At 42.4% G+C, this 72,089-nt stretch overlaps 2 pseudogenes; one reads left to right on the plus strand and one right to left on the minus strand.

Moving 5' to 3' along the window:
* Window positions 1-14,844: 14,844 nt before the first annotated feature.
* Window positions 14,845-18,095, minus strand: LOC103231947 (vomeronasal type-1 receptor 48-like; annotated as a pseudogene).
* A 13,237-nt stretch (window positions 18,096-31,332) lies between these two features.
* On the plus strand, window positions 31,333-43,826 carry LOC103231587 (complement component 1 Q subcomponent-binding protein, mitochondrial pseudogene; annotated as a pseudogene).
* The last annotated feature ends 28,263 nt before the right edge of the window (window positions 43,827-72,089 follow it).

Raw genomic sequence — 72,089 nt, forward strand, 5'->3', positions numbered from 1 at the left:
AAGAATACAACAGAGAGACCCAGAGAGAGACAGAGACAGGAACAGAGATTGAGGGAGCAAACACGAGACAGAGTGAGTAGAAGGGAAATTACACCATTTTCATATATAATCCTGGGAGTCATGATAGACTGATGGTCTGTTTTCTCCCAAATTTATATCTTGAAGTTGTAACCCTTAATATAATGATATTAGGAGGTAGAAGATAATTAGACCCTGAGGATGAAGTCCTCATGAATAAGTTTACTGGCTTTATAAAAGGAATATCAAAGGGATTTCTCTTGTTCTCTCTACCAGGTGAGGATACAACCTGAAGTTTGCAGTCAGCAATTCGGAAGAGTTCTCACCAAAGGCTGACCATACTGGCATCCTGATATTCAACTTCCAGACTCTGCGACTATAAGAAATAAAATTTCACTGCTTATCAGCCATGCAGTCTATGGTTCTTTGCTATGGCATCCTGAAGTTTGAGGTATTACCCTACAATTTTTGTTATATTCTGTTGGTCAGAAGTGAGTCACTAACCTCTTCATGCTGGGAGCTTTTATGCAGCTGCTCACTTTATATATCAAGGTGAGGCACATGGGTCTGATTCTAAATATAAAGAGAAAACACTGGAAGGCTTAATGTAAGAAAATGACAATATTTGAATTTCATTTAATTTCGACATCTCATGGCACAAAATTAAAAATAAGGCACAGAGAGAAAATTACTCTCCCAAGATCACACTGCTAGACCCAGGCCTGTTTCAATTATATATCATGCCACCTCCCACCCCTTATGGTAATTTTTGCATCTTTAAGTTTGCACATTATCTACTTGTGATGCCATACCTTGGGTTTTATAAATTTTACCTCATGTACACCTGATGAGTTTCCCAGGAAGAAGATTCTAGCATTGTTACTATTGTGCATGTTCAGTGACAGAGAAGGTCCTGAAACACACTGACTTGTCTAAGGTCACAGAAATAGTAAGACAAGATGTTCTGACCTATATCTGTCTCAAACCTGGGTCCTAGACCACATCCAGCTCTTCTCAGGAAGCTGAGAAAGGGGCTAGGGGCTATGTTCTTATGATTGTGAACAGGTGAGGACTTTACATGGGAAAGGAGGGTTAGCAGTCAGGAACCCAGCAGGGCCTGTGGGTCGGTCTTGTTAAAGGAAGGAGCCCAGGTGATGGAATATTGAAGTGACCTCACTTCCTTAGTTACAAACGCCAAGAGAATTTAGAGCTCCAGTAAACTGGGACCCTCATTTTAGAGATAGCCCTGTGTTTAGTTAGAAGATTCTGAAGACAGCAAGATGTTTTCCTGCTGTGTCTTGGATTTCTGAGGCTCTCACCTCAGGAAGGCTTGAACTGAGAGCATTTCCTTATGATGTAGACATTGGCTCATTTCTCACCCCTGGCTCTTGTGGAAGGGGGCACCCATAGGTAACAGAAGGCCACGCGGGGCAGGCCCATCCAGGCCAGGCCTCACCTTTGATATCATCTGGGCAGCCCTACACCTCTCCTTATCACCATGTCTTGTGGGAAAGAAAGAGATAAGGGGTCCTTTTCTGACAGGAGCAGGTTTCCAGCTGTTGAGAAGCTAACACGTCTGCCAAATTTATACCCCAGGTTATGGCTGGCAGGATAGAAAGTTGAGTGCTGGGGACCCCCTTTATCTGTTCAGATGTTTATACAAAAATTTCAAGCTGTCATCTGATTTTCTCCCTGGCAGGAGGTCAAGGCAAATGTTGCTTTGTGCCTGATCTAAGGGACAGAATTTTTAATGGGGGTGTCCCCTGTGGTGAAACCCAGGCATGCCATTGACACCTCTTGGCCAGGCTTGCAGGCATTCTCTTTGCAGAGCTCCATGAGGAGCTGTTTGATGAGTTCAGCTACTTTGTCTCATTGGACAAAGAGCAGATACACCATGTCAACAACCATGGGCAGGGTTGGTCTGGGATGGACAGTGGAGTCTCCAAAGAGACCCAAAAGACTAGGGAAGGCCCAAGATGAGGACTCCCTGGAAAACGTTTTAGAACTTCCTCAATTAAGTGTCCCACAATCCCTTCCCAAAGGAATCTGGTGTCCATTAGTCCATAAATAGCAACTTAGGTGCACAGTCACCAGTCATATACTTGTAGAAATATCAAAGAAAACACTTTCGTGCTGTTTTTACTTTACACTAGGCCACGAGTATCTTTGCAGGTTGCTACTATGTTTATTGCTTTAACTACCCACCCCAGATACCTCCTGCAACAGGCAGCTTCAATGTCCTCCCTGCCAGAACTTTTTTTTTTTTTTTTTTTTTGAGACGGAGTCTTGCTCTGTAGCCCGGGCTGGAGTGCAGTGGCCGGATCTCAGCTCACTGCAAGCTCCGCCTCCCGGGTTCACGCCATTCTCCTGCCTCAGCCTCCGGAGTAGCTGGGACTACAGGCGCCCGCCACCTCGCCCGGCTAGTTTTTTGTATTTTTAGTAGAGACGGGGTTTCACTGTGTTAGCCAGGATGGTCTCGATCTCCTGACCTCGCGATCCGCCCATCTCGGCCTCCCAAAGTGCTGGGATTACAGGCTTGAGCCACCGCGCCCACTCTTACTAGAGAAGGGGTTACACAGAAAGGGTCATTAGTCATCTCACAGAACTCATCCCTATAGCCCCGTCAGGGTAGGAGCTGTGCCCTGACATGTCTTCATAATATTTCATAAGGGAGAGCCTTTTTCTCAGTAATTCAGCCTTTTAATGCTGATGGATCCTGACATAATAAATTCTATTTCCATTTCACTCCTGCTTCAGGGAACATCTTACATGTGTCCTAATTGGCTATGACAGTTTGCTGTGGCTTCCGTAATAACACAGGCTGAAGTCTCTAACAACAAAAATTGAGTTTCTCACAGTTCTGGAGGCTAGAAATCCAATCTGAAAATGGTGGCTGGGTGTTTTCTCTGCGGTCCCTCCTTGGCTTGCAGATGATCATCTTCTATCTGTGTCCACAAGATCTTCTCTTGTGCTTTTCTGTGCCCTGACTGCCTCTTCCAATGAGGGCCCCAGTTATGTTGAATCAGGATGCATCCCAATGAATTCACTTAACCTTAATTACCTTTGCAGAGACTATATGTTCAAATATAGTCACATTCTGAGTCACCAGGTGTTAAAACATGAACATATAAATTTTGGGAAGGGGAACACAATTTAGCTCATGACATGTACTAATCCCTGGTAGATGATAGTCTCTCAAGAAAGAAATGACTCAGTTTAAGAACAGGCATATGTAAAGTTGAATAGCTAAAGCCAGATTGTGTTCCAGAAGGGCTGTGACAGGTATGCTACCAACAGGGGTTTCTGAATGTATCTGCCATTTTGGATCCAGACTTCCCTGGATGTTAAACTTCTTTGAATTATTTGAAAAACTGGTATCAATGTGGCAAAGAAAATTATGTTTCGGGGGGCATGCCCAAGATGGCCGAATAGGAACAGCTCCAGCCTCCAGATCCCAGCGTGAGTGACACAGAAGATGGGTGATTTCTGTATTTTCAACTGAGGTACCAGGTTCATCTCACTGGGGAGTGCCAGACAATCGGTGCTGGTCAGCTGGTGGAGCCTGACCAGTGAAAGCTGAAGCAAGGCGAGTCATCGCCTCACCTGGGAAGCGCAAGTGGGAAGGGAACCCCTTTTCCTAGCCAAGGGAAACTGAGACACACAACACCTGGAAAATCGGGTAACTCTCACACTAATACTGCACTTTACCAAGGGTCTTAGCAAATGGCACACCAAGAGATTATATCCCACACCTGGCCCAGAGGGTCCCACACCCACAGAGCCTCTGAGATCTAACTGCAAGGCAGCAGCGAGGCTGGGGGAGGGGCGCCCACCATTACTGAGGCTTAAGTGGGTAAACAAAGCCACCAGGAAGCTTGAATTGGGTGGAGCCCACTGCAGGTCAAGGAGGCCGGCCTGCCTCTGTAGACTCCTCCTCTGGGGACAGGGCATAGCTAAACAAAAAGCAGCAGAAACCTCGGCAGAGGTAAATGCCCCTGTCTGATAGCTTTGAAGAGAGCAGTGGATCTCCCAGCATGGAGGTTGAGATCTGAGAATGGACAGACTGCCTGCTCAAGTGGGACCCCTGAGTAGCCTAACTGGGAGACATCCCCCACTAGGTGCAGACTGACACCTCACACCTCACACAGCAGGGTACACCCCTGAGATGGAGCTTCCAGAGCAAGAATCAGACAGCAACACTCTCTGTTCAGCAATATTCTATCTTCTGCAGCCTCCGTGGCTGATACCCAGGCAAACAGGGTCTGGAGTGGACCTCAAGCAAACTCCAACAGACCTACAGCTGAGGGTCCTGACTGTTAGAAGGAAAACCAACAAACAGAAAGGACACCCACACCAAAACCCCATCAGTACGTCACCACCATCAAAGACCAAAGGCAGACAAAACCACAAAGATGGGGAAAAAGCAGTGCAGAAAAGCTGGAAATTCAAAAAATCAGAGTGCATCTCCTCCTCCAAAGGAATGCAGCTCATCGCCAGCAACGGAACAAAGCTGGACGGAGAATGACTTTGATGAGTTGAGAGAAGAAGGCTTCAGTCGATCAAACTTCTCAGAGCTAAAGGAGGAGCTATGGAACCAGTGCAAAGAAACTAAAAACCTTCAAAAAAGAATGGATGAATGGATACCTAGAATAATCAATGCAGAGAACACCTAAAAAGAACTGATAGAGATGAAAACCATAACACAAGAAATATGTGACAAATGCACAAGCTTCAGTAACTGACTCAATCAACTGGAAGAAAGAGTATCAGCAATTGAACATCAAATGAATGAAATGAAGTGAGAAGAGAAGTGTGGAGAAAAAAGAGTAAAAACAAATGAACAAAGCCTCTAAGAAGTATGGGATTATGTGAAAAGACCAAATCTAGGTCCGTTTGGTGTGCCTGAAAGTGATGGGGAAAATGGAACCAAGTTGAAAAACACTGCAGGATATCATACAGGAGAATTTCCCCAACCTCACAGGGCAGGCGAACCTCCAAATTCAGGAAATACAGAGAATGCCACAAAGATACTCCTCAAGAAGAGCAACTCCAAGACACACAATTGTCAGATTCACCAAAGTTGAAATGAAGGAAAAAATGTTAAGGGCAGCCAGAGAGAAAGGTCGGGTTACACACAAAGGGGAGCCCATCAGACTAACAGCAGATCTCTCAGCAGAAACTCTCCAAGCCAGAAGAGAGTAGAGGCCAATATTCAACATTCTTAAAAAAAAGAATTTTCAACCCAGAATTTCATATCCAGCCAACCTAAGTTTCATAGGTGAAGGAGAAATAAAATCCTTTAAAGACAAACAAATGCTGAGAGATTTTGTCACCACCAGGCCTGCCCTACAAGAGATCCTGAAGGAAGCACTAAACATGGAAAGGAACAACAGGTACCAGCCATTGCAAAAACATGTCAAAATGTAAAATCCATCGATGCTAAGAAGAAACTGCATCAACTAGCGAGCAAAATAACCAGCTAATATCACAATGACAGGATCAAGTTCACACATAACAATATTAACCTTAAATGTAAATGGACTAAATGGTCCAATTAAAAAACACAGACTGGCAAATTGGATAAAGAGTCAAGACCCATCAGTTTGCTGTATTCAGGAGACCCATCTCACATGCAGAGACACACATAGGCTCAAAATAAAGGGATGGAAGAAGATCTACCAAGCAAATGGAAAACAAAAAAAGCAGGGATTGCAATCCTAGTCTCTGATAAAACAGAATTTAAACCATCAAAAATCAAAAGAGACAAAGAAGGCCATTACATAATGGTAAAGGGATCAATTCATCAGGAAGAGCTAACTATCCTAAATATATATGCACCCAATTCAGGAGCACCCAGATTCATAAAGCAAGCCCTTAGAGACTTGCAAAGAGATTTAGACTCCCATACAATAATAATGGGAGACTTTAACACTCCACTGTCAACATTAGACAGATCAACGAGACAGAAAATTAACAAGGATATCCAGGAATTGAACTCAACTCTGCACTAAGCGGACCTAATAGACATCTACAGAACTCTCCACCCAAAATCAACAGAATATACATTCTTCTCAGCACCACATCGCACTTATTCCAAAATTGACCACATAGTTGGAAGTAAAGCACTCCTCGGCAAATGTACAAGAACAGAAATTATAACAAACTGTCTTTCAGACCACAGTGCAATCAAACTAGAACTCAGGACTAAGAAACTCACTCAAAACCGCTCAACTACATGGAAACTGAACAACGTGCTCCTGAATGACTACTGGGTACATAATGAAATGAAGGCAGAAATAAAGATGTTATTTAAAACCAATAAAAACAAAGATACAACATACCAGAATCTCTGGGACACATTTAAAGCAGTGTGTAGAGGGAAATTTATAGCAGTCAATGCCCACAAGAGAAAGCAGGAAAGATCTAAAATTGACACCCTAACATCAAAATTAAAAGAACTAGAGAAGCAAGAGAAAACACATTCAAAAGCTAGCAGAAGGCAAGAAATAACTAAGATCAGAGCAGAACTGAAGGAGACAGAGAAACAAGAAAACCCTGCAAAAAATGAATGAATCCAGGAGCTGGTTTTTTGAAAAGATCAATGAAATTGATAGACTGCTAGCAAAACTAATAAAGAAGAAAAGAGAGAAGAATCAAATAGACGCAATAAAAAATGATAAAGGGGATATCAGCACTGACCCCACAGAGATACAAACTACCATCAGAGAATACTGTAAACACCTCTACACAAATAAACTAGAAAACCTAGAAGAAATGGATAATTTCCTGGACACTTACAGTCTCCCAAGACTAAACCAGGAGGAAGTTGAATCCCTGAATACACCAATAGCAGGCTCTGAAATTGAGGCAATAATTAATAGCCTACCAACCAAAAAAATAATCAATATTGTGAAAATGACCATACTGCCCAAGGTAATTTATACATTCAATGTCATCCCCATTAAGCTACCACTGACTTTCTTCACAGAATTGGAGAAAACTGCTTTAAAGTTCATATGGAACCAAAAAAGACCCTGCATTGCCAAGACAATCCTAAGCCAAAAGAACAAAGCTGGAGGCATCACGCTACCTGACTTCAAACTATACTACAAGGCTACAGTAACCAAAACAGCATGGTACTGGTACCAAAATGGAGATATAGACCGATGGAACAGAACAGAACCCTCAGAAATAATACCACACATCTGCAGTCATCTGATCTTTGACAAACCTGACAAAAACAAGAAATGGGAAAAGGATTTCCTATTTAATAAATAGTACTGGGAAAATTGGCTAGCCATAAGTAGAAAGCTGAAACTGGATCCTTTCCTTACTCCTTATACGAAAATTAATTCAAGATGGATTAGAGACTTAAATGTTAGACCTAAAACCATAAAAACCCTAGAAGAAAACCTAGGTAATACCTTTCAGGACATAGGCATGGGCAAGGACGTCATGTCTAAAACACCAAAAGCAATGACAACAAAAGCCAAAATTGACAGATGGATCTAATTAAACTAAAGAGCTTCTGCACAGCAAAAGAAACTACCATCAGAGTGAACAGGCAACAGAATGGGAGAAAATTTTTGCAATCTACTCATCAGACAAAGGGCTAATATCCAGAACCTATAAAGAGCTCAATCAAATTTACAAGAAAAAAACAACCCCATCAAAAAGTGAGCAAAGGATATGAACAGACATTTCTCAAAGAAGACATTCATACAGCCAATAGACACATGAGAAAATGCTCATCATCATTCACCATCAGAGAAATGCAAATCAAAACCATAATGAGATACCATCTCACACCAGTTAGAATGGCAATCATTAAAAAATCAGGAAACGACAGGTGCTGGAGAGGATGTGGAGAAATAGGAACACTTTTACACTGTTGGTGGGATTGTAAACTAGTTCAACCATTGTGGAAAACAGTGTGGCGATTCCTCAAGGATCTAGAACTAGAAATACCATTTGACCCAGCCATCCCATTACTGGGAGTATACCGAAAGGATTATAAATCATGCTGCTATAAAGACACATACACACGTATGTTTATTGTGGCACTATTCACAATAGCAAAGACTTGGAATCAACCCAAATGTCCATCAGTGACAGACTGGATTAAGAAAATGTGGCACATATACACCATGGAATACTATGCAGCCATAAAAAAGGATGAGTTGGTGTCCTTTGTAGGGACATGGATGCAGCTAGAAACCATCATTCTCAACAAACTATGGCAAGAACAGGAAACCAAATATCGCACGTTCTCACTTATAGGTGGGAATTGAACAATGAGATCACTTGGACACAGGAAGGGGATAATCACATACCAGGTCCTATTATGGGGAGGGGGTAGGGGGGAGGGATAGCATCAGGAGATATACCTAATGTAAATGACGAGTTAATGGGTGCAGCACACCAACATGGGACATGTATACATATGTAACAAACCTGCACATTGTGCATATGTGCCCTAGAACTTAAAGTATAGTTAAAAAAAAAAAAAAGAAAGAAAATTATATTTCTATTTCCACTTTTCCAACTGGTATGTTTGAGTTACCTTTCAATTGTTTTATGCTTATTTGGGTTTTCTGTTCACTGAGTTATCTCCTTTATCTCCTTAGATCCTTGGCCCTCTGATGGGCTTTCTCCTACCCTGGAGTTTCCCAGCATGGACACTTTTGCCAGGTGTAGGGTTGCTGCAGCTGTTTCTCTCCCTTTGAGGTTAGAAAACGCAGTTATGTTGCTTTAAGTCAAAAGGGTTGTGCTAGGGTTTCTTGCCCTGTGCCCTGTCTTTAAAACAGAGAGAAAATGCAGCTTTCCCATGCCCTTCCCCTCTATGTCATGAACAGATTGAGCCCCAGGTAGGTTAGAGGAAATGTCATGCAACTCTCACCATGGAAGATTCTCATTCTGACCTATGTGTTTTGGAGCAGCCATTTGACATCACAAAGCCTGTGCTTTCTCATTTCTACATTGAGAATGATTTTTGGGAATTCTCTGGGATAGTGCTCTTCATAAAGATTATTAACACAACAGGGGAGTGCTGTTGTTCTACAGCTGATACAGTATGATGAAGATGCCTTGAAGTTATTAATGGATTAATCATTCTTTACCTCCACATCAAATTTGACATTGGAAGCCTAAAATATTCTTCACCATGAACATGTATGTCCTCCCCATGCACAGGTCTCCAAAGGATGGGGACCTCCTGATCTGAGCCACACATTCCAGTCCTCTGGTGTTTCATGGTCTCGTCACTGACTGTGTGTTCCTTCTGTCCCCCACCCACACACACTTGCCCACGTACAAATATGAGTCTATCCTGAACCTAGAGATTTGAATGAAGCCAACCTCCCAGCCAGGGACAAGGGAGAAGCTGATGCAGTCCCTGGCCGCAGCCTTCAGGGGTCAAACTATCTTCTTCTTTACCATTTTCCTGAACTTATACCAGGACTTCACCACCACTCCACAGTTCCCAGACCAGATGTTCAGTAGGCAAGCTTCTGTTTTCTCAAAGGCACAGTGGTGACTCTGCCAGCTACTGTGTTTCAGAATAACAATGCATCTCTATTAACCTCAGTTTCCATCTCTGAAGAGAATTGTACCATGAACCTCATACAGTTTTTGTGAGGAATGAACGACATAAAACATGAAAAGTGGATCCCTAGTGCCTGGCTTTGTGGAAAGGCTGCTGGGCGTGCTCTGGTTGTTCATATTTATATATTTTTTCTGTTCTTTCACCCAAGAAGCTTTTTCTCATGTCTCAGTGACTCATGTCCTTCTATAATTGGAAAAGCATATAGAAGACATACCTGTTCTTACATTTGTAAAGGACAGTTGAGCTTCATTTTAGCTGGACTTTGTCCTTGACCCAGAGAGAATGGATATCCCTGGGTGCTGAGAAAAGTACAGTCAGATATATCTAAAGAGGTGGGAGTTAGGGCTAATGTATTCATCATGTATATATTAAGCACTTTTTCAGACACTTGGCATAATTCAATGAAGAAAGCAGATGACAGTTCCTGGGCCTCAATTTATTTTATGGAGTCAGACACTGACAGTAGACTTCATAAGCAGGTCATTTTGACAGAATGGGAGATATGATGCCCTTATGCCCTCCTGTAGGTGGGTATGGATGCACGTCTCAGCTTCTGATCAGAAAGAAACACCACAGGACCAAGTATAACCATTTAAATATTTGAATAAGTTTGTTTCAAAGTAACATTCCTTCATGATAAAAACTCTCAACAAATTAGGCATAGAATAAATTCACCTAAACCAATGAAAGTTCATGTATTACAAATAAACAGCTAGCAATATATTAAATGACACAAGTTGCAAGCTTTTTCTATAAGACCTGGAACACAACGAGAATACTCACTTTCATCAATCTTACTCAATACAATACTCTATATCCAAGCCAGAGAAATTAGAGAACAAAATCAAAGGCATACAGATTGGAAAGGAATTTAACTTGTCACTGTTTGCTGATCACATAATTTTATATATGAAACCTTTAAAATTCCACTAAAAAACTGCTAGATCTAATGTAGAAATGTAGTAAACTTGTGAGAGATAAAATCAACATAAAAAAGTCAATAGGGTTTTTACACACTAACAAGAAACTATGTAAAAGTATTTGAAAAAGAAAACAAGAAAATAATTCCATCTATAATACATACAAAAAGTATACTCAGAAATAAATTGAATCAAAAAGGTAAAATCTGTATGTTAAAAGCCAAAAAAAGTTTTAAAATTTGAGGTCAAAAAATAAATAAAAACAAATGGAAAGATGTCCCTTATTCATGAATTTCTAGAATCAATATTGTTTTAATGTCTATATTACGTGAGATAATCTGCAGATTTAATACAATTTTTATCAAGATATCAGTGACATCCTTTACAGACATAAGATAAAAATTCTATAATTTATATGATGTAAAAAAGGGCTTGAAGAGTCAGGGCAATATCAGCTAAAAAAGAAAAATGTGCAAACATTACATTACTTGACAACAAAACATGGTACAAAGCTATAGTAACCAAAACAGTATGGTATGGGCATAAAAACAGACACATAGGTTAATGGAGCAAAATAAAAAGCTCAGAAATTCATGTATTTACAGCTAATTGATTTTAGATGAAGGTAACAAAAATACACAATAAAGAATGACAGTCTCTCCAATAAATAGTGTTGGGAAAACTGGGTATTCACACAGAGAACAATAAAATAACACCTTCATTTTACACCATATATAAAAATTAACTCATAATTTATTAAAAACTTAAATGTAAGACCTGACACTCTGAAACTGCTACAAAAAAAAAAAAAAAAAAAAAAAAATACAAAAAAAAACCCATAGGGTAGAAGTCCCATGACATTGGTCTGAGCAATGAGATTTTGAATTTAACCTCAAAATTCCAGGGAACAAAACTAAAAATAAACAAATAAGATTACTTCTAACTAGGTCAGGCACGGTGGCTCACACCTGTAATCTCAGCACTTTGGGAGGAGGAGGCAGGTGGATCACCTGAGTTCAGAAGTTTGAGACTAGCCTGGCCAACATGGCAAAACCCTGTCTCTACTAAAAAAAATTCAAAAATTAACCAGGCATGGTGGTGCATGCCTGTAATCCCAGCTATTGGGGAGGCTAAGGCAGGAGAGTCACTTGAACCTGGGAGGCAGAGGTTGCAGTGAGCCAAGATCACACCACTGCACTCCAATCTGGGCAACAGAGTGAGACTCCATCTCAAAAAATAAATAAATAAATAGAGAGATAAAGACACACAAATATAAAAAATACTGAAGAATAATTAGTATAGGTAATTGTAGAGAAGTACTAAAGGTATGACAGAAAAGAAATGTATTTAAAAATATCCACTTCTGAGTTGTTTGTAGATGTAGACACTTGACAAAGAGTTGCTCCTACATTACACAAACAAAAAAGCTAGAAAAACTGCAAATGAATGAATGGCTTGTTCTGAACCGTTTGGAGGCCTGAAGTCACAGGGAAGACAACAAACCCAACAACAGGGGATGCAGAAGCCTACAGGTAATGGAGGCCCCAGGCTTTTATGTTCACCCGAAAGACCATGTACACTGGTAAAATTAAACCAAAACTTTTGAAGTAGTACCTGGTGGCTGTGTGTAGGTGGGTGAAGGAGAAGGTGAAACCCTGGAGTCTACAGACATAAGGTTTACACCTTTGTTAGAGTGTTTCTAGCAACCCTACAAGGCCTTTCAGGAAGGATGGGGTAGACTCCTAAGAATGCTTCCCCAACAGTGCTGATGGGGAGGGACCACTATCCCACCCACTGCTACAATTCTGGAGACATAGCTTTCCTGTCTCTCCTATAGAATACAAGGCCCAATGTGCAGAGTAAGAGCATCCAAACATGAGCCAGAGGGAACCGTGAAAAAATTCACAGCAGCTGATGGTGGAGAGACAAGGCCAACATCCACATCTCTGCACAGACGCATCTCCCATAAAGAAACTGAAGCCTAGCCGGGAGCAGGGCTTACACCTATAATTCTAGCACTCTGAGAGGCCGGGTCGGGCAGATTAATTGAGCCCAGGAGTTTAAGACCAGCAATATGGTGAAACCTTGTCTCTACAAAAAATACAAAAAATAACTGGGCATGGTGGCACACGTCTGTAGTTTCAACTACTTGGGGGGCTGAGGCGACAGGATCACTTGAGCCCAGAAGGTCGAGACTGCAGTAAGCCAAGATTGTGCCACTGCACTCCAGCCTGGGCGACAAAGTGAGACCTTGTCTCAGAACAACAAAAACAACAAATAAACTAAACTGTTAATTTACAGGGCACTGTTGCAGACCCACTTCCACTGGGAGCTAAAAACATGGACTAGGAGCCTCTCTACTACGGGGGGAGAAACAGAAATGCGCTATTGTCCCTGCAATGCATCTACAGGAGGGGCAGAAACATCTTTAAATGTCAGTCACCACACACCCCAGTTGACAGTGCTGTCTGAGGCTTCCTCAGAACATCAGAGATATCCTCACTCCTTCACCTCCTGCCACCAAGTTAAAAAACATGGAGTTGGCCGGGCACAGTGATTCACACCTGTAATCCCAGCACTTTGGTAGGCCGAGGCAGGTGAATTACCTGAGGTCAGGAGTTCAAGACCAGCCTGGCCAATGTGGTGAAACATGGTGAAACTCCATCTCTACTAAAAATACAAAAATTAGCCGTGCGTGGTGGTGGGTGCCTGTGATCCCAGCTACTCAGTTCAAGGAGGAGAATTGCTTGAACCTGGGAGGTGGACGTTGCAGTGAGCCGAGATTGTGCCATTGCACTTCAGCCTGGATAACAAGAGCAAGATTCCATCTCAAAAAAAAAAAAAAAAAAAAAAAAAAGCAGCAAAAGTCAGAGTAAAATACAGCTGTGTATGAGACCATCTCTCATAAAAGGCACCAAGGGAAGGCATGGAAAACCTGGGAGATATTGGCAAAGTATCCTGAAAAGGATTTCAATTCCCTGGTGCTCAGAAGGTTGTTGCTGCCATAACAAATTTCAATCCCAACCTACCTCTCATCTACATGACCACAAACGCCTACACTAAGGACTATCTGAGGGAAAACTGCTCATCAATAACCTAAAAACTATTTACCCCCAATATACTGTTTCATACAACATATACTACTGCTTTTAACAAAAATTACAAGCCAAGCCATACTATTTTGTTTTAATGTGAGATCTTTATTTGTGTGAGAAGCAAATTAAAAACTGTAAAGGACAGAAGAAAATAAGCCATCAGGTAAAGGGGTCATAAGAAATGAGGCATCACAAAACCTAGGCACATTGGAAATATGTTTAAATTTGTAAGCAAATGGGGAAAAGGGGATAACAAAATAATCAGAAAATTATAAACTAAACAAGCAAATTTGTAAAAGAGTCAAATAGAAATGGAATAATTTCAATATATATTAATATACAATGCATGAGTTAAATATTAAATTAGACTGAGTTGATGATGAGAGAATTAATGAACTGGATTAGTGAATTGGACTATTGAAAAGAATGAATGTAGCCAAATACAGTAAGAGAAACAAAATAGTAGCAATCTGAATGTAATTATACATATATAAGTAACAGAATGAGAAGGAACAAAGCAAAATTATTTTACTTAAGTCCATACAAATAATAAATCACACTAATAAAATAATTATTTTCAAATTTTGAAAATTAAAAACCAGATATAAACTCAAATGCAGAAGTGTGCTGTGTCTAAAAGAGAGCAATAAATAAGCAATAAATATTTAACAAAATAACAGGCAAACTGCATAATACCAAATAGAATGAAGACAATTAAAAGCCATGAGAAGGAGAGAGAACCTACAAGGTGAGAGTAAAATCTCCACAGACTGTGCAGACCCAGAAAACTGAGAAATAAATATTAAGAGTTCTGAAAAAGTTATTGTTCAACCTATAATTGGATACATAGCTAGCATATTTTTAATAAATAAGGGTAAACTAAATTACCTTAAAAAGTAAAAAAGAGAGAGAGAAAGGGAGAGAGATTGTATTTACCAACAGGAGCTTCTTGAGTGTACACTTCAAGAAGATAGAAAAGTTGTCTTATAGAAAAATTAGGGAATCAAAATTAAAGATAAAGAACCTGTCGACACAGGAGACTGTAGGGGTTGACATTGAACTCAAGAAACCACTCAGTCTTTGGCAGCATAGGTTTCAAAAGAATTTAGATAGATTAAAAGTGTCATTAAATTACATATCAAATCATCTACTTCTCAGATAATTTAACTAATGTCAAAATAATCTATTTTTCAGACTATTTTTATAATTAATTTATGAAAAATTTATATTTATATTGCACATTATGCAAAATTTTGATTGTTCTTTTATCAGAACTAATAAGTGCGAAAGGGCTGACAGTGGAATAGAAACTGCCCACAAGCCTCTGGACACTCACAATGACTGAGTCATAAGCCAATAATAGAGATGAGGAGGATGAGATAATCAGGTCCACCCACTATGTGACCACAAAGCAACTCACCAGCAGCAGGATGGTCTGGGTGGCCCTTTTCTCTGGGGAGGTTCTTGGACAGAGGTTGGTTCTATGAAGGTATTGGGATCATCTCTGATGCCTGGACAAGAGAATTACCATGTATGCACGTGAGAGCAGCACGATTGCTACAAAGAAGACATTCCTAAGCAGTGGCAGCATGAATGACAGGCTCCTGATAATGTAGCTTATGGAAGAAAGTGAGCTGTATTTACCCATACTTAGCACATCAGTCTTGGTCCCATTAGAAGAAGCCACAGTGGAGGGGAGCAGGTTACTACTGAGAGACAAACTGAGAACTCATAGGAAAAAGAAGGAGTGAAAGATGTAACCTGTGAACTTCTGTTCACTCCTTGCAGACCAGGAGGTGCCAGGGCTGACAGCCACGGCATGGCGCATGCTCAGGAGGCAGGTGGTGCAGATGGAGAGGCTCCCCATCATCCTGTGCATGTAGAAGAATGCCTTCCACTTAAAATCACTCTGAAAGTACAGTGACTCAAACAGGTCTGGAGATGCCAAGATCACAATGAGGAGCAATACTAAGTGGACAAGGGCCAGGTGACAGGTGATGATGTCAGTGGGCTTAGGCCTCTGATCCTGAAGGAGGGAGAAGATTCGGAAGAATAGGAGGAAGTTGGTGACTGTGAGTCCAATACCAGCTTGAAAAAGAAGGGCAATTGTTAGTAGTACCTTAACTGGAGCATGGTCATCTTAATGATGAAGAGGAATTATATTTTATATATCTGAAAAAAATAGACCTCTTATCATCAATGTGAGTTATTGTATAGTCAAAATTATTACCAACCTTATCATTTTAATTTTACCCGTTTATCTTGATTAACCCTGACTATCTCATATAAAATTTTTAAATGCAGCCTGAGTATTATATTTTACAACAAATAACTCATATATATATTAAATATCAACACATTCACAATCACACCTATGTACGGTGCACATTATCTATACTCATATAGTACCTGTGGCTCACTTCTCAAAAAGCATTTCTTTACTTTCTGTATTTTTTGTTTAATTTTAACCACCCATAATAACATGCATATAAAATAAATCATGGATGCTTTTACTACTGAACTGAGGTCAACTTTATGCTAATGAAAAAAGAATCACCAAAAATTTTTTTGAAAAAAGTTGCATTGAATCGATCCAATATGCCATCACTCTAATGCTTTTCTTATTGCCTCCCTCTTTCATATTTAAGTACCCTTCTAATTGCATAGGGCTTCTGCTAATGATGAAATAATCTATCATGAAGTCAGATACTTATTAACCTTGACACCATCTGTACTTAATTTTCCTTTGTCTTATTAGCTAAGATAGTCACAGGATCTGGGGTTTAGGATGTGAACATTGCTATACTAACTGTATCTTTTCAAAATGGTCCTGGTTTTCTTGAAGCTTAGTTTTAATATGGTATTCCTTATCTAAACCCTCATCATCTCAGAAAGGAATAACGAAAACCCTGCTTCCAATTTTCAAGAGAACGAACAAAACATTTCTCAAGTTTATGGCATCCATAATTTTACATTAAAATGCTTATGTGAAGATCTTTTACTTGAGCCTTCACTTAATACAGGAATACCCTCCCATGCCTTCAAAAACACTTTGCTCTTCAATAATAAAGGCAATTTTCTTCATATGTTAATTGAAAGATCTCTGTATCAAGTAATTTTCTGAAATTTTACTGAATAATTTAAAAATTGTTCTCATGTTATTTGCTCTGGATGCTGGCATTATTATTTTATTAAATCAATTCAATACTGGCGTAGAACAATTCAGCTGTTTAATACTGAAACAAAATCTATAGGGACTCTGTTTTTCTTCTGAGATGTAAAAGTGTTCAATTGTTTTCAAAGTCACTTAAAACTACACTAGTCTCTAAGTGTAAATATGTAAGGCAATGCAGATTATGTGATAGTTTGTCTTTTTGGCTCATACTCAGAAAATAATGGCTGAGGTAGACATTACTCTAAGACTGCTTGGTGCATATGAGTTTATTAAAAAAAACTGCAGCAAATAATTTCTACTTTTTATCCAAGCACTTAATCTATTAAAGGGACATATTTATTTCGACTTACAGATCCAACCAATTGATAGTTCTCAACAATATACATTTGTACCCTCAGCTCAGTTGGAATCTGTTGCCATATTGCACTTAGGAGAAACACCAGAAGAATATCGACAGAAAGTCTTATTGATCTTCACATTATAAGGTTCACAATCCCGTACAAGCAAAGCAAAATTTGGGTATGAATCACTAACATATATGGAATTATTTAATAACTATGTACCAGAATCTTTTTATTATTATTCTTCAGATATTGTAGGTTATCTAACAAAGAGAGAGAATAAATGTAATAGAAAAAGTAACATAACTAATAATTTTCTCTTTTTACCCCAAAGACATCCATCTCACCATTTTTCATTCATGTCCCCACTCTGTAAATGACTCACACTATTATGTGACCTTCTACTCAATGGGACTCTAGGTCATTGGTGCTGAACCTGGACACTGAGGAGGGCTATGGTTCTTGTGGATTGAGATCAACAGATAAAGTACAAGAGTATTAAATGTGAATTTCAAATAGGTAAAAATAGTGAGTATATATATATGTGATATATAATAATAGTTATGCATAGAAATGCTACATGCAAATGTTCAAATATTTTATAGCTATATTAAAAAGTTATTTGTTTTCTTTCTGAATATTAAACTTAACTGTATGCTCTGTATTTTTTTTTGCTGAGTCTGGCAATTCCAACATAAAATAATCATGAGACCTGAAAACATGGTATGCCACTGAGAGAAATTAAATAGAAGAAAACAATCCATGAGGTCATATAGGTTGATCTGAGTGTAAGAATTGGGTCCTATTTGATATAGTACACACTCAGAAATCCAAACGCAAATCTCAGCACTCACTATGGGATCTGGCAAACCAGCTTGCCTTTGGGTTGAGGGTGAAGCCCCTGAGCACTTTCAGAAGACAGATAATACAGATAAAGTTCATCTTCACTATTCTCACTTTCATCTCAGGATATTCTTAATACTGTAAGCCCCAAAGGATATGCACAATCATGGATGTTAGGGAAAACATCCATCCTTTCAATGGACCAGTAACCAAAGGTTGATTATAAAGTCAATGGGCTTGATCAGACATCAGAAAAAAAGATTGTCATGAGAGAAAGAAGTTATTCACAAACTTGTCACTATTTTGCATTACAGAATATGCTATTTTGGACAAGATAAAGTTTTATTAAATCGATTTTTTCATTATTATAATAATATTTACTGTTTAGAATTGTATTTTTTATATGTTTTAATAGTTTTTTTACATTCTTCCTGACATACATTTATGCATAAAAATCCATAGCAGAAAATAAATAACACCTTGTTTTATTTTTACTAGTTTAATAATCAAAAAGTCATATTCTCATCAATTTCACCATATTCTATGAACAGCATCCTAAAACATATTACTAGCCATCAACTATGGTTATAAAGAATGAAGAAATTATGAGAATTGCACATGACCTAGTTGTCAGGGTAGTAGGTCTTTTTATTCACTGGCAATAGTTGGTAAACTGACAAACACAGCTGGCAACATCAGAAAAGGGAGTCACCTTTTCCAGCTAAAACAATTTTATAAAAATCATTTGTGTAATGTACAAATGACAAAAGAATAATTTTGGCAAGTTCCAGATACCACTGAGAAATGAAACTGGAATGCATCTACTATTCTATTGTAATTTAACTTAGCAAGAGTGCAGATGGTAGTACAGTGCTCACTAAATGCAGATATTCACGATCTCAAGACATTTTATTTTCACCTCATCTGAGGAAAAAAACATGGGAAAAGAAAGTGTCACTGCAGAGGTAGGAAACAAATAAACAAAAAAAAACCACCCTGGCAAGGCATGATCACTAATTCTGAACTTTAACATTTTGGAAATCGTAAAATTATGTGTACCAGTGCATTTGTTTCTGATTACCAAACTCTAAAATTTTGAGCAAAATATAGGACTTTTTTTCCTAAATGCTTTCAAGGTATTTTACCGTCATATCCCTGTGTATCAGAGTAACAGAAAAATTATACTCATATTAACTGTGTCAAATATTGTATTAAGAAGGAAATGGAGGGCATGCCTTTCTGCTTAGGTACCCTGATCAGGAACAATTAGGATCGATTAAGACTCATCTTTTCAGACATCTTCCCTCTTCTACATGAGCACAGGGCTTCTAACACGAACACATTTAAGAAAAACTTAAAATTCTCTTATGGTACAGATATAGAAAAGTTTGCTACTGATCAAATTTCTTAAGGCTTTCATGCCCTTGTGAGTAAAAAATGGACAATTTCTGTCATTGTCGTTTTATTTCTTCTGTTTGCAACAGTGTCTCGGTTTCATTCTCTTTCACTTTAAAGATACATAGACACTAAAAGGCATTAACTTTATTAAATACAGAAAAGTTAACTTGTGAATTTCAACAATTGAGTTAAAAGTTACTTGTCACTTTTTGTGACTATATGTTTAATAGAGTTAACTGCAATTTAAACTTTTCAGAAGAATACAAAGAGATACTAAATTCAGAAGATTTTCTAGTAAGAGAATGCTAAATTATTTACTTCCCAAATTATTATTCTCTCCTAACGAAACAATCTTATACAAGTGAATACACACATCTTATATGTTTTAGATCATTTAGAAAATCTAAATATCAAACTAAATTTAAAGAAATATTTGAAATTGTACTGAATATTACCAGGCTCTATTCATATAAGTTGGTCACTCACACTATTGAGTTTTAATATATAACAAAAAAATGATGGTGCCAGATAGTTTGTGTTATCAAGAAAAAAATCCTTCTAGTAGCAATTACTGTAATCCAATAAAACATAATGTTTTTTATAGTCATCTGCTAAATTATTGGTATTGTGAAATGTTGAAAATATTTTATGTTAGGACATCATTAGTTTAAATAGTGCTAAAGTATTAAAATATATTGAAGTATCTCTAAACTGTAAAAAAGATATATGATTAAATTATTCTAAATTAGTTTCACTTGTGTGTTGATAGAATTCTTCATAAGTACATAAAATACTTTGTCATGCTAATTTATTGTAATCAAAAATAGTCTAGTAAAGTTTCAATTCAAATATGATACTATAAAATCACAAATTTCATTACATGAGTATGTAAATTTGTGTGTTCATAATATTTAGAACATTTATATTTTACCTGGAAATTCTTACTAATTCAGTGAGAAGTAAAAATAAAATTATGAGAGAATCACAGACACAATAAAGAAAATCCTACCTCTTCCCACCATTCACCTGAGTCTTGAGCACTCACTAGTAGTGAAGGAGAAACAGACACTCAGCAGCTGAGTCTTGGAGTGATTCTGTGCATGTGGATTGTGGTCCCTGAGAAATGGTTCTAAGAAAGAAATGCTGCCAGTTCATTTCCCTTCAGCCCCATAACTGTGTTCTCTCAGCAGCTGCGATTGAAACGTTCTGAGCAAGGACCTATCCTAATTGAGAAAAACACTGTGATTAGCCAGATTGAGGTTGAAGCTGAGCTTCAATTATCTGTGTATCTTCTGGTCTCAGAGTAAGGGGAAAGACAGCAAATCACAAAGGGGACATTTACTTACTGGAAGTGGGGAAGTGGAAGAAATGGGGGAGGCTGTGTGGTCAGAGGTGGAGCAGCGGAAGATATGGAAAGAGTCAGCCTTCTGCATTTGTAGAAATCACAGGGAGTTATTCAGACAGTACAGACTAGGATGTCGCCTTTGAAATAATTTTATATGGCTCTGCAAGGCACACAGAAGTTGCTGGCATCATGAGACAAAAGTTAGGTTATTTTAAGAAAAGTTAAGAAAAATACAAAAACACAACAAAACAAAGATGTCTACTAAAATGATGTTGGCCTACAAGAAGAATAACTCCATTGTTTAAAATGTTTTCATATACATAGGTCAAGTTAGATATAAATGTTATGATCGTCTAAATGTTTTCCTTTAACTCTTGACTTATAAATTCTATTGTCAAAAGTACCATAAAAATAATTACAGGGATTTAGAAAACTCTAGATATATTTTATTTATTGCAATTTCTGTTGTACCATTAACAAAAACTAGAAATATCCTAAATTCCCAACAAAAAAAGACAGATTAAGTTAATTGTGGCAGAGTTACAAAATAGAAAACTCTTCAGCCAGAAAAAGTGTTCTGAAGAATGTTTATTAATGTAAAAAAGAAATTCAGAATATGTAAAATGAAAAAAGCAAACAAAAACAGTGATATAGTATTTTGTGATATTTGAATAAAAGTTACATTCACATGTATGTAGAAAAAGAAAGGTGATATGCTGAGATGTTAACTGTAATTTTTTTGAGTTGTAGAAATAGACTATAGTAAACATATTAAAATATAGATGTTAAAATATATTCCATATTTTTATTTGCATTTTCCAACTTTTTCTGTGCATGTATTGCCTTGTAATAAGAAATTACCATAAAATCTATTTTAGTTCATCATTAAGAACCTTGTTTGAAAATAAGGAAACATTGCACCTATTAAGATAATAATCATTTCCTTTTGAAATGCAAATAAAAATTTGGCGGTTTCGTCCTTGGCATTCCAAGGGAAAGGACCGTTCATAATGCACGAGTTTGTTTCCCTGATCCTCAGTAGAACGGCCCAAAGTAGCAGTCAGGGAACCACTAAAACTGAGTAACCTTCTTAGTTCCCGCCAAAAATATACCTTCTTTTTTTTTTTTTTTTCTTCTTATTTTTCTTTTGTTTTTAGACGGAGTCTCGCTCTGTTGCCCAGGCAGGAGTGCAGTGGTGCGATCTTGGCTCACTGTAACCTCCGCCTCCCGGGTTCAAGTGATTCTCTTATCTCAGCCTCCTGAGTAACTGGGATTACAGGCGCCCATCACCATACCCGGCTAATTTTTATGTTTTTAGTAGAGACAGGGCTTCACAATGTTGGCTAGGCTGGTCTCGAGCTCCCGACCACAGGTCATCCGCCCTCCTTGGCCTCCCAAAGTACTGGGATAGCAGGCAGAGCCACTGTGCCCTGCCAGCACTCCTAAACAGTGCTTTCGACTTGGCATTAGCACTTCCTCTGAGGCTGGAGGGGATGTCTTCCATGGATAACCACCAGGTACATCCATCCTCCCTCACTGATCCAGCCCTGCCTTCCTTCCTCTGCCTCTTCCCACGGACTGGCTTAATTCCTCTCTGGCTTAATTTGGGGCATGCATGCTTGTGCCCATTGCTCTGATGCATGGGCTTGGGTAAGGCTGATGCAAAAAAAATTTTTAACCTCCACAATGATGCATCATTCTCTCCATAACTATCTCCAAATTCAAGGGCCAGACATGCATTTTTGAAACATCTCAGCAGCTCTCTCCTGCCACTTTTTGTGCTTCTTAAGAGTCAACACGGCTTTTCTTTTGTGAAGTGGAAGTGGAGAGTCCAGCCTTTGTTATGGCGATGAAATTCCAAGGAAGGAATAAATCATAGGAATTTAAGGTTGTGGGGTGACATTGTCCTGGGGTGCAACTTCAGTGCAAGAGGCACATGTGATAGCCTGCACTCTTCACAAATATTCATGCTGCGAAAGATAAAGAAGAAATAAATAACATCCCAGATCAAAGACCAGGGTGGCAGAACCACCCAATGTCATGTGTGAGCCTGGGATGGATCCTTTGCCAGGAGAAAAATAAATATGGCATAGAGAGAAATATCACATAAAGAGAAACATAGCATAGAGAGAAATATAGCATAAAGAAAAATATAACACAGAGATATAGCATAAAAAGAAATGTAGCATCAAGAAAAGTATAGCATAGAGACGAATGCAGCATAAAGAGAAATTCAGCATGTTGGAACCTCTGGCAACATTTCAAATGTGGTAGGCTGCCATGTGATTAAGGCATTAAATCAAATTTCGTGAATTTGAAAGTTGTAGTACAGTTATCGTAAGATACCGATTTTCTTCTGAGAAAATAACATCGAAGTATTGGTTGGGAAGAGACAGAGAGAGGGAGACAGAAAGGAATAGAGAGAGCGTGAGAGAGAGAAAGAGTGAGACACAGAGAGAGAAAGAGGGACACACACACAGATTGGAAGAGTAAATATGGCAAAATGTATAATGTTGGTGAATCTAATAAAGGTCCTCTGTACATTTTGTAACTATCCTTGTAACTATTCCGTAAGTTTGGAATGACTTCAAAACAAATTATCGTTTGTTTTGTTTGAAAGAAGCGTGTGTCACTTCATAAAGCACTGACACCTGCTGTAAACAGCAGGAATTGTTGATGAGGCAGATCAGATTCTTGTTTGTTGGGCAGTCAATCAAAGAACCAGGCATACCTGCATGGTTGGAGATGGAGGACAGATGGACTGAGGTATTCCAGCTACAGGCCGGAGGTGTCTCCTAAGAACAGAACCTGCCACTTTACTATGCTCCCAGATTAACTTAGACACTTCTCCATCATATATTAGAAGCCTGTATGTGTATATGTGACTCTTCTCATCATGTATTAAAGAAATGATTTTACTTTTACTTTGCCATCCCCTGAATTATTTTCCTCTTTTCTCTAGAGTAATATATTTCAAATGTGTCTTGCAAATTGCCTTTCTGAAATAATAGTTGTTGCGATGTTAAACAATATTGTGGTATGCCAAAGACATTTTCAAATTAAGATTTTATGACACTGATGCACTGCCTTCTGCACTGAGGAAGCAACTCAGATTCAGATTTTAATACCTGAATACCTACCATTGTGAGGGAAAAGATGGCCTTAACACAGTGCAGTAACTACTGAGAGTTTGGAGCTACTGAAAAGTTGTTGTATGATTTACTTGGCCTTTAGTTTCAGAGCATGGAAAATTATTTTGGAAGTTTGTTTTGATTTTAGAAAATATTTTAATGACTTTCCCTAGAACAAGTTTCTTTAGATCTAAGACAAACTGACCTTACTTAGAAACATATGGCTATAACAAATGCTATGGGAAAATGGTGTGAAAAATGGTTGATCATTTATAGAAGTTACATGGTTCATGTCTGTGCACCCAAGACATAATGTGACCAGTATGCATCACATTTAAAATCTGTCTTTATGTGACACCCTTCTTAGAACATGACATTTCTATTTATTGTCTCATGTTGTTACCATGTGTGAGTCAATTCGGCAGTTTCTGTTACCTGGTGCTTTCAATTTAAATGAACAACTGTAATAACAGTTTTTCTTTTCTTTTCTTTTCTTTTTATTTTATTTTTTTGTGAGACGGAGTCTCACTCCATTGCCCAGGCTGGAGTGCAATGGTACAATCTCGGCTCACTACAACCTTCGCCTCTCAGATTCAACCAATTCTCCTGCCTCAGGCTCCTAAGTAGCTGAGATTACAGGCATGCATTACCACGCCTGGCTAATTTTTGTATTTTTAGTAGAGACGAGGTTTCGCCATGTTGGTCAGGCTTGTCTTGAACGCCTGACGTTAGGTGATCCACCCGCCTCAGCCTCCCAAGTTACTGGGATTACAGGTGTGAGACACCTGGCCCGGCAATAACAGCTTTTTTTTTTTTTTTTAATAGAACCCATTATGTACCCAGCCCTGTGCATGATGTTTGAGATTCTCTTTATGTCCAGCTTTTAAGGTATAAGATGTCCAGGGCCATAGAGTTTGTCAATGGAAGGACAACTTTTAAAACCCAGGTTTTTTTTTTTCTGGTTTCCCTCTAGCACCCTGCCTTGCTCAGCGATTCAACAGGAATACTGTAACTTTCAGTTTACAATGCAGCCTTTAGTCTACACAAGCACATTTTGGGCAATGACATATTTGTGTCGATACCATAAGTCTTTGAGTATTTCCCTTACTTTATATATTCTTCTGCAACATAAAGCTGAACCTGGAACTTAATTTTAATCTTGGAGTACCAAGAAAAAAACATAAAACTCTTACAAATCTACTTGCATGTAATTGACTATTAGAGAAAATCAAAATGTCCACTTATTACACAGATTTTTAAAATCCATCTTTATTAGTTCATTTTCATACTGCTATAAAGAACTGTCAGAGACTGGGTAATTTATAAAGAGGTTTAATTGACTCACAGTTCAGCATGGTTGGGAAGGCCTCAGGAAACTTATGGTCATGGCAGAAGATGAAGGGGAATCAAGGCACCTTCTTTACAAGGCAGCAGAAAGGAGAAGTGCCGAATGAAGTGGGGACAGCCTTTTATAAAATCATCAGATCTCGTGAGAAGTAACTCACTATCCCAAGAACAGCATGAGGGAAACCGCCCCCATGGTTCAATTACCTCCACATATCTCTCCCTTGGCATGTGGGGATTGTGGGGATTATAGGGATTAGAATTCAAGATGAGATTTGGGTGGGGACACAGAGCCAACCATATCACCATCCATAATATTAAAATCACTAATACTAAATTGTGTTCTTATCACACATTGTATAAGTTGTCAGATTTTGGAATATCTTGCTAGATGTTTTATCAGTTTTTAACCTATGTGCACATTTTGTTGAATACCATCTAGCCAGGTGCTTTGTGCATGGCATATGTAGCTTCATATGATATTTTCTTATTTTTAAGAAATAATCTTAAATGCTAAGCAAGGTTAAAAAAGAATAAACACATTTCAAGTTGAATTAGGAATATGAGTGTACCTTTATTTACAAGTGTTACCATGCTTTAATTGAGGCAAATTATGACATGCCAAAAAGAACAAACAAAAAAAGTATAAACAGGAAAATTCATCAAAGAACTGACTGTGCATTTGGACTAAATCAAGCTTAGCTGGTGGGAATGGGGGCTAATGACTCTTCACTCTCTACTCAGGCCCCTTTCCTCAATTCTGTTCCATTATTACAGATTGTATACTGCTAGTTATTCTAAGTACATGTGATGCTTGCCTTGAATGGATTGAGTTCCTGACAGCAGACAATTAAGAGCACACTACCATCACTCTACTAGAACGGTTTAAAGTGGTAAATCCTCAGTGTTGGCTTTACATAGAAAGGGCATCAAAGACTCAGAAGACCGCATCATCATTTCTAACACATACATGTGATTTTTTTCTAAAGAGGTCCCTCCCCATTATTCCTTTCTCGTGGCTTCAAACATTAGTTATACCATCCCCAATCCTAACATCTCCTCTGTATGTGAAACTCTTACATCCCACTGACTATGTAACATCTCTTTCCGAATATCTAACAGCTTCTCAGACTTCTGGTCTCCCCTACTTTGATCTTGCTTCACCCACAGTATTTCTCTCCAGCAAATAGGTTTGTCCTTTTCTTCCTCAGACCAAAATCCTTGAAGTCAACCTTGACTCTTTTCATCCTACAATTTACCCATCAGAATATCCCATGAGTTCCACATTCAAGATATGTGCATACAACAGCCATGTATCACCATCTTTCTCTGCCTTTATTAGAGCAGTAGCTTTCTTGCTGGTCTTTCTATAACATTTTCCCCTTGTCCCTGTTGCCTAGAGTGTATTCTCAACACAGCCAGCATAATCCTTTAAAGACATAAGACAGATCATATCACTCCTTGGTTCCAAACACCTCAAATGATTCCATCTCACTTTGAGTAAAAGCCCAAATCCTTACATTCATTCATAAGACAATACAAAATCTAGCCCCAACCCCACACACTTCACTTCTGTCTTCTGTCTCCCCTTCATTCAATGCTGAAGCTATGGCCCTTCATGGGGTACCTTGAATTTGCTGAGCACATAATGCCTCAGGGCCTGTGCAGGTTCTGATTTCCCTTTCTGGAATACTCTTCCTCAACTTATCTGCATAGCTGGCCTCTCAGTTTTTCCAGGTCTCTCCTCCAATGTCATGGTATTAATGAGGTCTTTGCTGGCCACCATATATAGAATACTAGAATGGCCACTCCTACCCTGGCACTCATTGTCCTCTTCATCAGCTCTATTTTACTTCAGAGCATTTACTAGCATCACATGTACGTCGACTTGTTTGTTCCTGTCTTCTTCCCAAACACACCGGAATATAAAATCCCTGAGGGCAAGACTTTGTTTTGCTCACTACTGTATTCCCAGAACCTAGAAGACAGCATGCGCATAGCTGGCACTCAGTACAAACTTAATGATGAATAAATGAACCACTGAAGATTGAAGGTCCCCTATCCTTTTGTGACTGCTTGAAAGTATAATTAGCATCCGAAGGGGTGGCCTGCCCCTCCACACCTGTGGGCGTTTCTTGTTAGGTGAAACATGAGACTTGAGAAAAGAAATGAGACACAGAGACAAAGTATAGAGAAAGAAAAAGTGGGCCCACGGGACCGGCGCTCAGCATACAGAGGACCCGCGCCGGCACCGGTCTCTGAGTTCTCTCAGTATTTATTGATCATTATCTTTTTGGAAAAGGGGAAGTGGCAGGACAATAGGATCATAGTAGGGAGAAGGTCAGCAGAAACATATGAATAAAGATCTCTGTGACATGAATAAGTGTAAGGAAAAGTGCTGTGCCTTGATAGGCATATGTAAACATCTCCTTAAACCTTTTTAGTGCATAAAGAGCAGCATTGCAGCTAGCACGTCCCACCTTCAACCCTAAGGCAATTTTCTCGTATCTCAGTAAATAGAACATACAATCGGGTTTTACACTGAGACGTTCCATTGCCCAGGGACGGGCAGGGGACAGATGCCTTTCTCTATCTCAACTGCCCAGAGGCCTTCTTTCCTCTTATACTAATCCTCCTCAGCACAGACCCTTCACGGGTGTCAGGCTGGGGGACGGTCAAGTCTTTCCCTTCCCACGAGGCCATATTTCAGACTATCACATGGGGAGAAACCTTGGACAATACCTAGCTTTCCTAGGCAAAGGTCCCTGCGACCTTCCGCAGTGTATGTGTCCCTAGGTACTTGAGATTAAGAGAATGGTGATGACTTTTCACAAGCAAGCTGCCTTCAGGCACTTGTTTAACAAAGCGCATCCTGCACAGCCCCAAATCCATTAAACCCTGAGTCACCACAGCACATGTCTCTTGCAAGGACGGGTTGGGGGTAGGGTTACAGATTAACAGCATCTCAAATACAGAACAAAATGGAGTCTCTTATGTCTACTTCTTTCTATATAGACACAGTAACAGTCTGATCTTTCTTTTCCCCATGGCATCCTTGGAACTATTAATAACACTCAAATTATATTAAAACCCAATAAAAGACATAAATGTTTTCTATCAGAAAACAGCACTCAGTAAAGACTCATTCATCAATGTCATGCTTCACTCCTCCATACATATACTTTATTAATTGAAAACCCTGGCCCAGCGCGGTGGCTCACACCTGTAATCCCAGCACTTTGGGAGGCTGAGGTGGGCAGATCATGCGGTCAGGAGTTTGAGACCAGTCTGACCAACATGGTGAAACCCCATCTCTACTAAAAATACAAAAATTAGCCAGGCATGGTGGTGCGTGCCTGTAATCCCAGCTACACAGGAGGCTGAGGCAGGAGAATCGTTTGAACCCAACAGGCGGAGGTTACAGTGAACTGAGTTCACACCATTGCACTCCAGTCTGGGCGACAGAGCAAGACTCCATATCAAAAAAAAAAAAAAAAAAAAAGTAAAGAAAAAATTGAAAACCCTGTAAATTCAGATTTTGCAAAGTTGCATATATTTTAAAATACATAAATTAAATATACATATTTAAAATTAGTTATTTCTATAGTTTTTTTATTTTTATATTATCTCATATATATCAAGTAGATAAGTTAGGGATGGCTTGAAAAAAATAAAGTTATGAGGACTCTAAATCATTCCTCCTTTAGATCACAAAGCTTGGTAAGAGTCAGCTTTTTACAGCCTAAGTCCCAGCCACTGTGGAAGCCTTTTTTGAGGAATGAGAACTCCAGTGAAGGATCGGCCACCTCTCGTTGCTGTTACACACTAGCGTCCCAAAAATAACGTATCTCTAACTGATCACACAGGTTTAATAACCAACACATATTTGATAGATTTAATTATATATTTATTTTCATTCTCATTCCTAGAAATGACAGTCTTAATTCTGACAGTGTCAATGTTAAAAATCAGCACTTGTTCTTGTGTCTGAAACTGACAAGTTTCATTTCACCCATGACAGCCTACTGCTGTCACACAGAAAATATGATTTGAACTTGGATCATTGATGTGAAAAGCAAATGTCACTGCTTAGAGGGGCCAAGTATATAACATCCAGTTAGGCAGAAATCACTGTAATAATGTCTCTTTTTTATTAGAGTAGTGAGTGTTGTCAGGAAACAGTGTTACCATCCTTCATCTTCAAAGGCCCCCAACACTGATACACACATCACTGAACACATCCTTCCCAACAGTATTGTAGCATTTACCTTCAGTTTGACTGAATTGTATGACACCTGTGGTTTGCAGGGACTTATTTAAAGTTATCTTGTTAGCCAGAATGTATGTATAATAGAAATATATTTATAAAATTGTGTAATAATTCATAGTACAGCTTGAAACATTTGGTGTCAGGTTAAAATGAGTTAGTTTTAGACTGAGTATAAATGGCAGACATGTAAAGTGCATGTTGGTGTACACATGCCGGCACGCATAGGGACAAATGGTATAGGAACTGGGTATACGGGAGCTTTTAAAAAGCAGAAGGAAACAAAACTAAATTCGCACTGTTAGGAGAACTTACAAATAGGAAATGTTCATAATTATACGGAGAGTTTCGGAGAAGAAAAATTTGTTTACAAACTAAAAGACCTTTCATATCTTTTTCAAAACAGGTCAGCCTTTGATTTGCTGGGTGAGGGAGCTCCATTTATGAAATCCTAAGCCTAGGCAGGACTGGCTGAGTTTCTGGTTGGAGCAAGCATGGGGACACAATGGCATCTCTGCAGGTGATGAAGTGCTCCAGGCCTTGAACTGAACAGAGTAGGACTGGGTGTTCCTGCTGGGCCTACCAGTTGACCCAGGCTTGCCATGGTATCCAGGATCCATAGAACACATCGCCTGCTCCCACCCACACCTGGACCTGCCTTCTCTGCAATGGACTGGAAGACAGGGGCTGGTCTCCACACAGTTCAGCCATGGAGCATCTTGTTTAGCATTTGCTGCCAGATCCCAAGGCATCTCAAACAGAAAAATGCCAGGTATAAAGAAAGGGACACAACAAAAACTCTCAACTTTTAAAATTTAATTTAAAAATATCAGTTAAAGAGGAAAACAGTTCCAAAAGTGCTTTTTAACCAGTTTATTTTAATTCAAAAAAAAGGAAATAAATATTAATTTCCAAGCTTTAACTGTAGAGCTAAAACTCTTGCTTTTGAGTCTGGTTCTACAGGCAACAGAGACTTTTTTTTTTTTTTTTTTTTTTTTTGGGCAAAAAACAACTCTTAATGATCATCTAAAACTTCGAGGTTTTGGTTACTATAGAATGAGGCAAGAACTTAAGACCCATGAAAGCTATCTTTGTGCATGATCTTTCTACTCAAAAAATAAAAAAATAAAAAAAATACCCCACACTATTTACAGTCATCTTGCTTACCGCTAATTTGGCAGTGATTTTCATTTTTTGCTATTGTTCTATAGTCACATTAACTCCTTTAAAATATTTCATTTGTTTTTAGAATATTTCATTATACTACATAATTATAATGACAAATGGCAGTACCATAAATAAGTTTGGCATAAAAACAGCTGGCTCAAGAGGAATGCACAGCACACCTGTTGGAAAATTCAACCTTGCAAGATGAAACACCAGGAGAGAAGCCCCAGTGGTGAGTGCTGTCCCACCAGGTGCCTCAGGCAGGGGCACAAGCCACCTGAGCCTGCAAGGTGATTAAGTGGAGCTTGCGTTTTTTAAAAAAATTTCCACTACTCTATATTTATCTATTCTAAATGATTTATAATTCAGCACATACTTGCTCATTGGGAAACTAGCTATGGCTATAGGAGGCAAGAAAGGTAGAGTCTAATAGCAAGAAAGAAGTTTTCCAACATTTTGAAGACTGATCCAGAGACTAGTTGACGAAGACACACCAGACTTCATCTCTGGAGGAAACATAACAGGCATAATCTTATTCCCTGTGATGCCACGAATGAGGAGAAGGACTGGAGCTCCCAGAGACTTCCTGTCTCTCCCAGCCCAGAACCCCTTTCTCTGAAAGGATTGGTGAAATAGTTTTATTCTACACAAATGGATATCTCTCTGGGGGAAATGACATGAGACATGCTTCAACTAATGTCCAGTGCCCCTGCCACCCACAGATGCTACCAGAAGGTAATGGGTGTGTGCAGTGGACTCAGTGGGGGAAAGCCTCTTTAGGAAGGGCTGTGTCTACAACTCAAGTGAGAATGTGTCCTACCAGAGGTATTCAGAGGCCACTGCTAGACAGAACGGTATGGGGCACCCAGGTAAACAGGAAGGAAAGGAGAAAAGCAAACGTGAGTTTACTCAACACGGAACATACTCTCTCAGAAGCATAGGCACAAAGTTATACCACTACTTTCTAGAAATGCTTTCTAGCATGCTGGTGTGCATTTTATAAATGACACATGCTTTTTCTCATTTTTCTTTCAGTACATCACTTATATGCAGCATTTCTTATCTCTGTGAGAGTAAAAAGATGCCCTTTGATGAAGAGAAATCTGCATTTGAACCATTGATTATGCAATAGTGCATAATCACTCTCCTAATCCCCCAAATAACGTGGTCTAATGAGAGCACGAGATGGGAGAGTGGGTTTCTTATGAAGCCCTTTCCTCTCCTTTCTTCCTTACTGGTGCAGCTGTCTTTCTATTACAAAAGTTTTAAGCAACAGAGACTCACTTTGTAAGCCAACCAGTAACTGTTAGGGCATGGGCATGTGACCCAATCACGGCCAATGAGACACACAGGAAAGTGTCTGCCAGGGCATTTTTGGGATAAACTCTTCTTCTGGATTAATCTTCACTCCACTGTTGCTGCATTGGACATTGTCATTGGGAATCCAGTATCAAAGCTCTCAGGCACCAGGTATAAGCTAAGAAAATCCTTACAAAATTGGCCCAGAAGCTCGACATTGTTGAGTCGTTAAAACAATACTGGACTCCTTGATGTTGAAAAATACAAACTTCTATTATCTTGGACACTGCAGGTCAAATATTCTGTTACTTGTGGCAAGAAAATCCTAATTCCGTAAGCAAAAATAAAGAAGAAATGGAGCACAAATGCTTTCCTAACACAAGATTTCTAGGAACCACAGACTTTCAGAAAATATACACTTAGCAATATAGGTCTATACATGGAAGTACAGAAGCCATATAACACACCTCACACCATTTTCCCCAAGAAAATGTTTGGAGCAATTGTAATATGTAGAATTGATCCTAAAAATGCAATTTATAAGGAAATATTAAAATGAGGTCTAGCTCTTTTCAATGGCTGCAGTGAAGGGGCACAATCTCGGCTCACTGTAGACTCAACCTCCCTGGCTCAAGTGATTCTCCCAGCTCAGCCTCCTGAGTAGCTGGAACTACAGGCAAGGACCACCACACCTGACTAATTTTTATATTTTTAGTAGAGATGGGGTTTCACCATGTTGCCCAGGCTGGTCTCAAACTCCTAGGCTCAAGCAATCCACCAGCCTCGGCCTCGAAAAGTGCTGAAATTATAGGTGTGAGCCACTATGCCTGGCCAAATCATTTTAATATACTGTACTACTTAATGAAATCTAACTGTTCAGAAGTCCAGCCTAAACATTATAAAAATGTTGCAACTGCACTCTCACGCTAATAATGTAAATCATATTCACTGCAGATTTGATTAACGCCCGGAAGATGAGGGTTGTAATCCCGCAGGTTTCCGTCTGTTTTCCTGACTTTCCTTAGTGGCCTCTCTCTCAACATCTCTCAGAGTAGCCGGTCTTGGCATTTCACAGAAAATCATTCAATCTCTCTCTAAAATACTTTCAAAATAGTCGTTAAGAAACAAACATTTTCACAAAGTTATCCAACTCATCTTTTAATGTTTTCCTTGAAGAAGACGAAAATGCCACCATCAGTCATGGTGGCTTACAATTATAATCCCAGTGTTTTGAGAGGCCAAGGCTGAAGGATCACTTGAGGCCAGGAGTTCAAGACCAGGCTGGGCAATGTAGAGGGACCATCTTTCTAGTATAACATTATTAAATTTTTTAAATGCCACTATTTCACATATTTAGACATCTTTGTCACTATTGCTCAATAGAAAGGCCTGTCTTGGTTTAGCAGAATTCCACAGGATGCCCTTTTATTTGGTAAAGTGGGAAATACTGGGATCTGGTAGCTCATTCATCTAACTGCTAAAATAATACCACTCACGCCACACTTGGATTATTAACTTTTCAAAGAATTTGAAAGCCAAAAAAATCCATTTAACACTAAAGTTGAAAGTAATTTAAACTGTTTCATATTAAGAAAGCCTGTCAAGGCAGGGCGCAATGGCTCACGCCTATAATCCCAGCACTTTGGGAGACCTAGATGGGTGGATCACCCGAGGTCAGGGGTTTGAGACCTGCCTGGCCAACATGGTGAAACCCTGTCTATGTTAAAAATACAAAAATTAGCTGGTTGTGGTGACACACACCTTCAGTCTCAGCTACTCTGAAGGCTGAGGCAGGAGAACTGTTTGAACCCGGGAGCGGAGGTTGCAGTGAGCTGAGACCGTGCCACTGCACTCCAGCCTGGGGGCGGAGGGGAGAAGAGAGAAAGAGAAAGAGAGAGGAAGGAGGGAAGGAGGGAAGGAAGGGAGGAAGGGAGGGAGGGAGGGAGGGAAGGAAGGTCACAATCCTGTTGTGCTGTAAGTGTTCATGTTCCAGCTTTTTGCCAAAAAACAAAGACATCCTTTCCGTATTACAAACTATTCCCTGACCATGTCACAATCTTTGTTGCATGCATTAAAGCTTTTTGGGTGATGATAGAAAAGGGTGTGTTTTGTTTTATTATTATGACCTTCAAAAGAGTAGCAAGTTATTCTGTTATACTTCCAAAAACTGTAGCTGGGAAGAACAATATAGCAGAAAATTATTTTCAAGGACTCAGAAAACAAATGCATGGTACGTACTACACGTTGTCAGTTAAAATAGCCAACCATGGTGAAATCTCTCTGTGGGGAAAAGTATGAATTTTTACAAATGCAAACGTAATGCTACTTCTCTGGGTATAACCACAGTAACAATGGCACAGAAAAATATGTCAGAACCAGAGGAAAAATGGGGTTATATGCTCTGAAAATAAAAGCCTCCTATGGATTCTCACTCTGAGAGTGCCTAGAAATAAGAAGCTGAGTTTCATCGATAGCAGCACGAAACACAGAGTGGGAAAAGCAGGAAGAAAGTTCTAGTAGTGGCCCAAGCTCAGTGGCCCACACTGCTAACCCTAGAACTTTGGGAGGCCAAGGTGGGTGGATTTCGGGAGTTCAGGAGTTTGAGACAAACCTGGGCAACATGATGAAACCTTGCCTTACCAGAAAAAAAAGGAAAAAAAAGAGAGAAGAAAAAAGAAAAGAGAGAAAAGAAAAAAAAAAAAAAAAAGAAACTTCTAGTAGTGACAGAAGTCAGTTGCTTTGACCATGGGATATGATGTCAGAATTTCAGGAGTAACAGAAACAGCAGGAAAGCAGACAGACAGATGGCAGAGATGTTTGCTGGAACCCTCAAGCCCTAAGAAAGAGTCTTGAATATGTTAGCATCACTTTTGAACACTTTAGCGACCACAGCTCTCAGTCTGTGAGGAAAAGTCCTGCTGGCCATTGAGACTGGTGTGACAGACTGTCCTGCTCTGGGAAATGTGGAAGGGCTAAAATGGAAAAACCTAGGCAGGGATGGTTTGGCTTCCCTGGGCCACACTGGAAGAATTGTCTTGGGCCACACATGAAATACACTAACACTAATGAAAGCCGATGAGCTTAAAAAATGCAAACAATCTAATAATGTTTTAAGAAAGTTTATACATTTGTATTGGGCTGCACTTAAAGCTGTCCTGGGTCACATGTGGCCTGCTGGTCAAGGGTTGCACAAGCTTGGCCTAGGGTTTCTTGATGACATGAAAACTGTGATAGAGCATTCAAGTCCAAAGCATTGTTTTTTCACAATAGTTTTGGAGAGTAACCAATTCGCATTTTCTGCGTGGTTGTTCAAGTCTCACAAGAAAAGAACCCCTGAGAAAGCGCCAGCTTCTGGGATAACAGCGTAAGTCACGCCTTCAACCTCCAGTCGTCTGCAATGAACAAGGAGAAAACAATCATGCTTCCTGTGGCCACCATGACACCTTTATCACAGCCCATGGGCCACGGAGTGACTCGGGCCCTGTCTGGCTCTTTCTTAAAATGTGCATTTTCACAGCACATGGGGGGCAGTTGCCAGTGACGCTTGCTACTTCCCAAGGGACCACTTCTTTTTTTTTTTTTTTTTTTTTTTTTTGAGACGGAGTCTCGCTTTGTCACCCAGGCTGGAATGCAGTGGCGCGATCTCGGCTCACTGCAAGCTCCGCCTCCCGGGTTCACGCCATTCTCCTGCCTCAGCCTCCGAGTAGCTGGGACTACAGGCGCCCGCCAACTCGCCCGGGTAATTTTTTGTATTTTTAGTAGAGACGGGGTTTCACCGTGTTAGCCAGGATGGTCGATCTCCTGACCTCGTGATCCACCCGCGTCGGCCTCCCAAAGTGCTGGGATTACAGGCGTGAGCCACCGCGCCCGGCCGCACTGATGCATTTCTAATACCAGGATGAAAACCAATACAAGACCATGGAGAGAAGTGACTTCTCAAATGCTAGTGCCTTGCAGATGTTGTGGCTGAATCTGTTTTTTTAAGAGACAGAGTCCTGCTCTGTCACCCAGGCTGGAGTGCAGTGGCGCAACTTTGTCTCCTGCAGTCTTAACCTCCTGGGCTCAAGCACTAATTCTCCCACCTCAGTCTCCTGAGTAGCTGGGACCACAGGCAAGTGTCACCACACCTGGCTAATTTTTAAAACCATTATTTGTAGAGATGGAGTCTTGCTAATATAGCAAGGCTGTTCTTGAACTCCCAGCCTCAAGCGATCCACCCACCTTGGTCTCCCAAATCGTCAGGATTACAGTCATGAGTCATGGCACCCAGCCATAGACTAAATCACTGTCCTAGTTGTGACCTCAGGACGCCTCAGATTTGCCATGTCAGAGTTTGCATGGTCATCTGGTTTAATGATGATTAAACTGCTGTTGAAGATGCTTCATAGCAGTTCTTAAATTACCATGATGAGACATTAGCAATCGAGGCCCTCAAAGAGTTGCCCCAAATAAGTATAAGACAACGGAGCCTCTCACCAAAAAGATTCCCCCAGACTCATTTAAATACAAAAGGTGGTTGCGTGCAGTGGCTCATGCCTGCAATCCTAGCATTTTGGGAGGTGAAAGTGGGAAAATTGAGCCCAAGAGTTCAAGACCAGCCTGGGCAAAGTAGTGAGACTCTGTCTCTACAAAATGTTCTAAAATTGCCCAGGGAAGGTGGTGCATGCTTGTAGTCCCAGCTACTCAGGAGGCAGAGGTGGGAGGATCCTTTAAGCCTGGGAGATGGAACTCAGGAGGCTGAGGTGGGAGGATCCTTTAAGCCTGGGAGATGGAGGCTGCAGTGAGCTGTGATTGTGCCCCTGTGCTCCCACCTGGGTGACAGAACAGAAGTGCCAGCCTAATGTCAGTTCTTAAAGGACAGGGCTAACTCAGGTATTTCTACATCACCATGAAGAGCTCACGGGGGGTGGTGGGAGGAAGTAGATACTGAAGTCATCTTTTTCAGAAGTTATCACCTGTTTGTTCCAGAAAAGATTAAAATGAGGCATCCCTCTCCGGGTGTCTTCTCCCCCAAACTCCTCCACAGCTTATTTTAAGATTCCAGAGCAAAAACAATAGCAGAGTTGTCATGGTCATAAATAACTGATGGCCACAAATGCATGATTATCAACATATGATCATTTATATTTTAAAGTGGGGTGTACCAAATTAGTAAAACATGCATACACAGGTCAACAGAGGTTGCCGTAGAGATGGTCAGCTGTATTGCACCCAGTTTTATTGTTTGTCATTGCCTGGAAGTACATTCACTGTAATTCTCAGCTTCCCAGAATGCTAAAACATGCATGCACACACACAGGCTAGACAACAGTCGAGTGTCACGTTCCTATAACATTTAGGTGATGCTCTTATTTCATTTGTGCTCTTGCAACCATGAAAACTCACAGCTGCAGGAACTCTCTGTTCAGAGTATTATTCAACTCATTACTTTTATAGCTGTAGAGAATGAGGTCAAAGCCAGAACGGAGGCTAGGAGGAGGGTTCTGACCAGAACCCAAGTGAGCCCCTTTTCCTGAGGGTAAGATGTTATGAAAAAAGACACCGGGCCACAGGGTGCAGTGGCTCATGCCTGCAATCCCAGCACTTTGGAAGTCCGAGGCGGGGGGATCACCTGAGGTCAGGAGTTCAAGACCAGCCCAGCCAATATGGTGAAACCCTGTCTCTACTAAAAATACAAAAATTAGCCGGGTGTGGTGGTGCATGCCTATAATCCCAGCTACTCGGTAGGCTGAGGCAAGAGAATTGCTTGAACCCAGGAGGCAGAGGTCCAGTGAGCCAAGATTGCACCATTGCACTCCAGCCTGAGAAGCAAGAGCGAAACTCCATCTCAGAAAAAAAAAAGAAAGAAAGAAAAAAGAAAAAGAAAAGAAAAAGACACCTGGGAAATGCAATCGTCAGACCAAGGAAGGATTCTGTGACATTTGAGAATGATGTCTATCACACATAAAGCACCATTTTTAGGACATTACAGAGCTCTGGGATGTGAATTGTTCTCTTATCTCTAATGTGTTCATCTAAGTGCTTTAAGAGTGCAAGTATTATTTTTTGAAGCTATACTTGCAGTGAAATTATTAAGTGACAGCTGTAGTTTTTCAAATTGTGCTTCCAAAATACACATATAACTCCTAATTTCTTGAGAATACTCATAAAATTCTAACTTAAAAAAAAACAACCAGACATACTTTGCACAAATCCTACAACAATAGACTGTTGGAGGAAACGTGAGGGCAGAGAGCAGAAGGAACGTTAGAAGAGTGAAAAAATGAGAAACATCACAGCATTCCAATGAGAAATTAAAGATGTCTCTTCTTTCCTCAAAAAGCTCTCTGGAGCATGGTGCAGTGGCTCATACTTGTAATCCCAGCACTTTGGGAGGCTGAGGCAGGAGGATCACTTGAGACCAGGAGTTTGAGAACAGCCTGGGCAACATAGCAAGACCCCCATCTCTACAAAAAATGCAAACATTAGCTGGGCGTGGTGGCTCATCCCTGTAATCCCAGCACTTTGGGAGACTGAGGTAGGAAGATTTCGTGAGCCCGGGAGTTCGAGGCTAGCCTGGGTAACAGAGGGAGGTCTTGTCTCTATAAAAATAAAAAATTAGCCAGGTTTGGTGGCACATGCCTGTAGTCCTAGGTACTCGGGAGACTGAGGTGGGAAAACCGCTTGAGCCCAGCAGGTCAAGGCTGCAGTGAGCTATGATCGTGCCTGGGTAACAGAGCAAGAGAGTCTCAAAAGAAAAAAAGAAAAAAGCTCTCTGGAGAACACAGTAGCTGTGGATTCAGTGCACTCTTCTCGCGTGCTCAGATCCCTTTGCTGCAATTAGGGCTTCAGATGTAGTCAATGCCAAGTAACACATGCACTGAATACATTTCCTTATTATCTATTTAATAAAGTAAATCCCATCAAGGTAGCCTACTTGCTGGGATCTGATGCTACTGAGCAGTTCCCTAGCCTATTATCTCCAAGTTTCTGTTGCAGCTTTCTGCTGAGTTTTAACATTAGAAGAGATATAGCTTTGGAATATGATTATTACAAACTCTTCATTCTTCAAATGTACAAAATAATCTTTTTTAGTTTCTTTTCTTGTCAATAAAGTGATTCACCTAAAAGCTGGCTATTTCCACAACAGCACAATCGTAGGCTTTTGGTGTTTCTATGTCCTGTAAAAACGGGATGGCAGCCCTTGGCTTTGGCGGTTGTGGAAGATAGAAACAGTAATGGAAGAAGTACACTGTACCGGTCAATGCAGGTGATGTCCCTTCTCTTCTCCAGCAACAGAATAACAACCTTCAGTTTTTTGATTCTGGATGAAGACTGGCCAGGAATGGTGGCTCATGCCTGTAATTGTAACACTTTGGGAGGCCAAGGCGGGTGGATTACAAGGTCAGGAGTTTGAGACCAGCCTGGCCAACACCCTGTCTCTACTAAAAATACAAAAATTAGCCGGGTGTGGTGGTGGGCGCCTATAACCCCAGCTACTTGGGAGACCGAGGCAGGAGAATTGCTTGAACTCGAGGGGTGGAGGTTGCAGTGAGCTGAGATCGTGCCACTCTAGCCTGGGCAAAAGAACAAAACTCCATCTCAAAAAAAATAAAACAAGAAAAGAAAAGACAACTACCGCAAATAGCTGAAATTTGAAAAAAATCATAGAGGAAGTCAGTTAGCTTTGTTAAACTGGTTGCTTTCAAACCTCATGCCAGAACCACCAATAAAGTAGCAATCCCAGCAAATTTGCAATATCTGCTGCCTTGCCCACCCTGTGATAGAAAACCCTTCACAAACTAAAATGTCATTAATCCCACCATGGCAGGGTACAAAGAGGTAAAGCAAAGGAATGAGACAATCCAGAGCAGGGGTCCCCACCCCTGGTCTGCAGACCGGTACTTGTTGCCTGTTAGGAAGCAGGCAACATAGCAGGAGGTTAGCATTGGGTAAGCCAGCATTACCACCTGGGCTCTGCCTCCTGTCAGATCGGTGGTGGCATTAGATTCTCATAGGAGCACCAACTCTATTGTGAACTGTGCAGGTTCTTCTTATGAGAATCTAATGCCTGATGATCTGCCACTGTCTCCCATCACCCCTAGATAGGACGGTCTAGTTGCAGGAAAACAAGTTCAGGGCTGTCACTGATTTTACTTTATGTTGAGTTGTATAATTATTTCATTACTCATTACAATGTATTAATAATCATGAAAATAAAGCACACAATAAATGTAATGTGCTTGAATCATCCTGAAACCATCCTCCTCAGTCCCTGTCCATGGAAAAATTATCTTTCATAAAACTGGTCCCTGGTGCCAAAAAGTTTGGGGACTGCTGATCTAGAATAACTAACTGATTTCTAGAGTTTACCCTACCCACATAACTTGCTGCCTTGAATGATAGCAATACATTTCCTTTCTTCACTTTTCATTTATTTTTATGTTTTGAGACAGAGTCTTAGTCACCCAGAATGGAGTGTGGTGGCACCATCTTAGCTTATGGCAGCCTAGAACCTACTGGGCTCAAGCAATCCTCCTGGCTCAGCCTCCCAAGTAGCTGGGACCACAGATGCATGCCATCATGCCTAGCGAAATTTTTTTTTGGTAGAGATGAACTCTCACTGTGTTGCCCAGGCTGATCTCCTGGGCTCAAGCGATCCACCTGCCCCACCCAAAGTCCTGGGGTTCCAGACATGAGCCACCAGGCCTGGCTCACATTTCCTTTTCTTTTTTTTAAAGCTTATGAATACGAATATAATCATATTCATTAGAACTGAAAAGTGAAATGTAGTTTTCTTTTCTGTAAACAGATAAAATTGCTTTTAGGCATATGTTAGAAGAAAGGGTGTGGCTCTGGAGAGAAGATCTAGCTAAAGGTACCCCTACTTTCTACAAGAACTTGGGCAATATGTCCAGCCTCCTGAGCAGCTGCTCTATCATCTGTGACATGAGAGTGATGAATACCACATCCCAGAGCGTTATCACAGAGGACAAATGAGAATCTACCTGAAAGCCCTTTGTAATTTCTGAAGTCCCATATACATTATTGCTTTTATGAGATTAGAGCAGTGCATAGTTTTTAATAATTATTAAAGTATTTTGGTGACTTATGCTTGTAATCTCAGCACTTTGGGAGACCAAGGTGGGAGGATGGCTTAAGCCCAAGAGTTCCAGACCAGCCTGGGCAACATGGTTAGACCCTGTCTCTACAAAAAATACAAAAATTAGCCAGGCATGGTGGTGATGCCTGTAGTCCCAGCTACTCAGGTCACCTGATCCTGGGAGACTGAAGCTGCAGTGAACCATGCTCACGCCACTGCACTCCAATCTGGACCACAGAGTGAGACCCTGTTACCAAAAAAGAAGAGTGAAAGTCAAGGGAAGGGAAGGGAGGGGAAGGGAAGGGGAGCGGAGGGGAGGGGAGGGGAAGGAAGGGAGGGGAGAGGAGGGGAAGGAAGGGAGGGGAGGAGAGGGAAGGGGAGGAGAGGGAAGGGAAGGGAGGGGAGGGGAGGGGAGGGAAGGGAAGGGAAGGGAAAGGAAGGGAAGGGAAAGGAAGGGGAAAAATGAGGTTAAAGCTGGAGAGAGGGGCAGGAAAGGCAGTAGTGTTACCAAAATAACACAAAATTTGCTGGCTTCGGAACAATTTCCTTTTGGAAAGAGAACAATCCTCTCTACCTCTGCCCCATTACCAGCTGGGCACAGAGAAGCCTACTGCCTGGGAAAGAGAGAAGCAGAAAATAACCTCAGCCAGATTAGTGCTATAGAAAACCAAGACCAAAATGTTGTCAGGTTCTAGGGTAAAAAGAAGCAAGATTTCAGAGCTGTTGAGAAGTTAGGATGTAGATTTTCTATGGCAATAGGAGAAAAACTGGATGGTCCCCTTGAAACCCTGGTTTCAAATATTGTTCATTTTTAACAATACCAAAAAGCTGTATTTACACTTAAGTTTTCTTCTATGGTGTTGTTACATATTGTTTTTACCATTTTATAGAGTAACTAACACAGGCAGTGATCAGATCAGTGGGGTGGCTGGTGAATGAATGCATGTGGACCATGACCAGCCATGCATTGCATTCTATGGAAACTTTAACTGAAGATCCAGAAATAGTGAGGGCTTACACGCCATTTCTGTAAAGGTCACCCATGTGCTACTCATTTTCCCTGCTTTTCTATTCCCCTTCTTGTTTTCATCTGCTTTCCTCTCTTTATAATTTCTGTATCTCTCTCCCCATCACCTTATTACACTGAAATAATGAGCAATTTTTAAAAGGTGCAACAACAAAATGTTTTAAAACATTTAAATATGCATGCTGGCATTCATTTTTGTACAGTTAAGGAAACTTTTTTTTTTTTTTTTTTTTCCCCCGAGATGGAGTCTCGCTCTGTCGCCCAGGCTGGAGTGCAGTGGCCCAATCTCGGCTCACTGCAAGCTCCGCCTCCCGGGTTCACGCCATTCTCCTGCCTCGGCCTCCTGAGTTGCTGAGACTACAGGCGCCCGCCACCATGCTCGGCTAATTTTTTGTAGTTTTACTAGAGACGGGGTTTCACCGTGTTTGCCAGGATTATCTCGATCTCCTGCCCTATGATCCACCCGCCTCAGCTTCCCAAAGTGCTGGGATTACAGGCGTGAGCCACTGCGCCCAGCCCAGTTAAGGAAACTTTTTAAATGATGAGGTTTATGTTGGCACACACGCAAACAAACAACAACAACAACAAACCATAAGGATTTCACATGATGGATTATCTTTTTTTTTGGATTTAAAGAATTATACAAATCCAACAGTGTTAAAAGTAATAAATGTATGTATGTGGAGTTTTTACAATCCGTGTTCCTGTCCCTTAGTACCTGGGATTAGAAACTTATCAAAGCGGCTTAGCCCTGGGTCGCCGTTTGCCTCCGCACGCGTTTGCAGCCCCCTCCGCGACGACGCCTCTGTTGCGCTGCGTGGCAGGCGTGCTGCGCTCAGCCACTGCGGGCCTCCGCGCTGCCGCGCCCAACTCGCCTTTCCCGCAGTTCCCGCAGCGGCGCGTGGGCCACGGGCCTGGCACTTCTGGCTGCTCAGAGTGTGCGCAGGGTGTGCAGGGCGGTCCCATCTCCTGCGGTCTGGAGGCTGTGGCGGTAGCGTGGCTGCAGCATGTCTGCGCACAAAAGGAGACAAAGCTTTTGTTGATTTCCTAAGTGATGAAATTAAAAAGAAAAGGAAAATCCAGAAGCATAAGACCCTCCCTAAGATGTTTGGAGGTTGGGAGCTGGAATTGAATGGGACAGAAGCTAAATTAGTGTGGAAAGTTGCCGGGGAAAGGATTACTGTCACTTTCAACATTAACACAGCATTCCACCAACATTTGACGGTGAAAAGAAACTCTCGCAAGGGCAGAAGGTTGAAGAACAGGAGCCTCAATTGACATCCACTCCCAATTTTGTGGTTGAAGTTATAGAGAATGATGGCAAGAAGGCCCTTGTGCTGGACTGTCACTATCCAGAGGCTGAGGTTGGACAAGAAGAGAAGGCTGAGAGTGACATTTTCTCTATCACAGAAGTTAGCTTTCAGTCCACTGGCGAGTCTGAATGGAAGGATGTTAATAATACCCTCAACACAGATTCCCTGGACTGAGCCTTATACGACCATCTAGTGGATTTCCTTGTGGACCAGGGGGTGGACAACACTTTTCAGATGAGTTGGTGGAGCTCAGCACAGCCCTGGAGCAACAGGAGTACATTACTTTTCTTGAAGACCTCAAAAGTTTTGTCGAGAACCAGGAAAGTAGACAAACACTGAAAGCTGTAGTATTATGGCAGGTGTTAGCCAGTGAACCAATCCTACTCTGAAGCCAGATACATGTACTTTGAAATGATTATCCTAATATCATAGGGAAAAAATAGCAAATTTAAATAATTTCTTTTGCACTGTTATTTGTTATCATTTGTTTTTCTGTAAAAATCCATTATTTCCAGATTTTTGTATAACATAATAGAAAATAAAATTGGTTTATCTCCTCCCCAAAAAAAGTTAAGGCAAAAGTTTGAATAATTACTGAGCCAAATAAGCTTCTATCTCAAGAAATGAGAAAAAGAAGAGTAAAGTACATGTGTATAAGTTAGGAGAAAGCACTTCTGCTTGCAGCCAAGGTGCAGCGACAAGGACAAGACTTACCTCCTGCTTGAAACAATAGAGCCAGACAAAATACATGCAATGATAGTTTTCAAAACAGTGAACATCAGAAAATGAAGGGCAGTGGATACAAATGAGGTGAGCCTGTTAGCAGTGGCAACTCCGTCCAGGTGTGCAGCAACCTCAGTTCTTGCCTCCTCAGAATAAAGAATTTGACTGACAGGCATAAGGCAGAGAAAGAAACTGAGACAAGTTTGAGATTAGGAGTGAAAGGAAATAAAGCACACTGGGAAGAAAGCCAGCTGGGCAACTTGAGAGATCAAATGCACCATTCACCCTTTCACTTGGGCTAAATACATTGGCATGCTTCTGGGGGATTGTGTCTCTTCTCTCCTGATTCTGCCATTTTCCATTACTCTGCATGCATACTCTGCCCATTTGCCCAACTCCTGAGATCTTATCGGGAAGCTGCTGATCACTGCCTTCACGTGTTTCTATCTATCAAGAGACTGCCTTTCCTGTGGGCCCACTGAGACCCATTAATTGTTACTGTATTTTTATTTTATTTTATTTGTTTTTGTTTTGAGACAGAGTCTTGCTCTGTCACTCAGGCTGGAGGGCAGTGGCACGATTTCAGCTCACTGCAACCTCTGTCTCCCAGGTTGAAGAGATTCTCCTGCCTCAGCCTCCTGAGTAGCTGAGATTATAGGTGTGCCCAACCAGACCCAGCTAATTTTTGTATATTTACAAAATATTGGGTTGTAATATTTTGGGATGGGGTTTCACCATGTTGGCCAGGCTGGTCTCGAACTCCTGACCTGAGGTGATCTGCCTGTCTCGGCCTCCCAGAGTGCTGGGATTACAGGAGTTAGCCACCACACCTGGCCCAACTGTTACAATGTAACAATGGCCTGACCATCATTTGATGGTCACCTGACATTCCTAGGGGTGGGGAGCCTCTCTCGTGTCTGCCTGACTACCTATTGCTCATGTCTGCCTGACTACCTACTATAAGAAGTCCTAGGAATTTCCAGGTTCCATGCCTTAACCTATTTTCCAGCCCACGGCTCAGGGAGGGGAACCCAGGCAGAGTCTGGCAGACGCCCCAAGTTGAGGAGACAGAGCTGAGAGTCCACAGAGACCAGCACAGCTAGAGTTCATAAGACAGAGAATCAGAGACGAGAGAGTTGCTGACAGAGAACCCTAGAGACTGGCAGAGGGTCCTCCCAGCGTCTTCAGCAGAGTACCAGTCACTGCATGTGTATGAAGACACTACTTGAGGCTGGGGCAAGAGCCATCCGAAAGGATTGTAGGAAACGGTGCTGAGCACTCACTCATACAGGGTGGGTAACAGTGGCTGATCTCGCCAGCTAAATTAGAAATGCTCATAATTCACAGGTCATTGGATACAGAACTCAACAAATCATGAAAACAAGACCTGAAAGGATCAAACCGTTTCTAAGAAAATAAAATGTGTCATACAACCAAAGCAATCTACAGGTTCAGTGTAATCCCTATCAAAATACCAGTGATGGCTGGGTGCAGTGGCTCAGGCCTGTAATCCCAGCACTTTGGGAGGCTGTGGAGGAATGATCTCTTGATCCCAAGAGTTCAAGACCAGCTGGGGCAATATAGTAAGACGTTATGTCTATGAAAAAATCAAAAAAATAATTGGGTGTGGTGGTTCACAACTGTGGTCCCAGCTACTTGAGAGGCACTTACAGGAAGATCACTTGAGCCAGGGAGATTGAGGCTGCAGTGAGCCATGATCATGACACTGCACTCCAACCTGGGCAACAGAATTAGACTGTGTCTCAAAAAACAAAAAGTACCAAGGAGGTCAGGTAGCTCATGCCTGTAATCCCAGCATTTTGGGAGGTTGAGGTGGGTGGATCACTTGAGGCCAGGAGTTTGAGACCAGCCTGGCCATTATGGTTAAACCCCATCTCTACTAAAAATACAAAAGTTATCTGGGTGTTGTGGTACACATCTGTAGTCCCAGCTTGTCAGAGGCTGAGGTACAAGAATCACTTCGACCCAGGAGGCAGAGATTGCAGTGAGGTGAGATTGTGCCACCACACTCCAGCCTGTGCAACAGAGTGAGACTCTGTCTTTAAAAAGAAAAAAATATGGCCGAGGGTGGTGGCTTTTGCCTGTAATCCCAGCACTTTGGGAGACCGAGGCGGGTTGATCATGAGGTCAGGAGATGGAGATCATCCTGGTTAACACGGTGAAACCCTGTCTCTACTAAAATAAATTAGCTGGGCGTGGTGGCACGTGCCTGTAATCCCAGCTACTTGAGAGGCTGAGGCAGGAGAATTGCTGGGACCCATGAGGCGCAGGTTGCAGTGAGCTGAGATGGCACCACTGAACTCTACCCTGGGCGACAGAGCGAGACTCTGTCCTCAAAAAAAAAAAAAAAAAAAAAAAATACATTATTTACAGAAATAGAAAAAACAATCCTAAAATTTATATGGAATCACAAAAGATCCAGAATATCCAGTCTGTCCCTGGATCTAAGGAACAAGATAATAAAAAAAGAGACTCCTAAAATCCAAGAAATCTTGAGCAAAAAGAGGAAAGCTGGAGGGAGGTATCACATTAAACCACTTCAAAATTTATCATAAATCTATAGTAACCCAAAAAGCATGGTACTGGCATAAAAACAGACACATAGGCAAATGCAACAGAATAGACAGCCAACAAATGCATCCATGTATTTACAGCCAACTGATTTTCTACAAAGGTGCCAAAAACACACAACAGGGAAAGGACAGTTGCTTCAAAAAAATGGTCTTGGGGAAACTGGATATTCACATAAAGAAGAAAGAAATCAGACCTTTATCTCACATCAGACACAAAAGTCAACTCAAAATAGATTAAAGGCTTACATGAATGTCCTGAAACTATGAAACTACTAGAAGAAAACATAGGGAATAAGCTTCATGACACTGTTCTGGACACTGGATTTTTGGATAGGATCTCAAAGGCAGAAGCAATGAAAGTAAAAATAAAATGGGATGATATGAAACTAAAAAGCTTCTGCACAGCAATGGAAATAATTCACAGAATGAAGAGACAACCTACAGATTGGGAGAAAATATTTGCAATCCATGCATCTCTGAGCAGTTAATATTCCAAATATGTAGGGAACTCAACTCAATAGCAAATCCAATTAAAAAATGGGGCCATGGTGGTTCTTGCCTGTAATCCCAGCACTTTGGAAGGTAGAGGCAGGAGAATTGCTTGAACCCAGGAGTTCTAGACCAGTCTGGGCAACATGGTGAAATCCTGTCTTTATAAAACAATACAAAAAATTAGCTAGGCATAGTGGTTCATGCCTGTAGTCCCAGCTACTTGGGAGGCTGCTGTGGAAGGGCCACTTGAGCCCAGGGGGTCAAGACTTCAATGAGCCATGATGTAATCATGTCACTGGCATTCCAGCCTGGGTGACAGAGTGAAACCTTATCTCAAAAGGTGGGAAGCAAAGAACCGAATAGACTTTGCTCAGAAGACGACATATGAATTGCCAATATGTCTATGAGAAAAATGCTCAACATCACTAATCATCAGCGAAATACAAATCAAAACCACAATGAGATATCACCTCGCACCTGATGGAATGGCTATTATTGGAAAGGCAAAAGATAACAAGTGTTGGTGAAGATGTGTTGAAAAGGGAACCCTTGCAGGCTGTTGGTGGGAAAGTAAACTAGAGTAGCCATTATGGAGGCTACATATGGAAGAACGTATATGGAGGTTCCTAAAAAAGTTAACAATAAAACCACCATATGATCCAGCAATCCCACTACTGGATATGTATCTAAATGATATAAAATCAATATGTTGAAGCAATATCTGCACTCCCATGTTTATCACAGCACTATTCACAATAGCCAAGAAATAGAGAAACAAATGCATCCCAGAACAAAAGCTCTAGGTTACCTATAGGAATACAAAAATATCCACCAACCAATAAAGTAAAATGCACAATATCTGATATCCAATCCAAGGTTATCAGAAATGCCTTTGCAGGGAAAAAGGACCCATAATAAGGAGAATAATCAATCAATGAAAACTGACAAGGATGTTAGAATTAGCAATGAAGGATATTAGCACTGTCATTATAACTTTATGTGTGATATTGTGATAGAAGAAATATTTATTTGGTCTTTGTTCCTGGTTCCTGGCACAAAACTCTTGTAATTTCCTGAATGACGAGGTGAGAGGCTCATCCTGTTATTCATAATATGCCTCTTTCAACCATCCCTGAGTTTATGCTAATGAGATGATGCTCAGTGGGCCCCTAGATATCTTCAGATGAGGGCTGTTTGCTAGCCCCACCCTGGGCCTCTGGAAAGGGGAGAGGGTTTGGAGATTGAGGTAATCATCAATTTCCAGCCAATGACTTAATCAATCATGCCTACATAATGAAAAGTCCATAATAATCCCTGAATGAAGGGTTTGGAGGGCTTCTGGGCTGGTAAACACATCAGCGTGCTAGGAGGCTGCCCCTTCCGTATCTAGTCCTGTACATCTCTTCCATTTAGCTGTCCGTGAGTTGTATCCTTTATAATAAACCAGTAATGCTAAATAAAGTGTCTCCCTGAGTTCTGTGAGCCATTCTAACAAATTATGAAACCTGAGGAAGGGGTTGTGGGAACCCCTGATTGATAGCCTATCAGTCAGAATTATGGGAGGTCTGGGGTTTTCAATTGGTGTCTCAAGTGGAGGCAGTTTTGTGTGACCAAATCCTTAACTTGTGGGGTCTGACACCAATGCCAGGTAGCTAGTGTCCAAATTGAATTGAATTGTTGGATGCCCAGTTGGTGTCTGGAGAGTTGGAGAACTGGTTGTCGATGTGGAAAAAACCCACGCATTTGATGTCAGAAGTGTTCTGATGAGAAACAGTTCAGAGTATGCCATATGTTAAAAAAGTTAAATAGATATAAAAAAATGAGGATATAAAAAATACATTGAATGGAATTAATAGCACATTAGACATTGCAGAAGAAAATATTAGTCAACTTGAAGACATAGCAATAGAAACAATTGAAAACAAAGCACAAGGAGAAAAAACACTCCACAAAAATGAAAACAGCATCAATGAAACATGGGACTTCAAGCAGCCAAATTTGTGAATAATTTGTATCCATGAAGGAAAACAGAGGAGAGAGTCAGAAAATAAAAAAGCACATGTGAAGAAATACCCGCCAAAATTTTTCCATGTTTGATGAACACCAGAAACCTACAGAGCCAGAAGGCTCAAAGGACCCCAAGCACATGAAGAAAATTACACCAAGGCATACCATAATCAAATTGCTCAAAACCAGTGCTAAAGATAAAATTTTAAAAGCGGACAGTGGGAAAAATGGAACATGCTATGTACACAGAACAAAGAGAAGGATGACATCATATTTCTCACCTGAAACAATGCAAACAAGAAGACTGGGAAGCAACAGCTTCAAAGTATTAAAAAGAAATAAAAAACCATCAACCTACAATTCTATACCCATGACATTATCTTTCAAAAAATAAGGTGAGTCTGAGCATGGTGGCTCACACCTATAATCCTAGTGCTTTGGGAGGCTGAGGTGAAAGGATTGTTTGAACCCAGGAGTTCAAGGCTGTAGTGAGCTATGACTGTGCCATTGCACCCCAGCGTGGGTGACAGAGAGAGACTCTATCTCTTAAAACCAACCAAACAAAAAAGATGAAAGAAAGACATTTTCAGACATACAAAAACAGAATCACCAATAGATCTGTACTATAAGATATGTTCAAGGACATCTTTCAGACAGAAAGAAAATGATACTAGATAGAATCAGGAATGAAAAGCACTGGAAATGGTAACTGCATGAGTAAATACATATTATTATTTTTCTTATTATTTAAGTCTTTTTAAAAGCTAATTGACTGCTTAGGCCAGGTGAAGCGGTTCAGGCCTATAATTCCAGCACTTTGGGAGGCTGAGGCAGTCAGATCACTTGAGCCCAGGAGGTTGAGAACAGCCTGGGCAACATGGCAAAACCCCGTCTCCCCCCAAAACACAAAAATTAGCCAAGCATGGTGCCATGCATCTGTACTCCCAGCTACTCAGTAGGCTGAGGTGGGGGGATCACCTGAGCATAGAGAGGTCAAGGCTCAGTGAGCCACAATCACACCACAACACTCCAGCCTGGGTGACAGACTGAGACGCGCTCTCAGAAAAAAAAAAGATAGCTATTTAAATAAAAATCGCAATGAATTTTCGGGTTTGTAACACATGAAAAAGTAAAATGCATGATACAATAGCATAAAGGCTGAGCAAGGATCAATGGAAGCACACTAAAGGTCTTATACTATATGCAAAGTGGTATATCTCACTTGAAGGTAGACTATGATAACTTAGAGGTAAATACTATAAACACTAAAGCAATCAGTAAAATAAAACCAACAGTTGGCTGGGTGTGGTGGCTCATGCCTGTAATACCAGCACATTGGGAGGCTGAGGTGAGAGAATCACTTCAGCCCAGAAGTCTGAGACCAGCCCTGGCAACATGGCGAGACATCATCTCTACAAAAACTTCAAAAAAATTAGCTGGGCATGGTAATGCATGCCTGTAGTTCCAGCTACTTGGGAGGCTGAGGTGGAAGGATCACTTGAGCCCAGGAGGTCAAGGCTGCAGTGAGCCATGATTGCACCACTGGACTCCAGCCTGGGAAACAGAGCAGGACCCCACCTCTAAAAATTAAAAAAACTGTGTCAGACCTCTGGAAAACAGTTGATATGGTTGAGGACTTGGGTCCTCACTCAACTCTCATATCGAATTGTAATCCCCGATGTTGGAGGAGGGGCCTAGTAAAAGGTCGTTGGATCATGGGGGCAGATTTCTTCCTTGCTGTTCTCCTGATAGTGAGTTCTCATGAGATCTGGTTGTTTAGAAGTGTGTGGACATGTAAGACGTGCCATGTAAGATGTGCCTGCTTCCTCTTCACTTTCCTCCATGATTGTAGGTTTCCTAAGGCCTTCCCAGCCATGCTTTCTGTACAGCCTGCAAAACTATGAGCTAATTAAATCTCTTTCCTTTATGAATTACCCAGACTCAGGTATTTCTCCACATCAGTGTGAGAACAGACTAATACACTGGTTAAAAGTTTACAGGAACTGCTTGCCCAGTCAAGAAAAAGTCATCTTCAAACTGGGAGTATTGTGGCATTTTCACTTGATCTTCCCCTACTGTCTGCCTGGCACAGTGGCAGTCTTGGTCTGCCTCAAAGCAGCCACCTAGTTTCCAGTCCCCTCCCTTGAACTGCAGGGAGCAGAGATTTTATTCACAAATTGCTGTGTACCTGCTCTCTTTCTCTTGTGTTGTTTTGTTTTTTAAGACGGAGTTTCACTCTTGTTGCCCAGGCTGGAGTGCAATGGCATGACCTTGGCTCACTGCAACCTCTGCCTCCCAGGTTCAAGCAATTCTCCTGCCTCAGCCTCCCGAGTAGCTGGGATTACAGGTGCCCACCACCACACCAGGCTAATTTTTTGTATTTTTAGTTGAGACGAAGTTTCTCCATGTTGGTCAGCCTGGTCTCGAACTCCTGACCTCTACTGATCCACCCACATCAGCCTCCCATAGTGCTGGGATTACAGGCATGAGCCACCACACCTGACCTGTGTACATGCTTTCTATTTGTCCACCTGTTCTATGTTCCTTTATTCTCACCTTCTTCTGGATTAGTATTCTTCATTCTCCTCTCCCCGTTTGTCTGAAACTTATACTTTTTCTGGGTGATCACTTAAGGCCAGGAGTTTGACACCAGTCTGGCCAACACGATGAAGTCCTATCTCTACTAAAAATACAAAAATTAGCCAGGTGTTGTAGCACACACCTGTAATCCCAGCTACTTGGAAGGCTGAGCTGGGAGAATCACTTGAACCCAGGAGGCAGAGGTTGCAGTGAGTCGAGATCGTGCCACTACACTCCAGCCTGAGCAATAAAGCAAGACTGTCTCAAATTGAAAAAAGAGCTGGGCACAGTGGCTCACACCTGTAATCCCAGCACTTTGGGAGGCCAAGGCAGGTGAATAATGAGGTCAGGAGTTTGAGACCAGCCTGGCCAACATAGAGAAATCCCATCTCTACTAAAAATACAAAAAATTAGCTGGACATAGTGGTGGGCACCTGTAATCCCAGCTATTTGGGAGGCTAAGGCAGGAGAATCGCTTGAACCCAGGAGGCAGAGGTTGCAGTGAGCCGAGATTGTGCCACAATACTCCAGCCTGGGGGACAGAGTGAGACTGTCCCCCAGGGAAAAAAAGAAAAGAAAAAGAAGGAAGGAAAGAAGAAAAAAAAGAAAAAGAAGGAAGGAAAGAAGAAAAAAAAGAAAAAGAAGGAAGGAAAGAAGGAAAGAAGGAAGGAAAGAAGAAAAAGAAAGAAAGAAAGAAAGAAAGAAAAGAAAAGAAAGAAAGAAAGAAAGAAAAGAAAAGAAAGAAAGAAGAAAGAAAGAAAGAGAGGAAAGAAAGAGAAAAAAGAAAGAAAAGAGAAATGAAAAAACCAAAATATTAGTCTAATGTAAAATATTTTAGAGGATGCATAGTGTGACTAGGTGCTGTGGCTCACACCTGTAATCCTAGCACTATGGGAGGCCAAGGTGGGAGCATCACTTGAGTCCAGGAGGTCAAGACGAGCCTGGGCAAAATAGTGAAACCCTACCTCTACAAAAGTACAAAAAATTAGCTGACTGTTGTAGCATGTACCTGTAGTCTCAGCTACTCAGGAGGTTGAGGTGGGAGGATTGGTTGAGCCTTGGGAGGTCAAGGCTGCAGTGAGCCATGATAGCACCACTGCACTCCAGCCTGGGTGACCCAGCCAGACCCTGCCTCCAAAAAAAAAAAAAAAAAAAAAAAAAAAAAAAAAAGATGCATAGTGTGCTTGTCTGTTCTGCATTGCTATAAAGGAATACCTAAGGCTGGGTAATTTATAAAGAACAAAGGTTTATTTTGGCTCACAGTTCTGCAGGCCATACGGAAGCATAGTGCCTTCCAATCATAGCCAGAGGTGAAGGGGAACCAGCAGGTCACATGGGTAGAGAGGAAACAAGAGAGAAAGGAGGAGGTGCCAGGCTCTTTTAAACAACTAGCTCTCCTGTAAACTCATTACCACTCATTACTGGGGGGAGGGCACCAAGCCATTCATGAAGGATCCACACCCAAGACCCAAACACCTCCCACCAGGCCTCACCTCCAACATTAGAGGTCACATTTCAACATGAGATTTTTGTTTTCAGGCATGTTCTTGCTTTGTTTGCTCAGGCAGTGGCATGATAATGGCTCACTGCAGCCTTGACCTTCTGGGCTCAGGTAATCCTCCTGCCTCAGCCTCCAGAGTAGCTGGGACCAAAGGCATGTGCCACCACACCCAGCTAATTTTCGTATTTTTTTTCTGTAAAGATGAGGTTTTGCCATGATGCCTAAGTTAGTCTCAAAACTCCTGGGCTCAAGAAATTCACTCACCTCAGCCTCCGAAGATGTCAACATGAGATTTGGAGAGAACAAATATCCAACCCATATCACACACCTTAATACACTTCAACCTGTATTTCAATTCACAGATTCCCTCTTCAGCTATGTCTAATGTGTTGTTAAACTCAACCACTGATTTCTTTTTTTTTTTTTTTTGAGACGGAGTCTGGCTCTGCCGCCCAGGCTGGAGTGCAGTGGCCGGATCTCAGCTCACTGTGAGCTCCGCCTTCTGGGTTTACGCTATTCTATTCTCCTGCCTCAGCCTCCCGAGTAGCTGGGATTACAGGCACCCGCCACCTCGCCCGGCTAGTTTTTTGTATTTTTTTAGTAGAGACGGGATTTCACCGTGTTCACCAGGATGGTCTCGATCTCCTGACCTCGTGATCCACCCATCTCGGCCTCCCAAAGTGCTGGGATTACAGGCTTGAGCCACCGCGCCCGGCCTGACTTCTTAAATGTTGTCTATTTCAGATTTATCATCACTTCCACTTGTGTGGGCAGCAAGTCACCCAGGTGCTGAGGCAAGAAACCAAGGGCACAAGCTGTTCCAGTATAATAAAGAAAATATATAGAATAAGAATAGTTATACTAGAAATAGAATATAGGTATGATTATATATAAATAGTATTAATCATTAGTTTGTAGCATTATTCTTTTTTCCAATATTACAATAATCTCTGTTCTATAATTATAACCTAGGAAAAACCAGGCCATACAGAGATAGGAGCTGAAGGGACACGATGAGAAGTGACCAGAAGGCCAGAGTGTGAGCCCTCTGCCATGACCGGACAGGGCCACTAGAGAGCTCCTTGCTGTAGCAGTAACGCCAGTGCCTGGGAAAGCACCCGTTACTTAGCAGACCTTGGTCTAGTGGTAGCGCCAGTGCCTGGGAAGGCACCCGTTACTTAGCAGACCAGGAAAGGGAGTCTCCCTTTCCGGGGGAGTTAGAGAAGACTCTGCTCCACCACCTGTTGCGGAAGACCTGGTGCACCCGCAGCCATCCAGAGGCCTAAACATCTCCCTGTGATGCTGTGCTTCAGCAGGCACGTTCCTGGTCTGCGTTCATGTTCTGCCCTGTACACCTGGCTCCACCTTCTAGATAGCAATGGCAGAATTAGTGAAAGTACTAAAGTCTTTGAAATGCACAGAAGAAATAATGATGTAAGCTGTCCCCCTCTCTCTCCACCTTGGCTACCAAGTAGGGAAGGGCCCCCTGTCCAGTGGACACATGAGTCGTGTGACCTTACCTATCATTGGAGATGACTCACACTCCTTACCCTGCCCGCTTGCCTTGTATCCAATCAATAACAGTGCCGCCAGGCATTTGCGGCCACTACTGGTCTCCATGTCTTGGTGGTAGTGGTCCCCCGGGGCCCAGCCGTCTTTTCTTCTATCTCTTTGCCTTGTGTCTTTATTTCTACAATCTCTTGTCTCCACACACAAGGAGAAAAAAACCCACAGGCCCTGTAGGGCTGGTCCCTATACAGTTGGTTCTTTTTCAACTCATTTTCTTTTTCTTTTTCTGTTTTTTTTAATTTTTATTTTTATTTATTATAATTTTTTTGAGATAGCAACTCACTGTTGCTGCGCAGGCTGGAGTGCAGTGACACAATCTCAGTTCACTGCAACCTCCACCTCCCAGATTCATTTGATTCTCCTGCCTCAGTCTCCCAAGTAGCTGGGATTACAGGCATCTGCCACCACACTGGCTAATTTTTGTATGTTTAATAGTGATGGGTTTCACCATGTTGGCCAGTTGGTCTCGAACTCCTGACCTCAAGTGATCTGTCTGTCTCTGTCTCCAAATTACAAGTGTGAGTCACTGAGTCCAGCCTCATTTTTAAAAGCTTTAAATTTCCTGTTCACTTTTAATTATTTTTACCTCCATGACCATAGTAAGCTTGTCTTACACTGGTGTCTGATCTTTCTAAAATGAGGAGTCTGTGTAACTGTGTCTATTGTCTCTTATTTCTCCTGAGTCTCACGCATGTGTTGATTCAAGACATCTTTAGTTAGGTAGGGAAGTAATTTTAAATGAATTTACTTTCGGTGGGCTTGGTCTGGGACTGATTATCAGAAAGGAGGCATTCCTGTACTTACAGCCCATTCTTACTCAGCTCTTTATGCCTGCTTCCTCATCTGCAAAATGGGGTAATGATAATGCTTCTGTTGTATGTCTCTTCATGAGTCTTTAATGATAGCTTCTGAGTGCCTGGATCCAGTCATACCTGAAAGTAGTATTTCCATTCTTACTTTTACTTGTCAGTTTGAGCTGGGCTCCTCACAGCAACTGCCTTGATTCCTGCCTAAGCCAGCAGAGTGACTGGGAGATTTGTGGGTGGCGATGCTGGCGTTGAGTGACCCTCACAGTGAGTCTGGCCAGACCCAGTGCATAGGAAGCAGGCTGGGGGGAGTGTTGAGGCTGTGGTCCTTCAGCTGCCACCAATTAGGATTCCCCCCACCGTCAGTGTGAAGGGTTGCATGGCTCCTTTATGTCCAGATTCCTGTGGTAGGTGTTCCATCTTGTTTGGGGTGAGGCTGGAGGGAGGCTGCCTGGTGGGGGAGCTGGGGTCATGATGGGAGAGGGGGTTGACTGCAGGGGCCACGCAGACACAGCACATTTGTCCTGTCTGCCAAGTGCATGTATCGTCTCCACAGGAGGTCTCAGGGGGATAAAATCTTTTCAAAGGATACTACTGGGGGTCTGAGACTAGTATCTTTTTTTTTTTGAGCTGGAGTCTTGCTCTGTGGCCTAGGCTGGAGTACAGTGGCATGATCATAGCTCACTGCAACCTCGATCTCCTGGGCCCAAGTGATCCTCCTGCCTTGGCCTCCCAAATTGTTGAGGTAACAGGTGGCACGTGGCCTGAGAGCAGCCTTTTTATGTCCCCAAATCACATTTGCCTACATGGATGCATCTGTTCCATGTGCTCTATTTCCACATTAGCTGTGGTGCAGCTCATGTCCGAAGAGTGGTTAGCAGTCCTGGGTCCAGACAAGCCAAACACCACCTCCAGGAACGGACTTCAGTGTAGCGCATGGCATATACTGACCTCCTGACAGAACCTGAGCCATTCCATGACCTCTGTCGCTCAGTGTCACCGTCCAAAACTGGAGGCGACAATGTGTGCATGAGATTGTTGTGAGGATTATGTATCAATATTTGTAAAATGCTTTGGAAAAAAACCGGGTACACCGTTGGTGCTTGGAATAGTGCCTGGCACACAGAGGGTGTTTTCAAAGCACTTAGAACAGCAGCACCTGGCCCACTGCCGGTGTTCACTAAGCACTCAGAGCTGCACCCATCACACAGCTGCCCTTCAACAAGCACACAGAGCACAGGCACAAAACTGGTGCTTACTTAAGTACATGGAGAAGAAAACCACTCTGCTGAGTGAGGGGCAGACTGGTGCTTTATATATATATACACACACAGCAGAAGGTACAGGGCTGCAATAAGAAAATACGCTCTGTTCAGGTGAACCCTCCGTGCAGAACACTTGGGGTAGAGGAGAGGGAAGGGCAAAAACGTAAATAAAGACTAGGAAAGAGGGTTATTACTGGAAGGGCAAATACAGGTGGGGAGCACACTGCGGGTGGGAGACAGGACCTGTTCTTCTCTGGGAGACAGCAATGCAGCACGGAGGAGAACAGTAGTCATGACCAAGCCTGCAATGCCTGGCGGGGGCACCTAACATAAATAAGAGAAGAGGGGTGGACCCAAGAAGAAATGACTGCAGAGAGGGCTTCCTTTTCTGTGGCAGGACCTAGGGCTCTTAATTAACATCCATGAACTCAGAGCTGGGAAGAAAGCTGCAGGCAGGGGAGACTGGGGTGCCAGATGAGTTGGGCTGGCACAGTAGGCTTCACATCACGTCCTGGTGTTGATAGAAGGGAAGAACGGCTGCCTTGGACCGCAGGGAGAGGACAGGAGTCAGTGTGGATTGTGTGGGTGGGTGCGAGGTGGGGCGGCGGTGTCAAAAGGGAAGAAAGGGAGGAGGGAAGATGGAAGCCACACCTCGATCTGATTCTCATGCACAAATGAGATGCTGTTGTCATAAAAGTAATGCCACTGGCCACTGTCCTTGTTGCAGTCAAATGTTGTGTCTGAAAGGGAGGGACAGTTATCCTTACCCTCCCTTCCTGCCCCTAGGACATGTCCAGATTCACTCTGTCATTCTTCCCACCATGATAACCTCACCACTGGCTCACATCCCTAGTCACCCACTGAGAAGGTACTGACTTCCCCCAAGCCCAGATCCCCCAGAGCAAGCCCCTGCCCACAGTCTGGCTCATCCAGTGTCCATCATGCATGCCCCTATGATGGTTGGAAGCTGCGATGAGGTCGTCCCTGTACAGCTCTGGATTCAAGTCATTCTGTGGTTTGGTGACAAACTCAGAGAAGTCCAGGTCCCTGTGGGTGGGGAGAGGGTTAATCCTGGTGCACCCCCTCTTTTCCCTGCCTTCACCCAGCCATCCTCGCCGTGGCCCTTGACCGGATAGAAAACTCCATGAGGGTGTCCAGCTTCTCTCGGGAGAACTTGGTGTAGGGAAAGCATTTCAGGTGGACAACGAGAACACAGGCAGCATCCACAGGTGCAGCTTCTTGGTGGCCAGCTGGTGCTGCTTGCAGGAGGGGCAGTGCCTACAGACAGAGCCCAAGTCAGCACACATACTTTTTCCGAGCACCTACTGTGTGCTGTTTGTACTGCCTGACTCTCATGTACCATTTCAAGCCCACAGAGACGCTGCCGTTACTATTAGCCCATCTGGTATTCTAGTTTGCTCTGTTCCTGTTAAAATCCTTTCACTCATTCATCAGTTGCTTACTAATTATCTTTTGTATATGCTTTCATACCACGTTTTGTATTTTTGTTTGACTTCTGATCCATTAGATGCTAGTCTTATTTTAGAGCCCACCTCTATCCCTTCATATTTTCGTCATTTATTCATTCAAGAGGCATTTAACCCTTTGGTATGTTTTGTATTTCTGTCCCGTTTCTGTTCCATGGAGATGCTACTCTTATTTCTGAGATTGGCCATATGGTCTTGGTTCTCTCTTTTTGTTTATTCTGCAAGTGTCTACTGAGCATCTACTAAATACCCAACACTATTATAAACAGGGAGAAGCAACACACAGTGAACTGAAGTCTTCACCCTCAAGGAGTTAACTCTAATAAAGATGACAAATAACACAAAAGGGGATAGAAGACATCACATCATGTGGCATTGCTGAGCTAGAAAGAAAGTAATGCTTGACTAGGAAGAAAAGACTACAGAGAGGGGGTGGAGAGGGGACAGTGGGGAAGGGTGGGTTTTTTTGTTTGTTTGTTTTAGACAGAGTCTTGCTCTGTCGCCCAGGCTGGAGAGCAGTGGCATGATCTTAGCACACTGCAACCTCTGCCTCCCAGGTTCAAATGATTCTCCTGCCTCAGCCTCCCGAGTAGCTGAGATTACCTGCCATCACACCCAGGTAAATTTTTGTATTTTTAGTAGAAATGACGGGGTTTTGCCATGTTGGCCAGGCTGGTCTTAAACTCCTGGCCTCAGGTGATCCACCCACCTCGGCCTCCCAAAGTGCTGGGATTACAGGCATGAGCCAACGCGCCTGGCCGGGAAGGTTGATTTTTAACAGGGTAGTCAGAGGAGGGCTGTCTGATGAGGTCATGTTTGGTCGAAGACCTGAGCATTATAAGGAGTGAAGTCCAGCAGATCACTGGGGAAAGAACATTCCTGGAGAAGAAACAACCCAGGCCGAGGCACTGAGGTAGGAGTCTGCTCAGTGTATTGGTGGCCAGGGTGGCAGGAAGGGTTTCAGTGTGGAGGAGAGCAGAGGGAAGTAGATTTAGAAAGGTAAATATAGTGGTACAACCCAACAAAGCCCTCACAGGCCCCGCTCTGGCCCCTTCTCATGGGTTTGCTTTCTCCAGGGTCTCCACAGTGGTGAAGAGCTGAATGCACTCCTACAGCTGCAGAGAAGCCTCCTTCGTCAAGTACCCAACATAGTCGTGCTTTACACAGCCCTAGGTTGGGTGAGCAGAGGCCAGCTGTGAAGACTGATGTAGAGGCTGACTGTGAGGAATGGTGGAGAAATGTGGAGTCAGAAGGTGGGGACACATGACACGTCAAGTGGGTCAAAGCATAGACTTTGAAGTTAGGAACCTCAGGCCCTGGAGCTCTCAGCAGGTGTTCAGGTCCCAAGGCCAGGCTGGACCTGGATCTCTTGGCTCTGTTCCCGCTGGAGGAGTTCGGGGTGGACGTGCAAAAGCACTCTAGATTTTAGGCACAATGAAAAATTGTCAGCAAAAAGACAAATAACCAAGACTCTCCCACGAGACAACGAAAGACAGGATGAAGTTGTCTGTGTTTTGAGTGTCTTGTTCACCTCTGTATCACCAGCACTCAAGAGAGACAGTAGCCAAGTCAGAGGTCTAGAGAAAGAAAAATCCCTACAAGTCATTCCATGGTCACATTAAGTTTGAACTGTCTTTTGCACGTTGCAGGGGAGGTGTCGAATAAGCAGCTAAACACCCAAGTCTGAGTTCAGACCCCACCGGGCCCCGGCCCTGGGAAAAGGGCACTTATGAGAGCTGATACATCAGAATGTTATACAGGCCCCCCGAAGAGAACTGATCCCAGGGCACCGACCCTAGGAGCAGGTGCCAGAAAAGCATCAGGTCGTAGTAGGAGTTGTTGCAGTCATGGGCAGGGGTGTGCTCCCACAGGTAGACAGGAACCACGATGTCCCCTGTTGATCCCTTGATGGCCTCAATCTGACCTGACGCATCATAGCTGTGGGGGGTGGACAGCAGGAACATTTGATCAGCAACCCCCACCTTCCCGGAGACTCCCTGACTGCCCGGTTGCTCCACTCACTCATCCCCCGCAATCTGAAGTTATTTTTTAACAGAGCTGAAGAGTTACTAAATGTCTTATGCTTTACAATCTGCTGGATAATTTGCACAGCATTCTGTTTACGTGCTATTTCATAAAGTCCTTTGGTGTTATCAGTGTGCTGAGGAGGTTCACTTTTAGTGACAAAGGGATTTAAAAACATTTTCTTTTTGGAAACCACTGCTTGGTTTACAAAGAACTTTCCTATTCACAGAGCACTTTCTATTTTAGTTTTTAGTTATCCAAAGATTTAAACATTTTCCTGAATGCTCCTATGTTTAGAAAGTGTCTTAAGTGTTCCATATTTCAAAAATCATTTTTTGTTTTTGAGGCCCACAATAAAGGATGGAGCTCAGCTCAGAATCTGGTACCTAGGAGAGGCCTCATAAGTGCTGAATGAGAAGTAAGAAACAGCAGCCTCCCTCCTGTGATGAGGAAGAAAACACCCAGAGACACCCTGTACAAGGGTCTGTGGCTCCACCCCATTGAAAACTTCAAGCCCCCTCCCCTTCTAAGGCATGTGGCTAAAGCTCTGTGCAGCGTAGGTGCCCAGTGAACAAGGTAGAGGAGAGAAGAGAGAAGATGGTTAAGGCAGGCCCATATAAAAGGAAGTGGACCAAGTTCCTGAGGGACTCCATCTCCCCTCCATCCCCTCACTCACAGGAAAATATCATCACAGTCCAAGATGCTACTCAGAGGCTTATCCAGCTAGTAGAGCTTATAGAAGCAATGACTGAAGACCTCAGCCATGATCATCTGGGAATGAAAAACAGAGACGGAGCTAGTCAGTCTGCAAGGCCTCCCCAGGCCCTTCCACCTACTTTCCCCTGAATCCCACACAGCCTCCATCTGCAGTCTCACCCTCTCTGGCGAGATACCCATGTGTTTGGACAGAGCCACACACATATCTGAGATCTTGCCTTTCTTGGGGACCACGAACCAGTCCAGAGGGATAAACAGTAACCAGAAAAGACCAAAAGGCCGTGTGGTGAGTTAATGCCGGAAGCCTTGAGGTATGACAGATAATCAAACTCTGACTACGTATCCTTCATTATGTCCCCATGTCCCCACTGCCCCAATACCTGCTCTGGCTTGTGGTGGGGATCACTTAAAATGGAGCATTTACAGAGTTAAAAGCTGACGAGACCTATCCTGGGAGAAAGGGGGAGATTAGATACGTCTCTGCATTTCTTTTGATACAGATTCAATATTTTAGGAGCCCGTACCCTAAACATGACCTCACAGTTTTTATGATAATAAAAATTTAAACTCACAGTACTGGATGATATGGCTTCAAGAGTGGTCAGCAACCTTACAATTTTTCCAAACAGCCCCATCTCATTATAACACATGGCATCATTCCAAAATAAAATAAAAGAAAAAAATTGTTTACTATGTCAACCTTGGCATACATATGCCAAATTGTTTTTTGATAAGACCTAAGTATTAGGTAGAAACTTGAGAAAAATAATTTTCTCAATTGCAAATTCTTACTATGAGAATTTTTTAAGCTCATGGATGTATATTTAAACAATCTGAGTATTTCCAAAATAACTTGACTGGCTTTTAAACTTTTCTTCTTAAGAGGTCAACTTGTTTATCTACTAAGTACCTCCTTTCTTCTCTCAAATTATTTCATTCAACCTATTTTTCACATATGTAAAAATAGATATAATGTACAATCAACTACCTGCAATGCTACTACCATATAGCTTTGAGTTTAGGAGGTATATCACTTCAGAAAATGTTAGGTGATTGCAGGCATGAGTTAGCTTGCAGTTTGAATCATCAGGAAGAACACCAAGATTGTAGCTATCAAAACATTAGTGTGGTTTACCTATTAATATTTCTCACATTCAAGCCCCAAATGAAGGCAAACAACTATCTAGACTTGGGCCATGTCTCTTAATGAGAATCTTCCCAAATGCATGCCGTAGGTTCTTTTGACTATCCTATCCCTGAACTTCTAGTTCAGTGAAATATTGGGGAATTGATTGAATTGACTTAGACAAGTCACAGTTCTCCATGCCTTCATTTGACTGTGTTCACGTTACACGGTTTTTTCAAACTAATAGTTCTCCATTACCATCATATGTTCCATGTGGCCCTATTCTTAACTTCTGATTCATACTCCTAATTAAGACTGAGACCTTTTTCAGAGTTAACTACGAGTATGCTCAATGTTAGAAATATGTTATTTTCTACTTCTGGCCAAAATTCAAACTTCAATATTAGTTGTAAAATTAGCATAAGAAAGTTCACTCCTTTGAGAATGATTGCTATGTGCAAAGTCCCCACAAAATCCCACATTTGCCTTCATACTGGTTCTATCTTTTTTTTTTTTTTTTTTGAGATGGAGTCTCACTCTGTTGCCCAGGCTGGAGTGCACTGGTGCTATCTGGGCTCACTGCAACCTCTGTCTCCCTGGTTCAAGTGATTCTTCTACCTCAGCCTCCCGAGTAGCTGGAATTACAGGTGCATGCCTCCACGATGGCTAATTTTTGTATTTTAGTAGAGATGAGGTTTCACCATGTTGGCTAGTCTGGTCTCAAACTCCTGACCTTAGGTAATCCGCCCACCTCGACCTCCCAAAGTGCTGGGATTACAGGCATGAGCCACCGCACCCAGCCTTAGTTCTATCACTTTTGACGTAACCTTAATTTATTAGGAAACATTCCACATAAATGATTTCATCCTCATAAAAATATTCCATAGTTTCTTCCCATAGACAGATTTAAATTAACAAAATGCCGCGTTGCTGTGTTCTGTTGCTGATTACACAAACGAGGCAAGCACTCAACTTTCCAGCTCTAAAGCATTCACATTAATGCATTTTGCTACTGACAGGTCTAGCTTGGAATAGATTCTTAGGCTGAAGGAGTGATTATAGAAGACCAGATTTCTTAAGACAGGTAATGAAAAAGAAAGTTGTTATTTGCTTAGCTGAATTATTCTTTTTCATTATGAGTGCCTTACACAATTAAACAGCATGGGCTTGAAGTTACTTTACACTAAGTGGGACTTGTGTTTTCTCTTTTAATTGGTTAATATGATAAATTAGGAGAAGAAATAAAAAATGTTAAAAATCAGGCAAAATAAATTTGTAACAATAATAAGAATATGTTTTGAAAGACATGAATAGCCTGAACATTTTATTAAATTACAGTTTCTCATAATGAGAAACTGAACTGAAAGATACAGATCATTTGTTTCCATTAATAGTTTGTTCTTCTTAGAGATCCCTGGGATCACACCTTAAAGCAGGGTATTAGTATTCACATTTTAAATAATATCTTGGGCTGTTGCTAATAAGCCGCACTTCAAATAAACGTATCAGTTACTGAGAGTCCATGTTGCTAATAAGCCACATTTAAAATAAAGGTATCAGTTACTGAGAGTTCAACAAAAACAGATTCCTTTCTGTTTTTTACTCTATAAACACTCATGCTTCTATCCATATTTATGGACTGGCTACAGGCTCAATGTTGTCCCTAAGCCTGTTTTGTTTGGTCCACATTATGTCTACAATTTTGGAGTTATTTTTCTCTCCAACAGGTAACAGGCAATCTCCAGTTTATCATGGTCCCTCACCTCCCTCAAGATTAATCCAAATCTCATTTGACTAGTTTCTGCAATATGTAAAAAATGAAGAGAAGGGCTAGAGTAGCAAGTGAGAGGGTGTGGCAATCTTCATATGATGTTTCCAAAGCTGAGAAAGGCATGTGCCTTTATTTTAATCACAGGAGAACAGCGAGTGAGCCACTTGACCTGAATGGGAACTGAACAGAGTGAGAATCAGTCTAGTACCTAACAATATAGATTGGTGTACTAGTGAAGTAGTCAGTTGTTGGGTTTAGGAATAAGTGAGTAAGGAATAGAAAGCATGAATGGAAAAATAGCATATGCAAAAGTCCTGGGGTGATAGAGAAATGCTGAGATTGGCATAACTAAAAAAATAATAAGAAGAAAAAGACTGTAGCCTGTACGCAGAGACTGCAGGGGAACCTGGTGAGAAAAAAAGTTGGAGCAATGGGTAGGAGAGTAAGATGGAATAACTACAGCATAAGTAAAACTTACCTCCTAAGTATTGTTAGTAAATAAATATTTACATCAACCCAGCATTTATATTTGCATTTTAAAATTATTATGGAAAGTTTCCAAGGGTACAACAGTAGACAGAATAGTACCTATAATGAATCTCTGTGTACCCTTCACCCAGCTGTAACATAATTTTGCTTCATCCAGATTCATCTTCTTTTTCCCCTCATATTGTTTTGAAGAAAAACCTTAGAAATCCTATGATCTCATCTATAGGATATCTGTCTTTACGGTAACTTCCTACTGTTGTGGGAAAAAAGTTTAAAACCAAATGTAAAGGTGGAGTGTGGTGGTTCTCACCAGCGATCTGGAAGAGCATGAGGATTTCCAAATAGCTTTTCCTCTATAGCTCAGCACCCCCGATTCTCTCATTGGTCCAGGTAAAAGGAGGAAAGGTTCCTTTCCCTCTAGACAACGCTGGCAGCAGCTTCCACTGCTACTCACCTAAGGACCTCAGATCTTTGTTTCAGACAAAGTTTTACCCGCCATGAATGGAGATGCACTTCATGTAATGAAAGGGGAATCCTTGGGTCTTCAGCTCTGTGCCCCTTGGTTTCCTGGATTTAATTCCAAACTCTGTGCTTTCACATACCAGTAATTTTGTTTACAGTTTTCTACCTAGGATGGTCTAATCTTTTCTTTTTTTAAAAAAAAAAAACAAAATTAATACAAAATACAAACAGAAATAGTAATGAGCCAGTTTACACTTTAAGAAATGTTTACTTTCCCCTTAAACAAAAAACATTAATTTTACATGGTCCTGTTTGCTCATTTAGTGGACACTTACTATAGACTGGAGCTTGGTAAATATTTTAGCTTAAAATCCAAAGGCTGTTTTAAGAATGAACACACTGGCCGGGCATGGTGGCTCAGGCCTGTAATCCCAGCACTTTGGGAGGCCAAGGTGGGTGGATCACCTGAGGTCAGGAGTTCAAGACCAACCTGACCAATATGGTGAAACCCCGTCTCTACTAAAATTACAAAAATTCGCCAAGCGTGGTGGTGTGCACTTGTAGTCCTAGCTACTTGGGAATTTGAGGTAGGAGAATTGCTTGAACCCCTGGAGGTGGAGGTTGCAGTGAGCTGAGATCATGTCACTGTACTCCAGCCTGGGCGACAGAGCAAGACTCAGTCTCAAAAAAACAAAAACAAAACAAAACAAAAGAATGAACAGACTAGGTCATGTAAGTGATGAAGGCTGGGTGTCACAAGAGAGCATTCAAGTTTTAAATAATATTCTGGGCCTTTCCAAAGTATGAATTGTACCTATAAAAAAAAGATAAGCTTAGGTACCATAATTCTTATTAAGAAAAAAAATATTTTCCCTTTATGAGACAAATAAAACTACATGGTATAATCAAGTACTGCAAATCACTTAAATAGGCACCAAAAGTCCTGGCATTTTTGGTTGATAAAATTTCTTCCTAAAAACGTCTTTTACTTTGCCCAGAAAGTTATTTTAATTTCATAAGTAGATTAATAGTTTCAACATACATCAAATTAGACAAGACCTTTTGAAAAACTGCATATTAATTAGAGACAGAGTAGAAGTTGTCCTAAGAAGAATTTTAAATCACAAGATAATTTTAAATTATAAAACAGAGTTTTCTAGTTTTTATTTGAATACAAAAAAGGAAAAAGACCATAAAATGCACTAATTAATTAATTGGAAAATATTGTTTTTAAGCCATAAAATAATTCATTTTTTAGGAATTTTGCAAGATAAGCTTGAGAGAAATTAACTTTCAAAAAATTTCTTTGAAATATGCCATCCAGTATGTTAGCCACTAGCCTTATGTAGCTATTTGAATTTAAATTTATTAACATTAATAAAATAAAAAACTCAAGACCTCAGTCTCAATAGACACCTGTGGCTAGTGGTTATCATACTGGACAGTACATATACAGAGTATTTTTATCACACAACATTCTGTTGAATAATGTTGCTTTAGAAGACACATTAACAGAAATTTATGCTGAAAACACTATAAAATTTTCCATGGTATTCTCACGATTTTTAAAAAATAACGACTCAGAATGATGACCTCCCCCTTTCTGAAGCACTGTGTGGGGGTCCTGAGTCTGGGGCTTATGAGCCTGGGTGCCTGAAATGGTTTCGAGTGATGTTTGGTTCTTGTACATCCATGTGTGGGAGGTTTCAGTCTTGAGTTTCAAGCCCTCTTGGGCTGGAGTTGTCTGGTGGTTATTAGTGTTATTGAGAAATGGGCCCCAATGGGGAAACCCCCTCACCACTTTCCTTCTTATAGGTGTCCCTGCTAACTTGGAATAATTGAGGGGAGGGTGCTTGGATCCTAGATGGTCATGGCCTGTGATGTGGCCCTTCCTGGAGTCTTGGAAAGTGGTCACATCTGGAAGACACGTAATCTGATGGGGACTCTGTCCTTCCATCCCTTTCCTTGTGGCGTTGGCTGGAGGGGCAGGTCAGCTCTCAGCTATCAGGATGCAGCCATTAGGGGTTAGCTCCCAGGGGTCACTACAATGACTTCCCGCCCCCTTGGCTGTCTCCTGCATACCAGGAGCTCTATGGGTAACATAGAGGAAGAGGAAATATCTTCCCCAGAGGTGACCTCAGGCTTGGTCACACCTGGGGGTCTTCAGGGCCTGGGATGGGTGTCCGAATGGGGACAACTTGGTGACTCCCCAAACCACTTTCTGGAGTCCTCTCATTCTCAGAGGGTCCAGGAGCTGTTCATCCTCCCTGGGACTCTAACTTCCTAGGCCGAGGGTCATAAGGGAAGGGGTTGGTTACAGCTAGCTTTGTATGGGGCTCCTGAGCCCAAGGCAGGAGCTGGAGGCTGGGGTATTAGCTCTTGGGGAGGGCCTGTGTGCCACACCTCTTTTCTGGAGTCCTCTCAGACAAGAGACTGGTTTGCAGAGGTGGCAGATGCCCTGTGGACATACGCTGCGAGTCCCCATCCCTCCCATTATTCATGGCACCCTGGGATAGGGGTGTGTGCCAGAAGTGTCACCTCATCTAGGGGAGATTAGGTGATGAGGGGGAGCGACAGCTGGCAGTGGCGGGTGTCAATTCCCGTTTCCTGAATGGGGAAGTGCCTGGTCTGCTGCCTGGTCAGAGAGGGGCAACGTGGGGGGCAGGCCACCATCTCTCCAGCCACAGCTGGGATAGGAGACCTCCTTTCTTCTCCCCTCACTTTTCCCATCCCTTTCTTAAAAACCGCTCCTCATTACTTGCCCCCTTTGCCATCAGTTCCCACCAAGGAAAAGAAGAATTGCTGGAAACTCACCCCCCAGAGAGCCCAGGTCTCGCCGCCCAGCCCTCCCACAGCCACTCCCAGTAGCTAATCCTTTCTCCGTTACTCTCCTAGAATTTTGAGCCTCCAATCGCCTCTTGAAAAAGTAAACATCCTTTTGTGAGACCCCTCCAGACCTCGACCTCCACATCAACATATCTCGTCATGCATCTGGCCCTTTCTCAGAGTCTATCCAGCCCTCTTGCTTCAAACCAGGTTACCCCAGGCCCCCAGACACTTAGGACCAACCCCTCCAGGTTCATGGCCCCTGCTGGCATCCCCTAGTACCGCGGCTACTTCCCTAACTCCACCTCCAGCCCCCTTTGTCCTTCCCTGTGTCTGCTCCTGTTTTCCTTCCCTTCCACTCTCCAGCTGTGGGCTAAGCTGAAGACAGGGGCAGAGAGACTGGAGAGATGGTAGGCGTGCCTGAGATATTGGGGTGCTCCCCTGGACGGTGCTCTGGTGGGGGGTCCTGGAAGTGAAAATTTGAATTGTTAGGTTTTGGGGTTCCTGGAGGGGGCAAGATAGCAGGTAGTGGCTGCAGGGCTGTCATGGTACAATTTTGGGGCATTCTATACTACACTTCAGGGAAAAGTAGGGACCTGGAATTTTAAGAGGCTGTAGGGAGACCCCAGATCTGACCCATGCTCCCATTGGCCGCCTCCCAGGTTTCCTGTGGCCAGGTGGAAAGCAGCGAGCCCAATGCTGAGGACAGGACGTCCAAAGATTACTACTTAGACTCCTATGCCCATTTCAGCATCCAGAGGTGAGTGCGGACAGCCCACCGGGCCGGCGAACCTTAAGGGGGTTAAATATTGGGGAGGGGGCGGAACCTAATTTCCCACGCATGCGCAGTGCATCCCCCGGCAGCAGACCGCCCGTGTCCCTCTGCTGCGCACCCACCAGGGTCGCCTCGCCAAGCCTTTGCCTTGGAGACCGAGGTTAATCTCAAGCTCTGCAGGGGCCCCTCGCCGAAGGCTAGGGTGGGAGTGTGCATGAGTGCCTGGGGCCTTAGCCTGAGGTCGGGCAGGGCCCGCTGGTATCTGCCGCCCTCTAGAGACCGGTGGTGCAACTGCGCCCCAGCCTCTCCCGGCCTGACAGCTTCTGGACCCTTGTGACGAAAACACTGAGATCCCAGAATGCAGCTGGGGTGGCGTACTAAGGAATTTTCTTCTTCCCCTGAGGCCACTTTCATAAAATTGTGGCAAAATATACACAAATTACCATTTTTTATTTTTAGAGACAGGGTCTCGTTCTGTCGCCCAGGCTGGAGTGCAGTGGTGCAGTCACCAGTCCCTGCAGCCTTGACCTCCCAGGCTCAGGTGATCTTCCCACCTTTGCCTCTGGAATGGCTGGGATCACAGTCATGCACCACCAAGCCCGGCTAATTTTCTTGTTTTTTGTAGAGGTAGAGTCTTGCTTGGTTGCCCAGGCTGGTCTTAAGCTCCTGGGCTCAAACTATCCTCTCGCCTTGGCCTCCTGAAGTGCTGGGATTACAGGCGTGAGCCACCGCCCCCGACCTGAGGACTTTTAAAAGCCAGTGTTCGCTGGTTCTTAGGTAGCATCTGGCTTAGATGAGAGTTTAGTCCATCTAGTCTGCTTTTACAAATAGGGAAACTAAGGTGCACGGAAGGAAGTGAGAGGGCCTGGCCGTCTCAGCTGTCAGGACACTCTGTTCTCCAGCTGAGGATATAGGGCCCCTCACGACGTCTTTGTGCTGCTCTTCCCCCATGAGATGCTGAAGGATGAGTTTCGCACCCTCACATAGCAACTCCATGTTTCACAACCAGCACCTCTTCAAGGACAACGTGGTGCTGGATGTGGGCTCAGGCACGGGCATCCTCTGCAAGTTCGCTGCGGAGGCCAGAGGCTGAAGGGTCATCGGGGTGAGTCTCCAGGGTGGCCAAGGGGGCCCGAGCCTGGGTACAGAGAGGGGCTCAGGGATTGGATGAAGGGGGATGGGGGCTGAGGATGGAACTGGGGGGGTCTCACTCTCCCTTATTCCTGGGCCCTCATATCGAGTGTTCCGATATCTCTGATTATGCAGTGACAATCGTCAAAGTCAACAAGTTAGACCACGGTGAGCTCAGAAAGAGTATGGGTTGGTGGGAGTGGAGTGGGGAAATGCCCTGCTTCCCCAGGGCCTCCAGGAAGAGTTGTGGGGTCTACAGATGGGCCACAGATTCAGCGGCTCCTTTCTTGTGGTCTTTTGGGCTACCAGCAGCCTGAGAATCTGAGTGTCAAAGCCCTAAGCTTAGCACCTCAGTCTTAAAGTTAGGGCAAGAACCACTCTCTACTTTCTTGAATGAGTAAGAGAGTCCCATGGTTGGCAGCCGAGGGCCCACAATGAGAGGTCTCCCCTCTGATTCCCAGATGCCCTCCCTAGTTTGACCAACACTAACTTCCAGAAAAGTCTGCACCTACAAGCACATATATGAGTAAATTTCATGCCAGTAGCATTTTGTACCAGGCTTTTCCCTTGGCTTCTTTCATCTGTGTATTGTGTAGTTTGACACTTTCCAGGATGTTGAGGCATTGCACTCTTTTCCACTACCACCATCATAGTACGTCCCCCAGCTTTTTAAACCAGTCTTCTGTTGATGGGCGTTTAAGCTACTCTGAGATTTTCTTTTTTCTTTCTTTTCCTCTTTTTTTTTTTTTAGACAGAGTCTGGCTCTGTTGCCCAGGCTGGAGTTCAGTGAGTGGTGCAATGATGGCTCACTGCAATCTCTACCTTCTGTGCTCAGGTCATCCTCCCACCTCAGCCTCCTGAGTAGCTGGGACTACAGGCATGCGCCACCATACCTGGCTTTTTTTTTTCTTTTTCTTTTGTAGAGGCAAGGTTTTGCCATGTGGACCAGGCTGGTCTTGAACTTCTGGGCTCAAGTAGCCATCCTCTCACCTTGGCCTTCCAAAGTGCTGGGATTAAACGCATGAGCCACTGCGCCCAGCCTGCTCTGAGATTTTCATCCCCTGCACATAATGTCATTTCATACACAAACTAATATATTTGTGAGGTCAATTTATAAAAGCAGATTGTTTGGGCAAAAGGTTAGTTAGTGGCCAGGGCAACTGGCCATGCCCACTCTCTCACTTTTATGCTACTTAGGGTCCGCCACGTCCACTAGGAGGTCCTTGATGGCCACATCTTTGATGCAAGACATGTCAAAGCCATACAAGATCTCCCGCCCTTGGGAGGCAGGCAGGGAGGGTTGAAACCAGAGACCATCCCCGGGACCTGGTGCAGGACTTTGGAAGCCAGAGTGTTGGCCTGAGGTCTCAGAGCCTGACCTATCAGCTAGAGGTGGTGCTAGAGGCACAGAAAAGCCACTTTGTCCTTTAAATATCTTTGTGAGCTCTGCCTTGTGACAGCTATGCTTTGTGCTTGGTGCCCAGGCTCCAGGAACGGTGGTGAGCAAGGCAGGCTGGCCCTGCCCCAGGGGGACATCCTCTGGAGGACACACCTAAGCCGGCAGCTCAAGGCCTGCAGCATATACACTGGAAGGCAGGACTCCGGGGTGATGAGCTGGTACACATGCAGACGGACCACTGCAAAAGAGCATGGGGACAGGCTGGACTCAGAGATGTGCCTGTGGTCCAAGCTACTTGGGAGACTGAGGTGGGAGGATCGCTTGAGCCTGGGAGTTCAAGGCTCCAGTGAGCTGTGATCCCACCACTGCACTACAGCTTGGGCAACAGTGTTTGTTTGTTTTTTCTCTTTTTTTTCTTGAGAGACCCGTTTTTGTTTTTGTTTTTAAGTATGGTGATAGCGAGTATTTACTGAGCTGGAGCTAGGGGGATGGGGTTTGGTATGGGCGGGCAGAGGAAGTTGTTGAGGAGGAGAGGAAGTTGTTGAGTGGCAGAGGAGAGGAGGCTGAAAGGGCAGACATCCCACCCAAGCCACCCTCCTGAAAGCATGGGAAGCTGGCACAGGGTTTTAGGTCAGCGTTTGGGTCAACATTTGAGGTCATCCCATTGGCAGACTTGTCAAGAAGGGGTCAGGAAGAGGACAAAGCAGGGCCCCTGCATTTGAGTGAAATTTGGCCAGGTGGGGGGCGGGGCGGGAGTGGGCACTGGACAGGGTTAGGGTGGAGTTCCCAGGTTTGGGTGTGGGAAAGAAGGGAACAAGGAATACAGGCTTGAATCTGCGATGGTTTGTTGGGAGCCAGACAGGCAGGATGAGAAATGAATGAGGAGCCGAGGCCAGGCACCAGTGAGTGAGGACCAGCAGGAGGGGGACAGCAAGGTCATGGGCCCTCCAGGAGCTGGGGAGGGTCGGCAGGAGG

Source organism: Chlorocebus sabaeus, chromosome 5 (assembly GCF_047675955.1).
Source record: "Chlorocebus sabaeus isolate Y175 chromosome 5, mChlSab1.0.hap1, whole genome shotgun sequence".
NCBI lineage: Eukaryota > Metazoa > Chordata > Mammalia > Primates > Cercopithecidae > Chlorocebus > Chlorocebus sabaeus.